Raw genomic sequence first — 72,089 nt, forward strand, 5'->3', positions numbered from 1 at the left:
AATTAAGGGCAGTTAACTTCCAATCAAGAAATTGCGTATTTGGCCGTATCACAGTTTCAATCGGTATATGGTTCCAGCAAAATATGCCAATAAATTCAGTACAGGTTCATGGCAAGATCAAATTCATATTATATCAAACCAACACAATTTAAATAACATGAATGGAAAGAGTTACTTTCTTGAATTTTACAAGCTTTACAATCATTCACTTGATTGAAGTGTACTTTTGCGCGCGCGCGACACACACACACACACACACACACACACACATCAAATCCTATTCATTTAAAAATATTATCTAATCATGAACAAAAGCAAACCAAGTCCATAATTCAACTAAAAGCCTTTTCGTAACACCCTCTCCATTTCTTTTTTATTTCTTTAACTCTAACTTTAGAGTTTTAGTTCCATAACTTCTAAAATTATTTTCTTACAATTTTCCCATCTAAAATGTCGTTCTAAATTCTTTGGAGACATTTCAAATAACCAATTTCCAGCTCTCTTCATCTACATTTTCCTTGGCAGAAATTCACTTAAATAAATTAAAAGCATCATGCTTTGCTTTCTCATGATGCTAATACATTATTTCAAGCCATAAACGCTATCCAATCACCATTTCATCCTCTAAACATCAAACCCTCATATGTCTATAATTATGGCGCCACTTAATTATTAGGTTTTAAGATTCCTTAACTCATCTTATGATGATAAAATCATCAATACAAACTAGCTTCCATATATATGCACCTATAATTTCCCTCTTTCTAGATTAGTTTTCTTGGTTTCCCAACTCTTGCTTCACGTGAAACTCCTCTTCTCCCCAACTAGTCCTTTACTCTTTCATACTCTATTTCGATCATTACACAAATATGATGAATGATTTTCTTGGAATGGCAAATTTTTTAAATCAATTTTAGTTTGTCGTTATTGCTAAACTGATGACACCAAAATTTTGATGCAAATGTTTTGGTTGTTGCTGATCTAGTGACAATTGCATATTCAAAACTCTTTTCAGTTTTATATTCAAAATCTAGAGGTACAATTACTTCGCCAAAAGTATTTAAGCATATCACTTTAAAAACACAATAATTACTAATAAGTGGAAATGATTAAAAGCATAATTTATTGAAAGAAGCAAGATATTCGAATTACTTCATTTTTTAACCTTGGAAAAAAATTCCGCTTAAAAGTTTAGAAAAGTTATATTAAAATTCAATAATATTAGGTCCGATCCCTTCAATAATATTGCGAAGTTCCAAAATTCTTGAACAATGCTTTGACTCAAGATCAGGATTAGAACAACAAGCATTGGAAATATATATATATATTTCCCCGACTTTCCAGATTTCTAACAACTTGGAAAATTAAATTATAAGAAAGTATTTTGTTTTCTATGCAACATGCATGAGAAGAACAACACCCCCTTTTTTGTCGTTGAATAAATGTACACCTTTACATCTTTGGAAAAAAAGACATTGTTCTTCTTCCTTTCATTCCCTGAATCAATTACTCTGATCAGATCATAAACAATATTTTCCTCTGATCCATACTTCATAAGTACCTGCATTAAATTCACGGTTGAAATAATAATATGATAAATGGGAACTGGAATATATATATATATATATATATATATATATGGCTTGCAAAATAATTAAAGTATATAATAATACTCGTGATTTTTAAATAAGACTACATCAGATTCAGAGAGGTAATTTATATTGTAGTAACTGTTATATTACATTATCAAATTTACACTTAACACGTTTTGGTCGAAACTCGCCAACAAGATATTAGTTGTGTATTCACATGAAATTGAGAGAAACAAATGTAACTTTAAGGGAAAAAAATTTTCGAATAAAATTTTTTGAAAGCTTTGAACTTATCATCATTATAAATAGTTTCTCCAGATTGATCATGTATTGCAATGCACAACAATAATCCAGCGAATGAATCTTATTATCATGGTGTAACAATAATATAGTAGTAAAAAAAAAATGTTTACCGAACGGCCATGTTACACTGAGTCTTTGTGAGCATTCTTTCCTCTGTCAAATTTGAAGAGGAGGAACCCTGTGTCCACTCGTTTAGCAGCCATGTCTCTCCAAATTCTTCAACACCATCCTTCCTCTGAATTCAGTATGTCTTCCTGCCATTCCCGAGCCAAGCATCCGCAGCAGTTGGTCTCTCTTCTACTCAAAGACCCATCAAACCACCAAGCTGCCCAGCAGGGCCACTGTCATATCATCACCTCTGGGATGCTTCTATACCCTTTTTATTGCGCCTCTTCCTGTTTGCTTCTCTTCAACACTCTGACTCGCTGTTACTCTCTTGGCCTCTTTCCTGAAGAAGCTGTTAGGTTTGGTATATCTTCCCTAAACTGCCATGCATTTCTGACTTATTGTTCCTTTGACAGCTATACTTATGTCTTCCTCTGGCAAGCCTGTGCCAATTCAAACTTCGTTCACCTTGGAATGCAGATTTGTTCTGTCATATTCAAAGTGGGTTTTCACTTTCACTTATATGTACAAACTGCTTTACTCATGTGCTCAACCTGCGGTCTCTTAATCGAAGCGGCGCAAGTGTTTGACAGCATGCCTGAAAAAAATACTGTTACCTGGAATATTTACATTACTGGTTTGATTAAATACGGCGAGTTTGACCTTGCCTTGTCATTATTTTATAAAAAGCCAGTTCGGAGTGTTGTCTCCTGGACAATTATTATGGATGGATTCACATGCATGAACAGGCCCACTAAAGTATTGACTACGTTTAGGGAAATGGTTGTTTGTGATGACATAAAACCAACTGAAGTGACTCTTCTAACCATTTTCCCAGTCATTTCAAATGGGTTCATTGTGATTTGTCAGTCAGTAGATGGCCATGTGGAAAAGAGAGGCTTCAATGCCTCTGATATACGCATTATGAATTCACTGATAGACTCTTATGCAAAATGTGGATGCATAGCAAGTGCAAGCAGATTCTTTCAGGAGATATCTGCTTATAAGTTGGTATCATGGACATCAGTGATCTCAGGTTTTCAATGCGTGGTCTGGGAAGAGAGGCTGTGGAGTATTTTGAAACCATGGAAAAGGCTGGGATCAATCCAAATCATGTGACGTTTTTGGGTGTTTTAAACGCGTGTAGTCATGGAGGATTGGTGAAGGAGGGGCTCAAGCTTTTCCATAAAATGGCGCTAATGATTGTTAACTTGTGCCAGATGTCAAGCACTATGGCTCTCTAATAGATATGCTTGGAAGGGCAGGTAGGTTGGAGGAAGCCGAAAATATTGCCTTGCAGGTACCTCCTGGGGTTGCCAATGTCGTGATTTGGCGGACACTTCTAGGTGCTTGCAATTTTCATGGAAATCATGAAATTAGTCAAAGGGCGATGAGGAGAATACTGGAGATGGAGAGAGAATATTCCGGTGATTATGTTCTTATGTCCAATATCCTTGCTGGTGTTGGAAGGTTTGGAGATGCTGAGAGGTTAAGAAAAGCAATGGATATGAGAACTGCTTCTAAACTTCCTGGCTACAGTTTATTCTAAATGCTATAACATTTCTATTTCAAACAGACAGGTAATTTCGCTATAAAAGATATTCAGAATATGCTTAAGGCATCATATTATGGTAATGCACATTACTATATTTGCTTTGTTTCCTTCGGGTTTTTAACTGTCGAGTTGCATATAAAAAGGTTGTTTAGAATTTTCATTTACGAATTTTCAAATGTGTTTGTGCTCCACCTTCCAAACCTCGGTGGCTTTTGCGTGAAAGACTTTTGTCTGATTTTAGGAATACAAAAATAGAAACTATTTACGAAGTTCCCACATCTGAATCTAAGCTTGATAGCCTATCCAAAGCAGCTCGGTGTCTAAAGCTATGTCCGACAGTGATACCTGGGGCTTTGGCATATGAGTCGTTCCTGGACTCCCAAGCATTACAATATTTATTTTAACTCTAGGTCTTCCATTCCTTCCTGGGATCTTGACAAGGTTTTGCTGAAAGCTAAATTCTGAGCCTGTCATGAACCGATATTGGAGAACTCAGTCATGGTCTTCAAGTTCAACAACAGCATTGGTGTGTACAACACTGCACTATTGTAGCACGCTAATGTTCTTGTCAAAGGCACTGACCAAATAAAAGAAAGAACTTCGACTGTGTTTTTGGAATGTGTAGTTCATAGTTATCAGTATGCTTTCCCTAATATGTGGGATGATTGCAAAAATTTTGTAATTCATTTGGTTCTATTTGGCCACTTCATTGGTTCTGTCTTGCTTGCGTGGAATAGGGATAGGGAAAATTTGCCCCCCATTATGGGGAAGCCATGGAAATGGTTGGGACAGAGTGTTCGGAGTGCCTTCTCACCCAAGCTTAACCCTATTGCCGCTCCCTGTGTGGGTAAAAATTTTGTCATTCATGTAGAAGTAGGTTTAAGTTGTTTCTCACTTAAAATCTCCGTTTCTTGTGCTTTTTCTTTAATTAATTAATATCTTCCACATTTATGAAACATATCTCAGTTTGGATAAAGCATATACGTCAATATACATGATTTTAATGTACATGATAGAGTTGTGTTCTGTTTTGACATTTTGAGCTTTTGAATTTTGCCATTTGAATTTCTGATTTCTACCATCTGGTTTTACCTTTCTTTGAAAGCCAGTCACAAATTTAATTCATGAGTTGCAATTCCCTTTACTTTAAAGTTTAATATCTAATCTCTTTCATTCCTATTTTCTGTGATGTCATCCTCAGTTGAAGAGCTATATATGGTTCAATTGCAAGGGAGAACTGCGGATCTTCTCTGTGCTTTTCTTCATTGTGACCTAAAATGATCTGAAGTAGCTGAGATCTTGTAAAAGCCAGATGCATCAACGACTAGCCATCTTTAGTCACCAATTTATCTCAAATTCCAATATTTTACGGACACTTAGCAACTCCACTTGGATATTTTCTCAACCTACTTGCAGAACTATCGGTCGCCCTCCTTTACTCCAGTGCGCCCACATGCACCAGATCCTAATGATCCCTCCACTTTGATGAAGGAGGCTGGGGTTTCAGTTTGTTGTCAAACGTGGATTGAGAATTACCGAGAACCTAATAGGGTTGTGACAAACTTGACCTCATATTTTTGTCGGTTTGAATTGTGGGTATTGGCTTACCAGAAGTTTTGTGCTGATGAGACAGGTGCTTCTCTCCCTCGTAGTGCTGTGCAAAGGTCAGTTCTGGAAGACTAGTTGGCTCTTAGAAATGCTGTTCTTGATGATAGGTTCAAATGGGGAGCTCGGCTGGGCTTCTTTATAAAATCTCCCGAGGATAAGACTGATTATCCGTCCTTGTCAAAGATAAAGATTAAAGCAATTTTGACTACTACACAGCCAGCGCCATTTCAAAATAAAATTGTTCAGGAAGTTCTGCTTATGATTTTGGAGCCAATTTATGAAGCTTGATTTTCACAGAAGTCATTTGCATACAGACCAGGAAGGAATGCCCACACAGTCTTGAGGAGGGTAATTAGAAGGAATTTCGCAGGCTATTTGTGGTATATAAAGGGTGATTTGAGTACAATTTTGGATGAAATGAAGGTAGGGTTAGTGATAAATGCTTTAATGAGAGATGTGAGGGATAAAAAAATTATCAATCCAGTGGAAACAGCATTGACAACGCCAGTCATCACCTGTACAGTTGATGATGGGGAGAAAAAGAAGAAGAAGAGGAAGTTCCAGAAGAAAAGGGTGCTAGCAGAGGATGAGCCCAAGCCTGATCCCTATTGGTTGGAAACGTTTTTTGGATTTGCCCCTGAGGAGGCAGAGAAAATTCCAAATTGGGGGCATTGTGGAATTCTTAGTCCTCTGTTGGCCAATATTTGCTTCGATGGGTTGGACCGCTGGATGGAAGGGAAGATCAAGGAGTTTTATCGTCCATCAAAGAGTAATGTCATATGGAACAGTCTTGAAAGTGAAGCAGAGCAAGGGAACACATCCTGGCCAGAATTTGTGCCCACAAGCACTGTTAAACACATCCATCAAAGAGTTTCATTTCTATGCTTGTTTGGAATTACAAAAGAAGTTCTTTCTTGTAAGATCAGGTTTCCTTAATACAGAGTGACGAAAGCATTACAAAAAGCAATCAGCAATTGCTGGAAGGCTCCGGCCAGGGCAAACATATTGACGTAAGCAAAGAAGAGGAAGATACTGATGAAAGGATTGAAGAACGGATGTCACAAATGGTTTTGTAATTCTGTAATTAATAGACTTGAATATGATATTGAGAGCTATGAGCGTAGAAGATTAAACCATTGGTCAAATTATTTGCCTAACCTTTTTGTTGGTATATATTGTCGCGACTTGAGATACAAGTTGTAATGATAATTGATAGTGTAAGCTCCCTAGAGAAGCCACGAGTTAAATGTAGCAACTGGTGATCAATGCGTCAGTATGCATCAGCTTTTAGAAATTGCTGAGCATCTTGAGGTAGCCTCTCGCCACATATGGGATTACTATTAGTAGGTGCCTCTTAAAAGTGGCCAACATGCTGCATTCCAAGTCCATGATGTTGATGCTTTCTGTCTTAAATATAAGATTTAGTTTATAATTACAGATTAGATGTTATATTTAAAACCAGAAGTAGTATTTATCATATTGAAGCTAGATTCAAATATTCAATTATACATGCAAATATAAGAATTACTATGTGATTATTCTGTGGAAAACATTGGAATGCCGGATAACGTGTAGAATATGCATTTTTCTTTCATCTGATAGCCCAAGAACTTTTGGTGACCTTTCAGTCTCCATTCGCACCATGTGCATCCAACATATCTTTTTTAAATATTATCTTCGGTACTTAATATAAGAGTCAGGTAATGATTTGATTTTCAGGCCAAAAAAAAGTAATGATTTGATTTGGTTTTAAATATAAGATTTTATTTCATTGTCTTTTAAATTTATAATTTATTCTCTAAAGTATTCCTATTTATTACACATACTAATAGTAGTTATGATTAAAAGGACTCTTTAGGAAAATTAGCCCATACTTCTTAAATATAACTAATTTAACTAAACTTTTAATTTATCTAAATTAGTTAAGTAATTTTTATATTTATGATCAAAAGCAGTAAGTTTTATGAGCATGACATAGAGGAAACAACAAATGACGACTTGTTTTGGTAATAATTTTTGTGGAAACGAAGAGGAACTAAATATGTAAATGACAAATGGGCTATTTACTACCTCCAGTTCTTATTATAAAAGTTAGTTTGATATTTAATTTGATCCAAAATATAAGACTAATTCACTTTGTCTCTCATATTTATTTATTTTTTTCAAAGTAGTCCTTATAATAATTGCAAATGTTAAAGGTTTCATTAAATGGTAGTTCTGACTAACATATAAGATTAGATAGCACATATTTATTACAAATAATTAGCTTAATAAACTTTCTTAATCTACTCAAATTAGTCAACTAGCTTTTATATTAAAAATTGGAGATAGTATTTTATTATTTGATGGTAAGTGTATCTATGTAGTATTTTTTTTTTCCCCCCCAGCCTGTTTTGATGGTTCTCATGCACACGTTTATTAGTAGTCCGCTGAAGATCAAGTTGCTGATTGAAGTTGGTGAGAATGACAACTTGTCTTCATTTTTTTGTGAACAATGAGTCTGGTGGGTCTAACAAATAAATAAACTTAATTAATTACATTGTTATTATTTATAATTAATACTATTTTTAATTCTTAATATAAAAGTTACTTGTGGTTGGATTTAGTCCTAAATATAAAATCATAATTTACTTTATTTCTCATATTTATCACTTTTTCTAAATTAATTTTCCTAATTTATAAATTAATATATATGTATTGTTTTGTTGGAGTATTTTAGCAAGATTGTGTTATTTTTTTTATAACCAACAAATTTATTTGATTTTCTTAATTTATCTAAGGTTGGTATATTTTATCATAAACTATATATATATATATGTGAAAAATATGTAGGTTGAGTTTTTTATGCCTATTATGTCAACCAAGTGATATATATTTTTTATTTAAGTTTATAACTAAATGATAATATTTCAAAAATAGGACACATGTCTATATATAATTAGAGAATTTGACATAATAAAATAAAAGAAAGGACAAATGAGTGTTTTTGCAAGGTGCGTGGTTATCCGAAGTTGATGATCAAGTTGGGGAGACGGAAAATTTTTCTTCATTTTTTTTTTAAAGTGAGGAACGAAATATGCCTTTGCCGTGTTTGATACAAAATCTCCAAAAGTAAAATAAATAAAATAAATTATCTTACTATGACCTGTGATTAATAATTTTTTTCAAGAATTTTAATTATATTCCATATTAATATAATGATAGTTGTAGAAACAAACAGGTACAAAATATCTATCTTTAAGTACAATTGCTATGAAGTTCTAAGTAATGAATATAATTACTAAAAAGTTTTAATTACAACATAGCAGCCTATGATAATAAATTTCACGATAATTAATGACAATTACTCACTTGTTATTGAGATTTACTAGTAATTATTTTCTTTTATTAGGATTTCATTGTAATTCTCTGTTCTTATAAAATTAGTGTTGTTAAAGAAATTAATTTGGGAGAAAATGATAGTTTTTTTTAAAAAAATATCCAGCTATTCATATTTGTCACTTATTTGGGAGAAAATGATAGGTTTTTTTTTTTTAAAATATCCGGCTATTCATATTTGTAACTTGTAAGTGACATCAACTCCAACTTAAATAGCACAACGCCCTCCTACTTACGCCTAGGATAACTCTGCATATCTTTTTAACATCAAAATGTGTTTCACGTATTTTTATATAAAATCTAAAAGATAAACTATGCTATCATAACTTATAAATAACGTAATTTATTTTATTATAAGTTAACACACACATGCATACACATATTTACATATAATATTTGAAAAGTCTTTGGCGATCGGAAAAAAAAAAAACAGAAAAAGTCATGCTATCCAAAAATTATGCTAGTTTTTCACAATTCTGTTTTTTTCCCCAAAAGTTTTCCACAATTCTTATAGTTAACTCAGCTTGAACTAGTTTTATACTCTCTCCATTCTGAACAGAGGAGCGATTTGATAGACTTTGTTTTATTTTGATCTTAAGCGTAAAATTTAATCCCTTATGTCTCCCATATTTGTTAATTTTCTTTCACAGACTACCTCTACTAATAGTTTTGAAGGATATGTTTTTTCCCCCCAAAATGAAGGAGATGTATTTTACAAAAACTAATATCCCTTTTTTACATATAAATAACTTAACTATATTTCTTAATTGATGTAAATCAATTATCTATCCCCTACTTTTAAAATCAGGGATACATATAAATATATATATATTAATAGAATGATATTTTATGTCAATTCCTTTATTTTATTTACCTTTTGAAATGCCTAATTTACAAGTGAGACTTTCAATGGTTTGACTCTCCAATCTCCATTATTGAAGTTAGAAAAGCCATCTCCCCCTCCCTCCTTCTCCCCTTCTCTCTACTTGTAATGTTCCTCGCAGCCAAGTTGGTTTTTTCTTTATAGAAGACAAAATCATATTATAATAAAAATATCATAACACAATACAGATATAGAAAGTGAACAAGAACGAGAATTAAAAAGCCTATAAAAAAAATGTTGGTTGTGTTGTTCAAATTGTGACATCCGAAAAAGAAGCCGTAATTGAGAGGATATCCTATTATATAACATATGCTCCAAATCAGAATTAGAACGATTCAATTGAATGAATTATACCATATAAACTGCTGCAAAGGTAATCCATTAAAAAGATAGAATTAATATCATTGTTGATCCTTATAGCTTTATTTAATTTTGGTTTTGGTTTTTATAGTTTCAAATCATTGGTTTTGATCTTTATAATTTCACGAGCATTTGACTTGATTTTATGTACAAGGGACAGAAACCATAACTCATTAAAGATCTAGAGAACATTTGTTAAACCAGGTCAAAAAGTTATGAAACTATTAAATAACTTTCTACAGTTTGAACCGTTAATGCCTGCCGTTAAATAAGTATTAACACCATCAAATACTTCCCTTAAGAAGCACTGAACGTCTTAAACATCTTCTCTGCTGACCAGCTCAACTTTGTTTGGAACCTCTATTGCTTGACCCGCTTCTTGCCAAAGGGATAACTCTCGTTATATGCATATATATGATTCGATGATGACACCGTTATATATGCATATATGGTGAAGATTCTGAGAAATCTACAATCGATTCCTGAAGGCATGGGGGGTTGCAATAGTACTCTGTTTTTGTATTACCAAAACAGGGGAAGCTTGAAGAGAATGGTTGGTACAATAGCATGCAAATGGCATAATATTCTGTTTTACTCTCAGATTCCCACCGTTCAGATTCTCACTGCTTCCTTAAATAAATAAATAACGAATGGAGGAATTAAAATAAATAGGAGCAAATGTTGCTCTCAAGTGTTGCACATAGAAGCCGAAGAAATAGGAGAGACAATGTCAAGATAAGCATTGGTGGCTTTTGAAGGAAAGGGATTGGATAGGACGAGACTGAGTCCAAATTGCATCTAGCTTTCACTTCCCTTTGCTCTCCCCCGCCCCCCTAAATTCGTGTTGTTTGGCATGCAAAATACCAAATAATCTTATAAATGGATGAAGTTTTCGGTGGCTACATTGCAGAGTGTGACAGCAACAGAGGTTCAAACAAGGTCAAGCTCATCATTGGAGAAGATATTTCAGACGCTTAGTGCTACTTAACGGAAGTATTTAACAGTGTTAATGCTTATTTAACAGCAGGGACCAACGGAAAGTTAAAGGACCGGTAAAAAGAAAAAAATGCTCAGGGACCTAATTTAAAATTGAAGAAAACTATAAAGATTTTCAAATTAATTATCCCCATGATTTATTGAGAACTTGGGCTTTATTAGTTGATCTTAAAGCATGATATATCTTTCACATGACACAAAGCTTTTTCTCCATCCAGTTTCTTTTGCTCAGCTAGATTTTTATGTTATGTAATCTATGTCTATTTTCTTTTACTTCTGTATTTCAATCTAACCTTCTTCAATATAAATCTTTTGGTTTTCTTTCAAAAAAAGATTGTTGATCTTTCTTGACTTGCAATTCTTAGTTAGAATATCCAAAGTGTAAGACAGAGGGCAAAAGCCAAGTTGCTTATTTTGCACACCACGTGTTGCTTCTGTTTCTTTTTGTTTTTAACAAAAACAACTGCTTAACCAGCCACCCAGTATAAGTATATCTGTTTTGAATATGCATCGCAATTGGTGTAATTAATTAATTTTTTTTAATTTTTTTTGGGTCAAGGGGTAATTTGGCTATAACTTATAACCAGTCTTGTCATGGATGCTCCTATATCCAGGAACAAGGAATCACTCAATTTCCAGATTCGCATGGATCAAGTAAATTTGTCGTTTCATATCATAAGTCCTCATGGCTTCTTTCCTTTTTCGTATTTTTTTTCTTTTTATCCTTTCGCTTTTTTTAATTATATGCCCAAGCTTTATGGGGACATGGAGCAGTCCCAATTGACAAGTTTAATTTGGTGAAAGCAAAATGAAAATTGGATTTGTTTGGTTTAAAGAGTTGGTTGTTTAACCATAGTTAAATCTGGGTCAATCTAATTATAATTAAGATAAGTTATTTAAAATGTACAAATATATATAATATAGAAAAGAACAATATTTAAATAAACAGACATTAATAATCCACAAACAAATGGAGCATCCATGCATAGATCTTATACATTCAACAAAATAGAGTTAATAGCGCACAAATGTGACATGTTTTTTCAAACTCAAAATGATGTCATTTTAACGTTAACAAAGAGAGGAAAAAAAAAAAAGAAATTTAATCCTTCCAACTAAGAAACTGGTTTATTAGCTTGACTGCCTAATCTGGATTGAGTATCATATAATTTTTTTTTTTGAAAAAAAACAATTGACATAGACCTTCTTACAAAATGCTTTTTCCTTTAACAGGACACGTAAAACCAGCAAGTGTATAAATCCGTAAACACCCTCCAAATGAAGTATCAATCTCCTAATACTAAACACACTTATTGTCTATACCTCGATCTTCTCTCAAATTCCCCACTTTGATTTTGAGAACTTATTAATGGCGGCGTTACAAGCTCCTTCTAATCTTGTCTTCACCGTGAGGAGGTGCCAACCGGAGTTTATAGCTCCGGTGAAGCCTACTCCTCAGGAAGTGAAGCTTCGTTCAGACATGGATGACCAAGCTGGTTTACGAGCCCAAACTCCATTCATACACTTTTATCGTTCTGAACCTTCCATGGCAGGGAAGGATCCAGTAAAAGTCATCAGAGAAGCATTGGCTCAGACACTTGTGTTTTACTATCCATTTGCAGGAAGACTCAGAGAAGGTAAGGTGGCAAACTTATGGTGGATTGTAATGGGGAAGGCGTTATGTTCATTGAGGCTGATGCTGATGTCATCTTTCAACAGTTTGGTGATGATCTTCATCCTCCATTCCCATGCTCGCAAGATCTTCTTTACTCACCCTCAGGTTCAGATGGAAGCCTTCACTGTCCCATCTTGCTCATTCAGGTCTCACATTCACTTCTCTCTCTCTCTCTCTCTCTCTCTCTCTCTTTCCTTGCTAAAGTATGTGCTCTCTCATCTCCTTAGAGAATTAATTAATTTGCATAAATTAAGAAAATGTGCGTTGGTTTTTCATAAAATATTCCCTTTTATCTATTTTATCATTTGGATCAAAAAACACTTTCTTAATATGAAAAGCTCTTTAATATGTACAATCAATAAGGAGCGTTTAGGCAAAAATTATAAATTTGAAAAACGAAATAGATTGAAATATTATATTTAGAATTAAAGCAAATCCCCAAACTAGAGATTTGGATCCTCTCTTCTTATCTTTTTTCTCTTCTTTTTCTCCTCATCCCATCCTTACCATTCTAAATATAAGATCAACTTAAGTCTTAACTAATTAGAAAAACGAGAAAAAATGCCCGTTGAATTTCAAAATTATAATTGGTGATCTTAACAGATTTTGACATATAAAATTATTACAAGAATATACTCTGCACCAACTATTTGTCATTTTGAAATCTAACAGGTTTTTTTAATTCGTTTTCGCTTAATTAGTTATTTTTAATTTATGATCTAGAGAATCTGTGACATTTCTTCAAATATGACTACTATTTAATTACTAAAATTTAATACGCAGAGATAAAATAATATAGTTCAATAAATAGGATATATTATAGAAAAGAAAATTTGAATATATGGTTGACAAGAACAAATGTGACCTTATATTTAATTAGAATCAGGCTAAAATCTTCAAGTAGAGGTTATATTTATGATAAGAAGCAGTGTGTGAGAGAGAGAGAATTTTGCAATACTAATATGATCCATCTTCATGAATTATAGGTAACACGTCTCAAGTGTGGTGGCTTCATCTTTGGCCTTCGCATGAATCATAGTATGAGCGATGGACCTGGTATTGCACAATTCATGAAAGCCCTGGCCGAAATAGCCAAAGGTACAACCCAACCTTCGATTCTACCAGTCTGGAACAGAGATCTTCTAAACGCAAAAGACCCACCTAACATTACACTAACCCATCATGCGTACGATGAAGTGGTCGGCGACCATATTCCCTCCACCAACATTGTTCATCGGTCTTTCTTCTTCGGACCTTCCGAAGTCTCATCCCTCCGTAGATTACTTCCCAACCACCTAACCCAATCAACCTCATCCGACCTCGTCACGGCTTGTCTCTGGTATTGTCGTACAAAAGCTTTAGAACTACACCCACAAGACGATGTTCGTCTCATGTTCCTGGCTAATGCACGTATGGGACGTGATAGATTTAACCCTCCATTACCAAAAGGGTATTATGGGAATGCCGTGGTGTTTCCAACGGCGTTTTCAACTGCCGGAAAACTGTGTGAGAGTCCGTTAGAGTATGGTTTGGAGTTGGTTAGAAAAGCAAAGGATGTAGTGAATGGCGAGTATTTTCACTCTGTGGTTGATCTGTTGGTGAGCAGAGGACGACCCAGTTTCACCACAGTGAGGTCGTTTATTGTTGCAGATTTTTCTCGTCTTGGATTTAAAGATGTTGATTTTGGGTGGGGCTAGGCTGTGTATGCTGGTCCTGCTTTGAGTGGACTTGGCACATTTCAAGGATTCACTTTCTACGTTGGATATACAAATAGTAAAGGTGAGGAAGGAAGAATCATACCTATTTGCTTGCCACCAGAAACCATGGAGAAATTTGCCAAAGAGTTGGATCTCTTGCTTGACAATGCTGACCAATCCGCCATTGATGGTTAATGCGTAGATGCATGCAAAAATGCCGTCAAGTATTTGCATTGTTATTGTGTGTGTGTGTGTGTGTCTGTGTGTGTATGTATGTGTATGCACGCCGTATGTTTGTTTATGATGATGTCCGTTGTAATGCATTGAGGCTGTTCTGCAGTAGTATACCATGGGGTACGGTAGTGGAGGTGCCTTTATTAATATGAGAGTTTTGTTTAGCAAACCATAATTTTCCAGTGAAATTGTTGCTAAGTTAGATTGAAGTTTACCAGAAAGCCTAATCTGATTCTGGGACTGGTGGTTGATATGGAATGATGATTGAGCCAGACACATACTTTTGATCAGCTTGAACCACTTTGGTTGCTGGTAATAGGATACATTATTGCTTCTGTGTATGGTCAGTTTGGTTATCTAATATATGCTTGGGGATGAAGCCCTCTGGTGCCACCAACTATGGAAAAGAAGAAAATATGTGACCAATTAAGGCTTTAATAAAATTTTGTCCCATAATGGCTGCTACCTTTATGGTTTGATCCATTATCTCTGAAAGTAGTGGATGTTAGTGGATAATTGTATTATGTAATGAACATAATGGTTAAAAGGAGCCATACTTTTTCTTTGCCCAAAAACAGAACTACAGATGATGAAATTTCTAATTTAACACTAACACTGCATTGATTACATAATACTCTCAACACGGATTAGGGAACTTTGCAGCGGCCGACAAGTGACCTGGCTTTCATCTTACATAAAGAGAAAGAAATACAGACAAAACAAGAAAGTAAAATAGTAGAGCAGATCCAGTCGTGCTCGCCTGTAATACACCATCCCATTCCCAAATGTAGTCGAAACCTCGCCAGCAGGATGACTATTTCTGCAACATTCTCCAACCATCTACGTAATCAAGCAAAGTTGTCACATATTCTTAAATTACAACAAGTATATATAGGCTTAGATACAATTCACATGTGTCACATGCTAACAACAATTCACTAATTTATTGCAATGTGCATGCTCTTCAACCAGCCTCAGGGCCTACATTATATTTATATTCACATGAGATTGAGAGTAACAAACGTAACATTAAGAAATTTTTTTGAATAAAAATACGTAAAAATTTTGAACTTATCATCATAGTAAATAGTTTGTCTAGATTGATGATATGTTGCAATTCACAACAACAATCTAGCAAATGAATAATCTGATTATCAGGGTATCACAATTGTATTGTAAAAAAAAATGTTTACCTGTTAGTGTTGGAATCTTCTCTTTATCTTCGCCTTCAAAATAGCAACTTGAACATAAATCCAGTCGTACGTGTTTTCAAAGAAGTGGAAAAAGGAATGCCGCCAAGACTTTTTGAGAATTAAAGTCCCACAAACTCCCCAAAACCCAGTAATGAAGCCAAGAGCCATGCTAGCATAAAACCCAAAGGTTATGAGATTATCATCTCCATCTGCATCAATGTCACGTGCATGGGGATTCAGATTTGAATTCCCATCATCTGGACATCTCTCTGTAAGTGGCATGCCACAAAGCCCCTGGTTTCCTATATAACCGGAGGCATTGAAGGTTTGAAGTTGGGTGCCCGTTGGAATTTTTCCTGATAAATTGTTGAAGGCCAAGTTCAACATACTGAGAAAACTCAAATTTGAGAAGCTGATTGGAATTTCACCAGAAAGAGAGTTGTATGACAAATCAAGTGATTCCAGCCTTTCCATTTGACCCATGTTGATAGGAATGCATCCTTTCAAATGATTTCTAGACAAGTTCAGGGAAGCCAATGCCACAAGTGCAGCTATGCTACTTGGGATTTCTCCTGTTAAGTCATTGCATGAGAGATCAATGGTTTTCATGAATCGAAGATTCTTACTGTACTCAACATATGCTCCTTTCCATGACAACATTGCTGTGTCCATGAATGATGATTCAATATGCTTTTCAAGAACTTCATAAGAAATTTCTGGGCTTATAGATGTCATATTTGACATAGCATTCAAATTACCAAGGCAATGAGGTATATTTCCTGTTAAATTATTTTTTGAGAGATCTAAGATTTGAAGATGTGGCAAATTACATAAATTTGTAGGAATGCTTCCGTGAAGCCTATTTGCTTGCAAACGTAAGCCGATCAAATTGTGGCAGTACTGCCCTATCCATGATGGCATTTTTCCAATCAAATTATTCTGTCCAAAATCAATGAACAGCAAGTACGAAGAATTCATCAAAGCTGGCAAATTCCCAGAGAGGTTATTGCTATTCAGATGGATACTTTCAAGATTGTTCAAAGTACCAACTGAGTTTGGTATTGGTCCAGAGAAATGATTGTTTTCCAATCTTAGAACCTCCAAGAAAGGAAGTTGGCCCCAACAATCAGGAAGTTTTCCCGACAAAAAATTGCTTGAAATGTCAAGATGAGATAAACCTGCTTGAAGAGTTGCACAGATGAAAGATAAGGTTCCTGCAAACATATTGTTTGAGAGAAGCAACGCTCTTATTGCATTTGGTGGGAAATATGGCAGGGGACCGGACAGATTGTTGAAACTCAAATCCAAAACAATATTGTCAATTTTCAAGAGTGATTTTGGCAACTCCCCATAAAGTTTGTTATGGGAAAGATTCAAGTACAGGAAAGAAGATTGCCAAAGCCATTGAGGAATTGAATCTGAAATTGACGCATGCGAAATGTCCAACCTGTTAAGCTCCCTTTGATACTTTAACCAGCAGGGAAAGTGGGGACCAAAATTACATGATGCTGCACGAAATTCTCGCAATTGAAAAGGTGGCACCCAATGCGAACTGAAGTTGAAAAAAATCATATTTTGTGACGCATCTAAAACTGTCAAGTTTGAGAGAGTTGAAAGATGTGTTTCATTAATGACAGAATTCAACCTATTGTTGGACAGATCTAAGCACGTCAACGATACAAATCCAGCAAACACCGGAAATGGCCCTGTTAAATTGTTATAATTCAAATACAATATGGAAAGGTAAGATAAGTGCCCAAATGATTGTGGAATTGACCCATGAAGACTAGTGTTCCGAACGTCTAACCTCACCAGATTTGAAAATCTTGAAAAATCAGCAAAAGGTCCGCTACTAAAAGGATTGTCACTTAAATCCAACTCCTCTATACTATTTTGAGCGCACCTTAACTGTGGTATCCAATCACTTAATTGACCTGAAAAACTGTTACGGGACAACCATAACAATGTCAATCGGCACAAATTTGAAAAAGTATTTGGAAAAATATGTTCCAAAGCGTTATCACCGAGATCAAGACCTGTTAAGACGTTGCTAACGTTAGACAACCAGGGTAGGATTGAAGAGTCTAAATTATTTCCTACAAGAGAAAGGACTTTGAGGGACTTGGAAGAGTTTGTGTGGACAAAAGATGCAGGATTGAAATGATGAGATATAAGAGCACAACAGTCCAAGTAAATCTCAGACAGATGAGGAGCTTTGGATAATGATGACTGCCAATCAACAGCTTGACTTAGATTAACGCCTGAGAGGTAAAGAGATCTCAAAGAAGAAAGGTGAGGAATCCACTCAAGATCTTTCACAATCAAATCATTAGAGCGAAGGTCGAGATATTCCAAACTGGATAGATTCTGCAGTCCACGAGGAATAGTGCCACCAATTGAAGCATAGAAAATACTCAACTCTCTCAGTTGACCAAGTGAGCCAATGCATTCTGGAATTTTGCTACCTTCGAAATTGTTTCCATCCAGATTCAAGTGACTTAGATGCCGCAAATCACATAATGAGGAATCAATATTACCTCCCAGGGAACTAAGACCGAGGCCGATTACATGACCGGTCAAATTACTGCATGATACTCCACTCCACTCACAGCAATCAGCTTCACTTTTCCAGGTGGACAACATGCCGGACGCATCAACGAAACCATGTTTTAATTTGAGAAGAGCTTCCTTATCTGTCTCTGCGCAACTGATGTTTATATTGGAACATCCTGCACACCAAAAGAGACATAAAACTCCAACAAGCCAAAAGAAATTGAACTTAGAGCTGAACATGCCTAGGATTCTTTTCATTTGGATATGGTAAGAACAGGGGAGGCGTCTTATGGATATGAAGTGAGTGATCCATGGGTCATTTATACACAAGCGGTTCACGAAAGTTTTCAAATAATTTTATTTTAGAATGTAGAAATATTGGCGTCAACTAACGTGATAAATATTAATAACTCAGTAGAGGAAGATTTTTGGTTCATGAAAAAGGACTATAATTTTTATTTAAAGTAAAAACAATTGATGTTTAAAACATTCTTATCATTTAATTAATTTGATTCTAAATTTTCTATTCAGAAAGCAAATTATCTGAATCAGCTGATGAAATTTTATTTGAAATGATTGTTTAATTTATAACCTCAAATTAATTCATCAATAGTTAACATTAATAACTCTCATATGAGGCATTCTGGTCATGAAAGGTCTCTAAAAATAATACGTAGAAAAGGTTGTCGTTGCATGAACGATTGATTTGTGTCATTAATCTTTAACAACGTCAGTGACACACTCATCAACGTCACTATCATTTGATGAAATTACCATTGACGATTATGTTGTGTTAGGAATGGAAATTTTTGTTCATGCTGTGAGAAGGTTCGTCTCCTTTTTTGTTCTTCAATAGATGAACATATGGATCAGACTTGAACCAAGATCTACGTATAAAGCACAAATCACGCCAAATTTCTTTTAATTTTATTGAAGTTAATATTAATTATCTGAGTCTAATGCCTTCAGTAGAATTTTAAATTATTCATCCACATATATCATTATTTATTTATTTATTTATTCTGGTGAAATACGAGGAGCATATTTTACCAGCAGTAAAAGCTAATCTCTTTTGGGTAATATAATAAACAAATCTCTTCAGCTAAATTTTCTCCATTCACAATTATTAAGAACCAATCATCTAATTGACACGCATATTGTCTCATTTTGATTGGTTGAAGAATATATGTGTGTGAATATATGTATTACCTATAAAAATATTGTTATAATTCATCAAGTAGATGTCCGAAAAATATCACAGAACATCAATATTCTCTCAAAACCTTCCCTAATTTTCTAAAACAATTTCCTATTTTTATTTTTTTAGATATATGTATTAATTATAAAAATATTGTTAATAATACTTGTAATGAATCAGCAATTGCTTCTATTATTTTTTTTTCAGAATTCAAATTGCTTAAATTTCATTTGAGGTTAAGTTAAAAAAATTCTTATCATTTAATTAATTTGATCAGTTAAGTTCTCTCTTAAAATGGAAAATCGTTTGATAAAAGTTCATTTGAAATAATTATTTAATTTCTAACTTAAAATTAATCAATAGTTAATATCAATCACTCTCATTTGAGGTATTAGGGTAATAAAGGGCGTCCAGAAAAACAGAAATAAGAAGTTGCTGTAACATTCATGACTAACTTGTATCATTAATTTTTAATAATATATCTGACCGTTTTCTACGAAATTTTTGTGATCGCAAATTTTCATTCATGTCATATGAAAAGGTTCATGTCTTTAACCGTTTCAAGCTTGAATATGCCAATCAAGCTTGAATCAAAATATAAATGACGCCGAATTTAATATTCTGAACTTAGTATTAATTATATTTATATGAGACTATAAATGACGCCGAATTCCTTTTAATATTATTGAAATTAATATTAATTTCATTTATATATATGAGACTATAAATGACACCGAATTTTTTTTAATATTATCGAAATTAGTATTAATTTTATTTATATCAGTCTCATGCCGTCAAAATATAAAACTTAAATTGATCATCCGCATATATCGTTATTTGTTTATTCTCGTGAAATACGAGGACCATACTCCACTGACCGTAACCATTAAGGCTATTCTCTTGTAATTGAACAGTTAGATATCAAAATATATATAAAAAAAGAGAGTATGTTGCGTTAATTTATTAGTGCTTCCTCCCAATAATATAAATAATATAAAAATTAGATAACTAATTTAAAAATATTGGTTAAATTAATTATTTGAAATAAATATATATTGATTTTTTTAAAATTTCATTACCAAGCGCATGCATTATAATTATATTTTAATAAAATCTTGATATGTGTAATTAATAAATTTTTTTAAAATAAATTATAAATTATGACACAAAGGGAATTAACTATATCGATGGACAAACACGGCTTGGACTTATCAGAGTCAGAGTAAATTCCTACCTTATCTTTTTATAGCTAACGTGCGTCAGTTTGATTGGTAGAGGAAGATGTGATATGAACGAGGTAAGGGCAGGGCGGTGCCTTAAATAATGACTCTTTTGTCTGTACCAAAATCACTACTCCCTCCGTTCCTTATTATAAGAGACAAATAACCGAAGTACGTTGATCAAAAAAATAGTTAAAATTAGTTAAGAACAATTAATGTGTAAAAAGTATAATTTTTTTTCCAAAAATGCCCTTATTAACAAAAAGAGAGAGCATGAGAGAGAACAATTAATTATTAAAAAAAGAGAAGTGGGAAGGAGAGAGAGTGTGAGTTGGAGATAATAAATATGGGTAAAATAGGAAATCAACACAAAAAAATAGAGACAACTTTTAAGTGTCTCTTATATATAGAAACATGCCATAAGCATCAAATGTCTCTTATAATAAGGAACGGAGGGAGTATTAAATTTTAAAATAATAAATATGTGATTTTAACATATTTTGACTCAAAATCATTAGAAAAGTAGTCAAATACTCAAATTTTTTATAAGAGTAGTTAGCATGACATATTTATCATTTTAAAATTTAACAGGTATTTTTCCTTTATTTTTCCTAATTAAGTTACATAAATTAAAAAAATTAGTTATTTATAAAAAATGTATTATTTTTTTAAAATATCATCTTTAACTATTTGCATTAAAATTACCCATAAATGAAAATCCTTTTAATATGTACAATCTCTCTCGAGCATTAGAGATTTTTTTAAAAAAAAACCACTTTAATCCTTTTTGTATTTCCAGGATACTTAAAAATCTCACTCCCTACTATAATTACTGGATTACTCTTCATTTGATAACCCCTTTATTTCTTGGTGAGCATTGAAAATCTATAAGTAATTTTAGAAAATTCGAAATAGCGTGGCTTAAGTCTCTATTTTAAGATCTCAACTTGCTTTCAATTCCTGAAAAGCATGCAACCGAGCATCGTTCATTAACGGCTTTTTATTCTTTTTAATTTGATCAGTCTTAATTCATTAAGAAGGCAAATTGTTTGAACTAACTGATTAAAGTTTATTTGAAATAATACATTAATTTATAACTTAAAATTAATTAATGGTTAACATCAATCATTCTCATTTCTGGTATTTTGGTCATGAAAAATGTTTAGAAAAAGTATAAATAAGAAGTTGTCGGGGCATGCATAACTGACTTGTGCCATTTATTTCTAGTAATGCAAGTGGCAATGGAATTTATTATTACCATCACTATCATTGACAATGATGTGTTTGGAAATTTTTGTTCATACCGTGTGAGAAGGTTTTTCTCCTTTGTTCTGCTTCCTCAATAGATGAATATACCGATCAAACGTGAATCAAAATCTATGTATAAAATATAAATAACGATTAATTTCTTTTAACTTTGTGTAGTTAATATTAATACAAGGCAACAGCGGAGGGACTGTGGCTTTTCCAACTTTTCATACGTGCAAGTCATAATTGAATTAAAACTTAAAAGGTTAATTTTTCTCTTAAACTAAAAACAAAATAGATTAATATGTATTAACATAATTCCCACCTTATCTTTTCTTAGAGACCACGTATAAATTGGTTGAAGAAGATACATATCAGGAGCTCCATTGACTTGAAGGTCAAAATAAATAAAAATTAAAAAGAATAAAGACTCGTTTGGCTCTTCTATAGAATATTCTGCACGTAAAGACATAGATATTGCAGTAGTGGTAATAGAATTAATCAATGGTTAACATCAATCAATTTCATGTGAGGCATCATGGTCATGAAAGGCGTCTTAAAAAGTAGAAATAAAATATTGTCGTGGCATGTATGACTGAGTTATGCGATAAATTTCTAATTACGTAAGTAATACTTCTCGAATTTAGCAACACTGACAATCAACATCATTGGTGGAAATTATCATTAACAAATACGTGGATGGAAATTTTTTATTTATGCCGTATGAGAATTAATTAGTAGCTTGCTAATAACATGAACTAGCTTTGATTGATCAGACTCAGAATAGTACGTATATATTATATAATTTCTGCAGGGAGTTTTAAAACATAATATTTGACGGTTTTTCTTTATAACCATCAAGTGTTTTAAAATAATATTTGACGGTTATAATAAAAAACTGTCAAGTATTATAAAAATTAACGGTTTAAAGAAAAACCGTCAAGTTTACCTTAACAATACTTGACGGTTATAGTAAGTATTATTATAGAAAACTTGATTGTTTTTAAAAAACCGTCAAGTATTATCGAATGAAACTTGACAGTTCCTATTAAAACCGTCAAGTTTTCTCCCAACATACTATATTTGAAGGTTTTTTGTTATAATCGTCAAGTATTTAGCGTCAAGTATTTCTTATTCTGTAGTAGTGTTGGCTTTTCTTTTTAGAGATACCGTGGATTTGTTTGATTGGTTGCCACACACACACACATATCCCCGGAGCTCCATTGACTTCAAGTTCAAAAAAAAAAAAGAAGAAGAAAAAAGGAAAAAAAAAAGTTTCTACACGCAAGGACATAGATATATTTTGAAGTATGATTAGAGTAGGTGTCCCAAAAATATAACACAACTATATTAATAAATTTTATTTGTTTTCGAATATGTTTTCCTCTGATCCATACTTCAAGTCTCTACATTAAACTGTTTTTGGTTGAAACTCGGTTGAAACAATAATATGATGAAGGGGAACTAGGATGTGAGTGTGTGTGTGGGGCTTGCAACATAATTGAAATGCTGGGGAATGAGACTAACTTCAAAATAAACTCCAACAAGTGATGATGGGATAATCTTAATATCAATTAATTTATTAATTAACTAGAGTTTGGGTGATAACACCATATGGGTCATACTGATATGTGATTGGCCCGACCAGAATATCAATATATTAAAATATAAGTCGCTTCTGAATTTCTTTCAATTTCATTGAAATTAATATACCATGCATCTTTTTGATTGTTTGAGGAATATGTGTGTACCGACCTCGTTTGAATTGAAGGTCAAAAAAAAAAAAAAAAAAAAAAAAAAAAAAGCTCGTTTAACTCTTCTACATTTTATTCTACACGTCAAGATATAGATACTATAATTACTCTCAATTGAAGCATTCTGATCATGAAAGGTGACTAGAAAAGAAGAAATAAGAGGCTGTCGTGGCATGCATGACTGACTTGTGTCGTTAATTTCCCACGACGTAATTGGCACTCCATGAGTTTATCCTGACCGTCACCGTCATTTGTGAAAGAGATCATTGATGATTATGTAGTTGGAAATTTTAATTCATAGCGTATAAGAAGGTTGATTTCCCTTTTTCTTTTCCTTCTTCCTCATTAGATGAATACACCCATCAATCTTCTTCATTGTAAAATATAAAGGACGCTGAATTTCTTTTAATGTTATTGAAATTAGTATTAGTTTTATCTAGCAAAGGCTCGTGCCTTCAATAAAAGTTAAATTAATCATTCACATATATCATTATTTTTGAAGATATTGGGAAAATCCTTCCATGAATTTCGAGATTTCTAACAATATGGAAATTTGAAAACGTAAATGACACTCCTTGAATTGATCATCATATCACCATTATTTATGGACATTATTATTGATGATTATATGGTTGAAAATTTTTGTTCATGCCGTATAAGAAGGATATAGAGCCGGGAAAACGGGCCGAGCCCGTCGGGCCGGCCCTTTTAGGCCCTGAAATTATGAGGGCCGGGCTTGATATTTTTCTCTTAAAATGAAACATAAGCCCTGGAGGGCTGGCCCTGGAGGGCCGAGGGCTTAAAAGGGCCGGCCCTGGAGGGCCACGGGCCGGCCCTTTTAAGCCCTTTTATATTTTTTTATTTTTTAAATTTTTTTATATAATATTAATGTTATTAATTTTTTACATTGTTAATAATATTTCAAATATTTAGTTATTATTATTATTTTAAAAGTAAATTTAGTTTTAGATAATAATTTATCCAATTAAATTTTTAAAAAATGGGTTAATTTGGACTTTAATAATGATTTGATTTATATTATATGCGTTGATATTTTTAAACTATATATATTTGATAATAGAATATTTTTATACTTATATAACTTGTGATTCTATAATTTGAATTAGAAATTCATGAGTTTCAACAGCAATGTTTCTCACATTAAAGTAAAATAATAGTTAAATTGCAAAATTTAAAAATAAAATTCTCATAAAGAAGAAAAACTTGATATTTTTGTTACAAAAGAAAAGTATACTTATGAAAAAAAGTAATTAATTATAGTGATGATGAAGTTTCAAAAGATTAATAATAGTGTTTATTTATTGCACAATTGCATTATAGATAAAACTTTTAGATGTTGTTATCTTGTTAATGAATGTTTTAGATGTTCTTAGATGTTGATGAATATTTATATATGTGACTTAATTTTATTAATATTTATGTCTTTTATTAATAATTTCATTGATTTATTTTTATAAAAAATATGATAAATATAAAAAATAGTATTTTTTCTTAAACGGGCCAAAAACCCGCGGGCCGGCCCTGGCCCTGTAGCTTAAGGGCCGGGCCTAGCAAATTGGGATATTTTTAAAATTCCAGCCCTGGAGGGCCGGCCCTTTTAAACCCGCCAGCCCTGAAGGGCCGGCCCTGGAGGGCCGGGCCGGCCCTGATTCCCGGCTCTAGAAGGATATGAACTCCTAGTTTTATGGACCCCAATAAACACGGCTTTGACTGATCAGAATTAGAATAAGGGGCATTAATGTCAGCTTGATTGGTTGAGGAAGATATATATTCCGAGCTCGTTTGACTTAAAGGTCAAAAAACCAAAAAGACTCAGAAAAATAATACTAAATCCTTAATATAAAACCTAATTGAGTAATTTTAAGAGATTAATAAATTATATTTATTAATTTTTTCAAATTAATTTTTCTGACTTATAAACTTATATTTAATATAATAATACATATAAATATTTCAGAAAGATTACGTAGTATATAAAATTAGTCAAAGCCGTGTTCAGAAAGATTAAGAGTTTGGATTTTGTTATCTAGGCCACACAAGAAGAGGAACGTCCCTTTTTCTCCTTCAATGTAGTATATATTTATATCTTAAAAAAAAAAAAAATTTATCGTCAGTCTATGTACCATGTGAGAAGGTTCATCGTTTATCCCCTGAATTAATTGTCCAGCTCAGATCATAAAACAATATTTCCCTCTCAACCATAACTCATATAGTTTTGCGATATGTTGGCCATTAAATTGTTTGTTGTTGAAATTCAGGGTTGAGACAATAAGAGAAAATCACAAAAAAAAAAGACCTTGAAAATTGAAAACTTGCATATAGAACCTGTTCACAAAAATTATTGTCATGTACTTATCAATTTTTGTCAAAACCAATATTAATGTTGTAACAGGGTCCTTTTTTACAATTTTTCTATTTTCAATGGCTTTTTTTGCTATTTTTCCACACAATAATACGATAAATGGGAACTGGGCTATGGCTTGCAAAGTAATTGAAATGCTGGGGAATGAAATTCACTTCAAAATAAACTTAAGGAGGTGATGATGGTGAGATAACCATGATAATATTGACGAATGGGGTTATAAATATGGAAAATTTGCCGCGAAGTATCTATTGGAAGTATTTTATTACCTAGAAGTACGTGAATTTTAAGGGACCGAGGACAACTCATTCTAGCAAATACCCTTTCCATCCCTTTTTATAAGCAACAACCACCATTTCCCTCTTATCCATAAATATAAGCAATATTTTTAAATTGTCATCAATTTTTGTAGCAAATTTTCTATTTTACCCCATTAATGATTTATTTTAATACTCAATATATTTATTATCTTATTTTCTAAACCACTATCTCTCTCCATCACACATTCTCTCTTTTTTATAACTCTCTTTATTATAATAATTTTTTTATTCTCTTTTTACTCTCTCTCTCTCTCTCCACCTATAGATAAGGGTATTTTGGAGGAAGAAAAACTTTCAATTTCTATTCATTTATTTTCTTTAACTAACTTTTTGATATACATAAAGGAGTCCAAGGTTGCTTATAAAAAGAGACAGAGGGAGTACAACATAATTATTCTTCAATTATGTACAACCTATCTGCAACTCAAACCACCTCAAAATGATTTTTTTTATACTTAGTTATGAATTTTTAAAGTTAGATCAAAAATCTAGAATTATTAAATAAATAGTAACCTGAGAATTAAAATATAAATTTTTAATCTATGGGCTTAATTTATGATCTGTTTGAATCTTAACGCTTCTGAATACATACTAAATGGGGTAAAAGGACGGATGTTTCAGTACTCCTTGAATTTAACACATCATTGTCACCATCATTTGTGAAAATTATCATTGAGGATTATCGAAGATAACTGCCCTTAATTTGTCGCTTTAGGGTTACTTTAAAAATTAACCGAATTAGTGCAGTATAGTGCAAAATCCGAGTCGTATTCACTTTGAAGAGCCGAAAATGAAATTAAATCCTAATAAATAAATGCAAGTAACTTAAACTATAAAAAATGATTTTAAATTTGATAATTGCTAAGTAAACACCTTGAATTAAATTGAAATTAAAATTTTTTTTGTTTTTATATAAAAATGATTAAAATGAATGAAGACTGAAGAAATAAAAATAAAACACACAAATAATAATGATAATAATCAATCCTCCAATTCAACAACGCAAGCAATTCTCACTCCAAAAGATACAGGAGTTAAAATAATGAATTAAGAATTATAATTAAGCTTTTAATCCAACGACCGAGTCACCTCGAATTGCCACAAAATATTTTCCTAAAATCCCAACTTACTAACTGCAACCACAATAATAAAATGGGATTAAGGATGCTAAAAACAAATGCTTAATTAGAATTCTTAAATCCAAAACGACAGAATTATAGTTAGCAAAAGACAATATGATCCAAGATTCCAAGCGCCTTAGAAAATCACAATATATTAACTCCAAAATCAATACAAATGTCATAATCATAACATTATAATTGAAATTAAAGTTATAAACAGCCCAATGTCAAATGCTAAGCAATAATTCAGTCACAATAATCTCCAAATATAATCAGATTAAGCAATACAATTATCCCAACAATCAGAAAAACTATCCTAAGACCTAGGAATTGTTAAACAATTATTGAGTAAGAAATTAAAGCAACTAAAACTCCCCTTTGATGATCCGAGCTCCTGCCATTGTTGTTGAATTAGAGAATTATAGAACCTTAACCACGGATTGCCATGAGAATTGCTGTGATCAATATTCTGCTACAAGGCTCCATGGGGAAGACGGTGATCCTGGTGATTCTGTGGAAAGGAACAATTGGCCGTCGAACCCCCTCGTGCTCCTCTGTTCTGCGCCGTCGGCCACACTCCTCGCTGCCACCAGCAAGGTTCAACGGAGAAGAAGATTAATAGAGAACAGATCGAGCTCCTCTAATCCTTCCTTCCTCTCCCACGCCGTCGCCCTGTTCCTCTCTCTCTCTCTTTTTTTTTTCTCCTGCCGCCGTCCAGCTCTGTTCTGAATGCTCGCAGCCAAGTCGTTCTTTCTTTCCTTTTCCGCCGCCCCACGTTCCGCTTCGTGTGTGCGTCTCTCCCTTTGATGATAATAATATGTTATTAGTGGGTTGCGTTTTGCTCCCTTTTTTTTAAATTATTTTTTATTATATATATATTTTAATTTTTAATTTTATTCTTTTAAATCTTTCAAAAACCTACAAACAAAATTCAAGAATAAGGTAGTATTAATTGTCCTCAAAAATTAATTCGTTACAATTAAACCAAAATATGACAATTTTGCCCCTATAAAATAATAATTCAAAATAAAATATATTAAATCAGTTAACAATCAATTAAGGCTAAAAGGGACCAATTAAGTTGACAAAACCCATATAAAAGATATCAAAATATATAAAAATAATTGAGTTTGTCAATTATGCAGTTGTAAATTTTTAGTCACTCCGTGTGAGAAGGTTCATTTCATTTCTTCTTCTTCCTTCTTTGAACCAATTGATGAAAGATTATTTGAAATAATATCATCTTCTAACTTAAAATCAATCAATCGTTAACATCAATCATTCTCATTTAAAGCATTCTGGTCATGAATGGTGTCTAGAAAAGTAGAAATAAGAGGCTGTTGTGGCATGAATAACAGATTTATGTGATTAATTTCTAACAACGTAAGTGACACTCCATAAATTTATTATCCCCATCACCATCATTTATGGAAATTATTATTATCGAGGATGATGTGGTTGGAAATTCTTGTTCAAGAAGTGTGAGAAGGTTTGTTTCCTTTTTCCTTCGTCAATAGACCTATTGCTTATAAAATTAAATGTAAATCACGCTGAGTTTCTTCTAATTTTATAGTAACTAAAATTAATTTTATTGATCTCAGTCTCATGCCTTTAATAAAACTGAAATTAGTCATCCGCACATATCATTATTTTTTTTTAATTCTAGTGAAATACGAGGATCATACTTCATTAGCAGTAAGCTGATCTCTTTTGGGTAATAGGCAAATCTCTTCTTAGTAAATTTGCTTCATTCACAAGGTTTGTAGGAATCAAACATTTAATAGATATCAAAATAGAAGAAAAATATATATGAGATTGTGTTGCATTAATTTGTATATGAGTTTGATTGGTTGAGGAAGAGAGATCGTTTGAGTAAAGGTCAAAAGAAAAAAACAAAAAGAAAAAAGCTCATTTGACTCTTCTATTTATGTTCTGCCCGTAAAGACATGGACACGGTAATGAGCAGGCATTATTACTGCCATAAAAATACTAGACTATATTAATAAATTTTATTTTTTTCAAATATATGTATTACTTATAAAAATACTGTTAATAATACATGTAATAATTTCTGCTAGTATACTATTTTTTTTTTTCAGAATTCAAATTGCTTAAAAGAGACGGAGGGAGTACAACATAACTATTCTTCAATTATGTACAACCTATCTACAACTTAAACCACCTCAAAATGATTTTTTTATACTTGGTTATGAATTTTTAAAGTTAGATCAAAAATCTAGAATTATTAAATAAATAGTAACCCGAGAATTAAAATATAAATTTTTAATCTATGGGCTTAATTTATTATTTGCTTGAATCTTAATGCTTCTGAATACATACTAAATGGGGTAAAAGGACGGATTTTTCAATACTCCTTGAATTTAACACATCATTGTCACCATCATTTGTGAAAATTATCATTGAGGATTATGCAATTGTAAATTTTTATTCACTCCGTGTGAGAAGGTTCATTTCATTTCTTCTTCTTCCTTCTTTGAACCAATTGATGAAAGATTATTTGAAATAATATCATCTTCTAACTTAAAATCAATCAATCGTTAACATCAATCATTCTCATTTAAAGCATTCTGGTCATGAATGGTGTCTAGAAAAGTAGAAATAAGAGGCTGTTGTGGCATGAATAACAGATTTATGTGATTTATTTCTAACAACGTAAGTGACACTCCTTAAATTTATTATCACCGTCACCATCATTTGTGGAAATTATTATTATCGAGGATGATGTGGTTGGAAATTCTTGTTCATGAAGTGTGAGAAGGTTCGACTCATTTTTCCTTCGTCAATAGACCTATTGCTTATAAAATGTAAATCACGCTGAGTTTCTTTTAATTTTATTGATCTGAGTCTCATGTCTTTAATAAACCTGAAATTAACCATCCGCATATATCATTTTTTTTATTCTAGTGAAATACGAGGATCATACTTCATTATCAGTAAGCTGATCTCTTTTGGGTAATAGGCAAAAATCTCTTCCAAGTAAATTTGATTCATTCACGAGGTTTACTGGAATCAAAATATATATGAGATTGTGTCGCATTAATTTGTGGATCAGATTGGTTGGTTGAGGAAGATAGCTCGTTTGACTTAAAGGTCGAAAAAAACAAAAAGAAAAAAGCTCATTTGACTCTTCTATTTTGTTCTACCCGTAAAGACATGGACACAGTAATGAGTAGGTATTACTACCATAAAAATACTTGCCTATATTAATAATTTTTTTTTTCAAATATACGTATTACTTATAAGAATGCTGTTAATAATACATGTAATAATTTCTGCTAGTATACTAATATTTTTCAGATTTCAAATTGCTTAAAATTTATTTGATATCAAGTTATAAGGTATGTTAAATAGATACAAGCATATAATTTATTGAAAGTAAAATATAAGAATTGCTAACTTCATTGTTAAACTTTGAAAAAAACTTCCAGTTAAAATTTAGAAAAATGATATAAAAATTCAGGTGACGCCTTGCCTCTGGTCCCTCCAATTAATAATATTGCAAAGTTTCAAACTTCCTGAACACAGCTTTGACTAATGAGGATTAGAATAACATGCGTTGGAAAAATCCTTCCATGACTTTCCAAATTTCTAAAAATATGGAAATGACGCTCAATAGTTTTTCTTCTTCATTCTTTTTTCCGTCAGAAAATTAGGAGTAAGGATTTTTTAAAAATCAAAGGGGAACATCCCTTTTTCTCCATGAATAAATGTGTCTGTGTGTATTCGGGGAAAAAAAAAGAAGAAGCATTGTTATGGTCAGTTTATGTAGACGATTGTGAGTAGAGGACGTCTGTTTCACAACAGTTTTAGATGATTTATTGTTGCAGGTCTTTTGAGGGTGATAAGCACCTAGACTCATTGGATCTGGATTGTACAGATATAATGTGGATGATCTAGATTTAGGCATTTTAATTATTTATTTGCAAATAAATAATTATTTTTTTAAAAAATAGTTAAAGAATTATTTTTATTTTAAACTTTATACCCGTTAAAATCATTGTTTTACAAAATAAAAAAATAAATTTGGACATGTAAATCTGATAAAGTTGAAATGTTCATCACCACTTGAAATGTTCATCATCACCCAAACTCATTCCTTTGTTATTGTGTTCACTTATTAGAGACAGTACTGCTTTTTTTGTATGGTCTGGTAGTTTATCTGTCCTGATAGCTTCTGATGTTTGAATGACGCTATTCATTGTTGCTCTTTCTCTCCTTAAAAAAATAATACACGAGTTCTATAAATAAAAAAATGAAAAAATATATATGATATTTTCTCACAGTCCTAAACATAAAAGTTAAAAAAACTAATTTACAAATTCGTTAAGAAATTTTGTTTAGTTATTTGTAAAAAAGCATATTTATTTTCTTAAAATTTCCTTTGCATTGGGGACTACTACCTTAACAGAAAACCTTCTTAATATGTATAATTAATAGAGAGAATTTAAAAAAGTTATGAATTTAGGACACTAAATGAATTGATATTATATTTAGAATCAAAAGAGATTCTACTAACTCTTATTTAAAGATGATATCAACTAGACGCAAAGTTATTAGCCCTGTTTGTTTGAATTTATTATTAATATTTGTGTCATATTTTGAAAGGTAATTTTATACTTAATTTAATGCGAAAAAAATGTGCATAATGCAAAAAATTATTGAAAAAGGAAGAAGCAAAGTCACATATTTATTGTATTAAGTAAAATAAATTTGATTCTGGCACAAAAATGTTTAACTTATTATCTTTGTAAGTTGAACCATCATTATTCGCGTGGGCAACTGTTCCATAGTTAATTATAAGACCCATGGCCATGATGAGTCCATTATCTTGAGTTTATTAAATAGAATAGCTTTTAATGTAATTGATTTTTCAGAGTGGTATCTTCTTTGCCATCCACCTAGGTTGCGCAGAAAATATATGATGTTAAAAGTTGTAAAATAATATACAAGTGTTCCACTCCACCGAGGGTGGATATAATGTCGTGGTTTTCATGATACCAAATGTAAAGTCAAAACTCGCCAGCAAGATGAGAATTTTTGCAACTAGCATGCAGGGTTGCATTATATTAGTTGTGTATTCACGAGATTGAGAGAAACAAATGTAACTTTAAGAAATTTTTTTTGAATAAAAAATTTTGAAACCTTTGAACTTATCAACATTATAAATAGTTTCTCCAGATTGATCATATATTGCAATGCACAACAATAATCCAGCGGATGAATCTTATTATCATGGTGTAACAATTATATAGTAGTAAAAAAAAAAAATTTGTTTACCAAACGGCCATCTTACACTGAGTCTTTTTGACCATTCTTTCCTCTGTCAAATTTGAAGGGGAGGAACCCTGTGTCCGCTTGTTTAGTAGCCACGTCTCTCCAAATTCTTCAACGCCATCCTTCCTCTGAATTTAGTATGTCTTCCTGCCATTCCCGAGCCACGCATCCGCAGCAGTTGGTCTCTCTTCTACTCAAAGACGCATCAAACCACCAAGCTGCCCAGCAGGGCCACTGTCATATCATCACCTCTGGGATGCTTCTGTACCCTTTTTATTGCGCCTCTTCCTGTTTGCTTCTCTTCAACACTCTGATTCGCTGTTACTCTCTTGGCCTCTTTCTTGAAGAAGCTGTTAGGTTTGGTATATCTTCCCTAAACTGCCATGCATTTCTGACTTATTGTTCCTTTGATAGCTATACTAATGCCTTCCTCTGTCATGCCTGTGCCAATTCAAACTGCGCTCACCTTGGAATGCAGATTCATTCTGTCATATTCAAAGTGGGTTTTCACTTTCACTTATATGTACAAACTGCTTTACTTCAGATGTACTCAACCTGGGGTCTCTTAATCGAAGCGGCGCAAGTGCTCGACAGAATGCCTGGAAAAAATAAAAAAATAAAAAAATACTGTGTTTACATTACTGGTTTGATTAAATGCGGTGAGTTTGACCTTGCCTTGTCATTATTTTATAAAATGCCAGTTCGGAGTGTTTTTCTCCTGGACAATTATTATGGATGGATTCACACGCATGAATAAGCCTAGTAAAGCATTGACTACGTTTAGGGAAATGGTTATTTGAGATAACATAAGACCAACTGAAGTGACTCTTCTGACCATTTTCCCAGCCATTTCAAATCTTGGGTTCATTGTGATTTGTCAATCAGTCCATGGCTATGCGGAAAAGAGAGGCTTCAGTGCCTCTGATATACGCATTATGAATTCACTGATATAATCTTATGCAAAATGTGGATGCATAGCAAGTGCAAGCAGATTCTTTGCGGAGATATCTGCTTACAAGAAAAATTCGGTATCATGGACATCAGTGACCTCAGGTTTTGCAATGCATGGTCTGGGAAGAGAGGCTGTAGAGTATTTTGAAACCATGGAAAAGGCTGGGATCAAGCCAAATCATGTGACGCTTTTGAGTGTTTTAAACGCGTGTAGTCATGGAAGATTGGTGGAAGAGGGGCTCAAGTTTTTCCATAAAATGGCTAATGATTGTCAGCTTCTGCCAGATATCAAGCACTATGGCTGTCTAATAGATATGCTTGGAAGGGCAGGCAGGTTGGAGGAAGCTGAAAATATTGCTTTGTAGGTACCTCCTGAGGTTGGCAATGTCGTGATTTGGTGGACACATCTAGGTGCTTGCAATTTTCATGGAAATGTTGAAATTAGTCAGAGGGTGATGAGGAGAATACTGGAGATGGAGAGAGAATATTCTGGGGATTATGTTCTTATGTCCAATATTTTTGCTGGTTTTGGACGGTTTGGAGATGCTGAGAGGTTAAGAAAAGTAATGGATATGAGAACTGCTTTTAAACTTCCTGCCTACAGTTTATTCTAAATGCTATAACATTTCTATTTAAAACAGACAGGCAATTTCGCTATAAAAGATATTCAGAATATGCTTAAGGCATCAAATTGTGGTAATGCACATTACTGTATTTGTTTTGTTTCCTTCGGGTTTTTAACTGTCTAGAGCATATAAAAAGATTGTTTGGAGTTGTCATTTACGAATTTTCAAATGTGTTTGTGCTCCACCTACCAAACCTCAGTGGCTTCTGCGTGAAAGACTTCTGTCTGATTTTAGGAATACAAAAATAGAAACTATTTACGAAGTTCCCACATATGAATCTAACTTGATAGCCTATCCAAAGCAGCTTGGTGTCTAATGTATGTCCGACAGTGATACCTGGGGCTTTGGCATATGAGTGCTTCCTGGACTCACAAGTATTCCAATATTTCTTTTAACTCTAGATCTTCCATTCCTTCCTGGGATCTTGACAAGGTTTTGCTGAAAGCGAAATTCTGCGTTGTTTCTAACTTAAAATATCCGTTTCTTGTGTTTTTTCTTTAATTAACTAATGCCTTCCACATTTATGAAACATATCTCAGTTTGGATAAATCATATACGTCAATATACATTATTTTAATGTATGTGATGGAGTAGTGCTCTGTTTTGACATTTTGAGCTTCTGAATTTTGCCATTCGAATTTCTGATTTCTACCGTCTGGTTTTACCTTTCTTTCAAAGCCAGCCAAAAATTTAATTCATGAGTTCCAATTCCCTTTATTGGAAGTTTAATATCTAATCTCTTTCATTCCTATTTTCTGTGATGTCATCCTCAGTTGAAGGGCTATGGTTCAATTGCAAGTGAGAACTGCGGATCTTCTCTATGCTTTTCTTCATTGTAAACTAAAAATGACCTGAAGTAGCAGAGATCTGGAAGTGAAGCAGAGCAAGGAAACACATCCTGGCCAGAATTTGTGCCCACAAGTGGACCTGATAAAACCGGGAAGATGGATTATATACGTTACGGAGGGCATATCTTAATTGGTGTTCGTGGTCCAAGAGCGGATGCTGCAACACTGAGAAAGCAATTGATTGAGTTTTGCGATCAGAAGCATATGCTTAAGCTTGATAATGAGAGCCTCCCTATAGAACATATCACTAAAGGCATAATGTTCTTGATCATGTATTATGCAGGAGGGTGGTCTATCCAACCCTTCGATACACTGCTACTGGTGGCAAAATCATCAGTGAAAAGGGTGTAGGAACCCTTTTATCAGTCACCGCAAGTTTAAAGCAATGCATTAAGCAATTCAGAAAGTTGAACTTTCTCAAGGGAGATAGAGACCCAGATCCACAGCCTTGTTTTAGAATGTTTCATGCCACCAAGCTCATACCAATGCTCAAATAAACAAGTTTTTGTCAACCGTGGTTGAATGGTACAGGTTTGCAGACAATAGGAAAAAGGTTGTTAACTCTTGCTCTTACATAGTACGAGGTTCTATTGCAAAGTTATATGCTGCCAAATACAAGCTCCGTTCACGAGCAAAAGTATACAAGATGGGTCTTGTTGAATCAATTGATGGCTTCCAATATACTAGGATGTCTCTTGTGCCTGAGACGGACTACACTCAATTTCCAGGTAATTGGATACCTGACCATGAAAAGCCATTGCTAGAATATATATAAAACTTGAGGATCCGAAAACTTTGAAGGAAAAAAGGAGTTCCATAAAGGAACAAGGCGTTGTTTCACCTCAGGACTACATTTCTATGCTTCTTTGGAATTACAAAAGAAGTTCTTTCTTGGTAGATCAGGTTTCCTTAATACAGAGTGACGAAAGCATTACAAAAAGCAATGGGCAATTGCCGGAAGGGTCCGACCAGGGCAGACATATTGACGTAAGCAAAGAAGAGGAAGATACTGATGAAAGGATCGATGAAGCACGGATGTCACAAATGGTTTTGTAACTCTGTAATTTTTATTTAGTAATCTATAACACGTCCTTATTCCCCCCCCCCCCCCCCCAAAAGAATGTTTCAAGAAATTTTGAGTCTCAAATGGCAGAAAACTTGACACTGCTTTTTTTTTTTTTTTAGGGTAAAGTTTTCAAACTATGTTTAGCCTGGTCCATATATGATGATTATCGGTGCATTTGTAGATTATCGGTCCATATATGAAAATTTATATTGTTTTATATAAGTTTATAATTAAATGATAATATTTTAAAAATAGGATATATGTCTATACGTGATTAGTAGAGAACTTGACATAATAAATATAAAAAACTTAACGTAAGTATGATCATATATATACACACATATTGATTGTCGCATAAACAAACAAGCCACATTGCATGTATATCCGAAGATGATGATCAAGTTGGGGAGAATGAAAATTTTTCTTCATTTTTTTTTAAGTGAACAACAAAATATGCCTTTGTCGTGTTTGATACAAAATCTCCAAAAGTAAAATAAATAAAATAAAAATTATCTTGCTATGACTTGTGATTAATATTTTTTTCAAGAATTTTAATTATATTCCATATTAATATAATGGTAGTTGTAGAAACAAACAGGCACAAAATATCTATCTTTATAAAAAGTACAATTGCTACGAAGTACTAAGTAAGGAACATAATTACTCAAAAATTTCAATAACAATAGAGTAGATTATAATGATAAATTTCATGATAGTGAATGACAATTACTCACTTGTCATTAGGCTTTACTAGTAATTATTTTCTTTCATTAGGATTTCATTGTGATTCTCTGTTCTTATAAAATTAGTGTTGTTAAATAAATTAATTTCCGAGAAAATGATAGTTTTTTTGGTTAAATATCCAGATATTCATATTTGTAACTTTAAGTGACATCAACTGTATATAACTTAAAATAGCACAATAGCCTCCTACTTACGCCTGGGATGACTCTGCGTATCTTTTTAACATCTAACTTTGTTTCATGTATTTTTATATAAAATCTAAAAAATAAACTATGCTATCATAACATATAAATAACGTAATTTATTTTATTATAAATTAACACACACATGCATACACACATTTACATATAATATTTGAAAAATCTTTGGCGGCCGACAAAAAAAAAAAACAGAAAAGGTCATGCTCTACAAAAATTATGGTATAGTTTTTCACAATTCTTTTTAACCCCCCAAAGTTTTCCACAATTCTTATAATTAACTCGGCTCGAACTAGTTTTATACTCTCTTCATTCTAAATAAAGGAGCTATTTGATGGACTTTGTTTTATTTTCATCTTAAGCATAAAATTTAATCTCTTATGCCTCCCAAATTGCACACATTTAATTTAATTTGCACTATTAATAACGATAATTGTGAAGGAGATTTTTTTTTTGCCAACTTGAAGGAGATGCATTTTAAAAAAACTAATATGCCTTTTCTACGTACTATTTTTCTCAATCGATGTAAATTTATGTCAGTTCCTTTGTATCTAAACTGGCTTACTTAATTTTTTTAATCCAATCAAATTAGTTAAATAAATTTTAAATTAAGGTACCAATTTACCAACATAAATTTACAGAGGTGATTAATTTATCAATTTTTGTTATGAGGTGATGAGAGGAGCATGCGTTTTCTATTTATCACATTCAACTTTGTCATATACTAGTTAATATGCTTTTTATAAATTTAAAAAAATGGATTAAGTGCATGGCATTATGAGTTAAAAACTCCACATGACTCCTCACCCGCTCCATTAAAAGTTTGGGGTTGGCTGAGGGAACACGAAAATATTGAGACGCGCATTTATCTCTTCCTTTACACTTTTCAGATATCAATATGATTTATAGGGTTGGCTGATTTGTCTCCTAAAAAAAAGGGGGGGGGGGAGTAGAGAGATAGACGAAAGAAAACAAAAGGGCAGGAAAATGATGGGACTGATCTCTAATCCCCTTATCATCATAGGATATTATCTTTAAGGTTGTAATTTTCAAATTGAATGATTGGTAATGAGTCAATGATATGTGATTATCATCATAAAATTATGCATTTTATCTATCCCCTACATTTAAAATCTGCGATCTATAAATATATATTAATAGAATGATATTTTATGTCAGTTCCTTTGTATTAGTTACTTTTTGAAATGCCTAATTTACAAGTGAGATTTTCAATGGTTTGACTCTCCAATTTCCATTATTGAAGTTAGAAGAGCTATCTCTCCCTCCCTCCCTCTCCCTTTCTCTCCACTTGTAATGCTCCTCGCAGCCAAGTTGGTTTTTTCTTTATAGAAGACAAAATCATATTATAATAACAATATCATGACACAATACAGATATAGAAAGTGAACAAGAATGAGAATTAAAAAGCCTATAAAAAAATGTTGGTTGAGTTGTTCAAATTGTGACGTCCGAAAAAGAAGCCGGCCTATCATATAACATATGCCTCAAATTAGAATTAGAATGATTCAATTGAATGAATTAATGCAGATAACCTCGAGATTTAATCTTCGTGAAGAAAAAAAATTCATTTTTTTTTAAAACCCAACATAAATTAGCAGCACAAAAACATTGAATGAGAAAGACATTATAACCTGTATATAGACCACCTGTCCCATATAAACTGCTGCAAAGGTAATCCATTAAAAAAAAATAGAATTAATATCATTGTTGATCCTTATAGCTTTATTCAATTTTGGTTTTGGTTTTTATAGTTTCAAATCGTTGGTTTTAATCTTTATAGTTTCACAAGGATTTGATCTGATTTTAAGTATAGGGCACAGAAATCTTAATTCATTAAAAATATAGAGACCATTTGTTAAACTCAAATAAAAAATTTATGAAACTATAGAAACCAAAACTAACGATTTAAAGCTATAAGGACTAAAATCAAAGTTGGATCAAATTATGAAAACTAATAATGACATTAATTCATAAAAATAATAGCATCAAATGAGAAGATCCGTTTGGAAAATGTGATACTTTAGCCATCAATCGATATATATATATATATATATATATATATATAGTTTTCCTCAATTTTGAATTAGGTCTTTTAAGGTTTTTTTATTTTTATTGGATCCTTTAACTTTCTGCAGTTTGAACCTTTGAACCATTGATCCCTGCCGTTAAATAAGTATTAATACCGTTAAATACTTCCCGTAAGAAGCGCCGAACGTCTTAAACATCTTCTCTACTGACCCGGGCGACTTTGTTTGGAAGTCTATTGCTTGACCCGCCTCTTGCCAAAGGGATAGCTCTCGTTATATGCATATAATGATTAGATGATAATTACAGAGATTCTGCGGTCATATATTATAAAATTATATATATAGTGAAGACTCTGAGAAATCTGTAATCGATTCTTGAAGGCACGGGGGACTGCAATAGTACTCTAGATCATTATTGGTAGCCTTTGTGTTCCTAATGAACACTTTTAGTCTACTTTGTTTTTCTATTACCAAAACAGGGGAAGCTTGAAAAGAATGGTCAGTACAATAATATGCAAATGACATAATATTCTATTTTACTCTCAGATTCCTACCGTTCAGATTCTCACTGCTTCCTTAAATAAATAAATAACGAATGGAGGAATTACAATAAATAGGAGCAAATGTTGCTCTCAAGTGTTGCACATAGAAGCGGAAGAAATAGGAGAGACAATGTCAAGATAAGCATTGGTCGCTTTTGAAGGAAAGGGATTGGATAAGACGAGACTGAGTCTAAATTATCCGTTCGAGACTTTAAATGAAAAGAATCACAGTAGAAATGAGGATCTTGTAATTTTTGTTTTTGAAAAAGAACAAAACATGTGGAAGGGGTGATATATAAAATGTAGAAGTGTTGGTGATTACTCCCCAACTACCTAACCCAATCAACCTCATTCGACCTCGTCACAGCTTGTCTCTGGTATTGTCGTTCGAAAGCTTTAGAACTAGACCCACAAAACGATGTTCGTCTCATGTTCCTGGCTAATGCACGCATGAGACGTGATAGATTCAACCCTCCATTACCAAAAGGGTATTATGGGAACGCCGTGGTGTTTCCGACGGCGGTTTCGACCGCCGGAAAACCCTGTGAGAGGCTGTTGGAGTATGGTTTGGAGGTGGTTAGAAAAGCAAAGGATGCAGTGAATGGCGAGTATTTTCACTCTGTGGCTAATCTATTAGTGAGTAGAGGACGACCTAGTTTCACAACAGTGAGGTCGTTTATTGTTGCAGATTTTTCTCGTCTTGGATTTAAAGATGTTGATTTTGGGTGGGGCAAGGCTGTGTATGCTCTTCCTGCTTTGAGTGGGCTTGGCACTTTTCAAGGGTTCACTTTCTACGTTGGATATACGAATAGTAAAGGTGAGGAAGGAAGGATTATACCTATTTGCCTGCCGCCAGAAGGGATGGAGAAATTTGCCAAAGAGTTGGATCTCATTCTTAACGATGTTGACCAATCTGCCATTGATGGTTAATGCGTAGATGCGTGCAAAAATGCCGTCAAGTATTTGCGTTGTTATTGTGTTTATATATATGTATATGTATATGTATGCACGTCGTATGTATGTTCATGTTTGTTTATGATGATGTCCGTTGTAATGCATTGAAGCTGTTTTGCAGTAGCACACCCATGAAGTACGGTAGTAGAAAGTGCCTTTATTACTATGGGAGTTTTGCTTAGCAAACCATAATTTTCCAGTGAAATTGTTGCTAGTTATGTTAGATTGAAGTTTACCAGCAGAAATCCCAATCTGATTCTGTGACTGGTGGTTGATGGGATGATGATTGAACCAGACGCATACTTTTGATCAGCTTGAAACGGTTTGGTTGCTGGTAATCGGAGTGATGGGATATGGAATCATGACTAATTATAATTTTTGATATTTCATATATTTATCATTATTAGAAACAATGATTAAAGAACCGGACCGGACCGGACGGTCGGACCGGTTGAACCGTCACCCGGACTCGTTAACGGCTCGGTTTGGACCAAAAAACCGTTCACATAGTTGAGCCGGATTGGACCGAAGTTGAGCCGTTATTAAGCCGGAAACCGGAGTTGGACCGGGAACCGGAACGGTTTTCAGAAAACCGGACGGTTTTTTAGCCTGACTGAAAAATACTAAAAAAATTTTAAAAAATAGAAGAAAAATAAAAAAATTGATCCCCTTAAATATCCTAATATATTTTTAGACTAGTTATAACCATATAGTATTATTTCATTGAAAATTTCATATATTGTGGTGTTAAAATCGTGAGTCGCTAGTCTTTTTGTTTCGATATTTGATCTATCTTTTAAAAAAATATTTTGATTTGAATGAATTGATAATTTGTAATATCATTAAATATTTTAAACATACATAAAATTAAATATATAAGGTTTTAGTCCATTTTCAATGATTTTATTATAATTTTAGATTATTTAAATGCATTTCTAAATTATTTAATAATTTGATATTTTTCATATATACTAATTATATGTATATAATATTTTTTAAATTAATTATTGCGTCACCGGTCTGACCGAACGGTCCGACCGATCCGACCGATTGAACCATGACCCGTTGATCTTTCCGGTTCGACTTCCGGTCCGGCTTTTAAAACATTGATTAGAAATATTTGGTTTTAATTTTGATTGATTGCTATCTTGTATTATTAATTATCATTTTCATTTGATTTTAAGATTTCTAGAATATTATGCATTTAATTTCTAGAGTTAGATTGAGGCCTATAAATAGAACCTCAACTTATTTGCGTTGTACACATGTTTATTTTAATAAGCATATTGTTAAGTTTCTCCTCCTCTGAGTTCTCTTCACCTTTTATTCTTTTGATTTCTCCCTCCTTTCTTGCCGTCCTCCTTTCCCTTCTCTTTTCCTCTTTTCTCCGGAGACATTATTGCTTCTGTGTATGGTCAGTTTGGTCATCCATATATGCCTGGGGATGAAGCCCTCCGATGTCAACAACTTGTGAAAAGAAGAAAATATCTGACCAAGTAAGGCTTTAAAAGTTTGTCCCATAATCGCTACTACCTTTGTTGTTTGATCCATTATCTTTGAAAGTAGTTTGATCCATTAGTCAATGTTAGTGGATAATTATATTGTCACACCTCAAAAATTTAAGAGTGACCAGCACAGAATATGAGAAAACTCATATTCCTAAAGCCTTAAAACATATGAATAAACACTTGCCATAATAATTATAATAACATTCATATAGAATGAATCTCCTGTAATCAAGATATAAGGCCATTAGTAGAACTTCGCAAATAATTCGCAGGCACGACACAAAAGAAGGACCTCTCCTCAACAACAATACAAACATATTCATATACTTAAAATAATAAATATAGGCAAGGGCCTGCCTGTCGATTGTGTGGAGGATCTAAAACCCATAAATAAATAATTACATAAATGTAACTTAGTTTTACATCAATTAGCAGTTGTCTTAAGCTTTGATCAGTAATGAGAGTTAGTTAAAGGTGCAAGGTTAGCAGTGCCATCTAAGGACAAAATAAATTTTAGTAGTGAATAGCATCCCGTTAATAAGAAAAAGATAAAACAAATCCTAAAATAATAACTTATATAAATACAACAAGATAACTAACCGATTTACGATTTCTTTTTCTAAAAAAATCATTAAAACATGGAATATATATAATTATAAAACATTTTCAATATACAAAAATTTACAAGGTATTTTAACAACATTTTTCTGAAACCAAATCACGGATAGTGTTGAAAAACATTTTTCAACGGAGGACTTCAATAGAACAAACAAGCATGGACGCACAGTCCACGAGAGTAAGTAACCAACAAGCGCGGCTGGAGCCATGAGCACAAGTATAGCTGAAGCTACGAAACAATCGTGGGAACAATACCCACGAGTATCAAGCGAGCTTGATATTTAACATGGCGCACCAATACAAGCACAGCTGTAGCCATGAATAACAAGTGCAGGAACAATGCCCACGAATGACAAGCATGGCTAAAACCACGAATAACAAGTGAGCTCGATATTACCATGGCACGTCAAGGGCTAACAATACTGCTGTTAATAACCAGCGTTCTGTATTCAGTTCTCACAAAAATCATTTTCAAGCATGCATGGGGCCAATTATCATCAATAAACAAGAATCTTTTCTATCATTGAATATATGTGGAAAGAATATTTTATAACAAAAGACCCCAGCATAAAAGTTCACAAAATCTCAAATATTTTCCTCAAATTCCATCAACGAACAAAAATCATCTTTTCGAGTAATAATAACTCAAGCAAGAGCATTTCAAGATGAAAAAAAAAAAAAAGAAATTTACAATATAGAACAAATAGAAACGATTAGTGGTACAAACCAAATGAGGTTGTTTTGATGAAACAATACTTGAAAAATAGGAGGTAACCAGATAACAATAAAACAAATAAGAAAATATCATTTATAAAAACCTATTTATGGGATGCTATTCACACTTTCATTATACTTCAAGATAATCCTTATTCTTTACTCTTACAATCGTGAATAATAATATGCCGCATAAGCCCTTTAGCACGATGATTTTGGCAGCCAAGATACACCATCTTAATCCTCAATTTGCAACAATTTAATATAGTAAGAGAACTTGAATCTTAACCTTTCTTTTTCTTTTTCTTTTTCTGCAAGTACTAAAGTTACAAATTCGAATAATGATTGAGTTTTATCACCCTTGAATATTAGCTAAGTAACCGAATGACACGAGTTGGAAATATAACATCTTCTACTTTCCCTTTGGGCGAAGCATTTTGTCAGCCATGAGTGTCCCATCATCCCCTTCATGAACTTGAACGTTAATTAAGTTTCTTTCGCCCTTCTATGGCATAAGCCTTAGCTTTCTGGCAAATTTTACTAGCCTCCCAATCCAATTCTTCTCGTGAACATTTAACAAACACTTCAAGTGCATTCCACAATTCAACTCCTAACCCTCGCACAAACCTGAAACTTAAACCAATTCAATTCATACATTCTTTTATCAACCAAAACGCTCTATTATTATATAGAATACTTGCCTCTGGTTCAATTTAGTACACACTCTTCACCGTTATACCTCACAATAAATCATTTCTATCCACCACACAATTCGTCAAACACCTTGGGCGCATGCATTTAGTACAAAATTAAATGAAAACATGGCAGTCCGTAAATAATCAATCACGCAAATCTCAACTAACCCATCAACCTCACAAAATTTTCTGCCTCAATTCATTAACCAGACCCAACTTGCAACGGAGAGAAATCATGATTTGAAAAGAAACCAAGGCATGCAAAGGATATCTACCTACTTCAATCGGACACCCCCACCACCATCTTCCATTAACCGTATTCCCAATTCCTTGCTTAAACCACGCGGATAGCATGTACCACCAATTCCTCTTCACCCTGGTTCCAGAAATTTCTTTGCCCTTTTCCTCCTCCTTCTCCGGTTTCTCATCCCCTGCTAGCTGAAACCAAAGCCCAGTGAAAATAATAGTTATAACATCCTCCCAAGCAGGCTGCAAAAGTGACGCCACTTACCTTCAAATTGGGCCCAAAATGGGCTCTTATCACTCTTTTATCTCAGACTCTATTTTGGTGTTCTCCTTGCTCAACTTGGAAATAAATTCCATAATTAGTTGTTTGGTAAATTCCTAATCAGGAAAATTGTCATATTTCTTTCTTTTAAAAAAAACCCTTTCATATGATAATTCTTCTTACATTTATTGGATTCAATATGGCCGCATATAACTTCAATTTTTTTTGGGAAAAGTAATAATAATAATAATAATCTTTTCTAAGCCCAAAAATTAATTTGAACTTAGAACTTCCATTTATTGGAAGTAACTATTCCCGTTAATTCACTCCAATCCTCAAATAATTATTCCCCACATTTTCTAATTATTTAAGGCCTTTAAATAATTTAAATTATGTAATTTTGGTTGGAAAAAGCCCAAATATAGGCTCCTCCTATTGTTGGGCTACAATAATTAGAAAAAATTACTAACCAACCTTTCATACGTATACATTAGGGCTATGACATATGTAATGAACATAATGGTTAAAAGGAACCGTACTTTTTCTTTGCCAAGAAATAGAACCACATATGACGAAGTTGCTCATTTGACATTAAACTCTGCAGTGATTCACAAAACATCTCACTCAATATGGATTAGGGAACTTCGTAACAACTGACAAGTGACCTAGCTTTCATCTTACATCAAAACATAAAGAGAAAGAAATATAAACAAAACAAGAGAGTAACGTAGAAGATCGAGCAGATCCAGTCTTGCTTGCTCATAATTCACCATCCCAAAATAGTCGAAACCTCGCCACCAATATTATTTTTTCTGCAACTTTCTCCACCCATCTTCGTAATCAAGCAAATTCATCACAAATTCTTAAATTATATGAAGTACATATAGGCTTAGATATAATTCACATGTGTCACATGTTAACAGCAATTCACTAATTTGTTACAATGTGCTTACTCTTCAACTAGCATGAAGGGTTGCATTATATAGCAGTTGTATGTTCACACGAGATTGAGAGAAACAAATGTAACATTAAGAAATTTGTTTGAACAAAAATATAAAAAAAACTTTGAACTTATCATCATAGTAAATAGTTCTCAAGCTTGATCATATATTGCAATGCACAAAAATAATCCAGCGAATGAACAATCTTATTATCTAGGTATCATAATTATATAGTAAAAAAATTGCTTGCCTGTTAGTCTTTGTGGAATCTTCTCTCTATCTTTGCCTTCAAAATAGCAACTTGAACATAAATCCAGTTGTACATGTTTTCAAAGAAGTGAAAAAAGGAATGCCGCCAAGACTTTTTAAGAATTAAAGTCTCACAAACTCCCCAAAACCCAGTAATGAAACCAAAAGCCATGCTCACATAAAACGCAAAGCTTATGAGATTATCATCTCCATCTGTATCAATGTCATGAGCGTTGGGATTCAGATCTGAACTCCCATCTCCTGGACATCTCTCTGTAAGTGGGGGGCCACAAAGCCCCTGGTTTCCTGTATAACTGGAGGCATTGAAGGATTGAAGTTGGGTGCCAGTTGGAATTTTTCCTGATGAATTGTTGAAGGCCAAGTTCAATATACTAAGAAAACTCAAACTTGAGAAGCTTATAGGAATTTCACCAGAAAGAGAGTTGTATGACAAATCAAGTGATTCCAACTTTTCCATTTGACCCATCTCAATGGGAATGGATCCTTTCAAATGATTTCTAGACAAGTTTAGGGAAGCCAATGCCACAAGTGCAGCTATGCTATTTGGGATTTCTCCTGTTAAGTGATTGCAAGAGAGATCAATGGTTTTCATGAATCGAAGATTCTTACTGTACTCAACATATTCTCCTTTCCATGCCAATGTTGCTTTGTCCGTAAAGGATGATGTAGTAAAGCTTCCAAGAATATCATAAGAAATTCCTTGGCTTATGGATGTCATATTTGACATAGCATTCAAATTACCAAAGCAATGAGGTATATTTCCTGTTATGTAATTTTTTGAGAGATCTAAGATTTGAAGATGTGACAAATTACACAAATTTGTAGGAATGCTTCTGTGAAGCCTATTTGCTTGCAAACGTAAGCCAACCAAATTGTGCAAGTACTGCCCTGTCCATGATGGCAATTTTCCAGTCAAATTATTCTGTCCGAAATCAATGAACTGCAAGTACGAAGAATTCATTGAAGATGGCAAATTCCCAGAGAGCTTATTGTTATTCAGATGGATAATTTGAAGATTGTTCAAAGTACCAATTGAATTTGGTATTGCCCCGTAGAAATGATTGTTTTCCAATCTCAGAACGGCCAAGTAAGGAAGTTGTCCCCACAGTCAGGAAGTTTTCCCGACAAAAAGTTGCATGAAATATCAAGCTGATATACACTTCCTTGAGCAGTTGCACAGATGAAAGATAAGGTTCCTAAAAACATACTGTTTGAGAGGACCAACGCCATTGCACTTGTTGGTAAATCTGGTATGGGACTGGACAGATTGTTGAAGCTCAAATCCAAAACATAATGATAAAATTTCAAGATTGATTTTGGTAATTCCCCATAAAGTTTGTTATGGGAAAGATTCAAGTAGTTGAAAGAAGATAGCCAAAGCCATTGAGGAATTGAATCAGAAATTGACGCATCAGAAATCTCCAACGCGTGAAGCTCCCTTTGATACTTCAACCAGCTGGGAAAGTGGCCACCAAAGTTACACGATGCTGCTATAAAGTCCTGCAATTGAAAAGGTGGCACCCAATGCGAACTGAAGTTGAAAAAAATCGTATTTTGCGACACACCTAAAACTGTCAAGTTAGAGAGAGTTGAAAGATGTGTTTCATTAATGACAGAATTCAACCTATTGTTGGACAGATCTAAGTACTCCAACGATGCAAGTCCAGCAAACGTCGGCAATGACCCTGTTAAATTGTTATAACTCAAATACAATTTGGAAAGGTGAGCTAAGTGCCCAAATGATTGTGGAATTGACCCATGAAGACTAGTGTTCTTAAGACTTAAAGTCACCAGATTTGAAAATCTTGAAAAATCGGGAAATGGTCCGCTTTTAAAAGGATTGTCACTAAGGTCGAGAGTTTGCAAATTGGATAGATTTTGCAGTCCACGGGGAATAGTGCCACCAATTGAAGCACCCGAAATAGTTAACTCTCTTAGTTGACCAAGTGAGCCAATGCATTCTGGAATTTTGCTCCCTTCGAAATTGTTTCCATCGAGATACAAGTAAGTTAGATGCTGCAAATCACATAATGAGGAATCGATATTACCTCTCAATTCCTCGGAATCACCATAATGGACAAGATCGAGCTTGATAACATGACCAGTCAAATTACTGCATACTACTCCATTCCACTCACAGCAATCAGCTTCACTTTTCCAGGTGGACAACCTGCCGCCCCCATCAACGAAACCATCTTTTAATTTGAGAAGAGCTTCCTTATCTGTCACTGCGCAACTGATGTTTATATTGGAACATCCTGCACACCAAAAGAGATATAAAACTCGAACAAGCCAAAAGAAATTGAACTTAGAGCTGAACATGATGATGAACTTGCTTGGTATTCTTTTCATTTGGATATAGTAAGAACAGGGAAGTCGCCTTGTGGATTTGGAGTTAATGATCCTTGGGCCATTTACAAGCGAAAAATTGACCATGTTTTTCAAACAATTTTATTACAGACGGTAGAATTATTCTCATCAATGTGATAAAAATTAATAATTCCATATATAGATGAATATTTTTCTTTTGTGAAAAAGCACTATAAAATTCTTATTTAAAGTAAAAACAATTGACGATAAAAACATTCTTATCATTTAATTAATTTGATAAGTCTAAATTTTCTATTAATAAAGCAAATTGTTTGAGTCAGCTGATGAAAATTTATTTGAAATAATTATTTAATTTATAACTTCAAATTAATTAATCAATAGTTAACATTAATTAATAACTCTCATTTGAGGCATTCTGGTCATGAGAGGTGTCTAAAAGTGATAAAAAGAAAAGGTTGTCGTTGCATGCACGATTGATTTGTGCCGTTAATTTTGAACAACGTAAGTGACACACTCATCTAACATCACCATCATTTGTGGAAATTATCGTTGACGATTATGTTGTTGGAAATTTTTGTTCATGCTGTCTCCTTTTTCTTTCTTCAATGGATGAATATATAGATCAAAATTCAACCAAGATCAACGTACAAAATACAAATCATGCCAAATTTCTTTTAATTTTATTGAAATTAATATTAATTTTATCTATCTGAGGCTCATGGCTTCAATAAAATTTTAAATTATTCATCAGCATATATCATTTTTACTTATTCATAATTTTCTCTCAACATATTATTGTTTCAACCGTGACTTATACACACACACACACATATATCCCAGTTCCCGTTCATCATATTATTGTTTCAACCAAAATGTTTCCTCTGATCCATACTTCGAGTCTCTACATTAAATTGTTTTTGGTTGAAACAATAATATGATGAACGGGAACTGGGATATGTGTGTGTGTGTGTGTGTGTATAAATGGCTTGCAAAATAATTAAAATGGTGGGATATGAGAGTAACTTCAAAATCAACTCCAACAAGTGATGATGGGATAATCTTAATATCAATTAATTCATTAATAAACTAGGGTTTGGGTGATAACACCATATGGGTCATACTGATGTGTGATTGGTGCGACCCGAATATCAATATATTAAAATATAAGTCACTGCTGAATTTCTTTCAATTTTATTGAAATTAATATACCTGCATCATTTTGATTGGTTGAGGAATATGCGGATACCGAGCTCGTTTGGGTGATAACACCATATTGGTCAAACAAAAAAATAACAAGAAAAAAAAAAGCTCATTTAACTCTTCTACATTTTATTCTACACGTCAAGATATAGATACTACCATAAGAGGCTGTCGTGGCATGCGTGACTGACTTGTGTCATTAATTTCCCACGACGTAATTGACACTCCATGAATTTATTCATTACCGTCACCATTATTTGTTAAAAAGATCGCTGATGAATATGTAGTTGGAAATTTTATTCATAGCATATAAGAAGGTTGATTTCCTTTTTTCCTTTGCCCCTTCTTCCTCTGTAGATTAATATACCCATCAAGCTTGAACCAAGATTCATGTATAAAATATAAAGCACACTGAATTTCTTTTAATGTAATTGAAATTAGTATTAGTTTTATCTAGCAAAGTCTCGTGCCTTCAGTCATTCACATGTATCATTATTTTTGAAGATGATGAATTCAAGCGTACCTGGAGTATATGATAATCTCAGATAGCCACGCGGAGGTCCAGTTACGGTATTGAACTCGGATTTGGAGACATAACAAACGCACACTGGTAGAGGAGGAAGAGTGAATGGGAGGGAGGAGTTGAAAAAACATGATGCACCCCCAACTGATCCGTGCGGTAGTTTATTAACTTCAATTTTTGAAAACAAAAACTGCCTCCTCACGGTTTAACCGTTCCCTCCCTGTTTTTGTGTAATTTATGTAAAATGGTGAAACTCACAATTAAAGAACCAAATTTCCTGTTATTTGCATCAAAGTCCCAACATAAACGGGTTTGGGTCCAATCCACTAAGGGTGGACTGACCCATTTTCCTACAGAAGATATAGGGAAAATCTTTCCATGATTTTCGAGATGGCTAACAATATGGAAATTTGAAAACCTAAGTGACACTCCTTGAATTGATCATCACTTCACCGTCATTTATGGACATTATTATTGATGATTATATGGTTGAAAATTTTTGTTCATGCCGTATAAGAACAATAAGAACTCCTTTAATTTTATGGACCCCCATAAACACGGCTTTGACTGATCAGAATTAGAATAAGATGTATTAATGTCAGTTTGATTGGTTGAGGAAGATATATATTCCGAGCTCGTTTGACTTAAAGGTCAAAAAACCGAAAAGACTTAGAACTCAGAAAATGATATTAAATCACTAATATAAAGCCTAATTGAGTAATTTGAAGAGATTAAATAACTTAATTTAAAGTATTTATATTTATTATTTTTCTAAACTAATTCGTCTGACTTATAAACTGATATTTAATATAATAACACATAAATATTTTATAAAGATTATGTAATATATAATATAACTAAGTAATTAGTGGATGTAATGTAAAAATTCATGTGATAAATTTCATTAGGTCCCATCAATAATTTTGCAACGTAACGTTTCAAACTCTCTGAGCACGGCTTTGACTAATCTGCAGGATTAGGATAACATGCGTTGGAAGAACTTTCCATGACTTTCCAGATTTCTAAAACCGGAAATGGCAATATCAACTACTTTTATTCTTCTTCTTTTAATTTTTATCTTTTGAAAAATTATGAGCTTGGATTTTGTTGCCTAGGCCGTATGAGAAGAGGACCGTCCCATTTTATTGTCATTTGCTTATCAATTGTTGTCAAAACCAATACTAATATTGTAATAGGATCCCTTTTTACAATTTTTCTATTTTTAATGTCTATTTTTGCGATTTTTCCGAACAATAATATGATAAATGGGAACTGGAGTATGGCTTGCAAAGTAATTGAAATGCTGGGGAATGAAATTAACTTCAAAATAAACTTGAGCTAGTGATGATGATGAGATAACGATAATAATATTGACGAATGGGGTTATAAATGTGGAAAATTTGCTGAGAAGTGTCTATTGGAAGTATTTTGTTACCTAGAAGTACGTGAAATTTGTTGAAGGAACCCAGTACAACTCATTTTAGCAAATACTCCCTCCGTCTCTTTTTACAAGTAACAACTACCATTTTCCTTTTATAAGTCCATAAATATAAGTAATGTGAGTTGTATTAAATTTTTCTGGCAAATTTCCTATTTTACCCTCATTAATTATTTATTTTAATGCTCACTATATTTATTATCTTATTTTTCAAACCATCATCTCTCTCCATCACACATTCTCTTTCTTTCATAACTCTTTTTATTATAATAATTTGGGATAATTAATCTCCGGGTCCTTATAGTTTTATCTGATTTTTAATCATGTTCCTATAAAATTTTTTCTTTTTATCATATCATTTTACTTTCATGTGTTTTTAATTAGGTCTTTTTGTTTTTTTTCCTCTTTTTATTAGGTCCTTATAGTTTTCCTTATTTTTTAATTAGGTCCTTTTTAGTTTAAAAAAAATTATTTATTAACTTTATTCTTTAAAATTAATTTTATTTTTAAATTAATATTGGACAAAATAATTAATATAATCATTAAGTAATTAATAATTAATCAGAATAATCAACTATACTTGACTATAAATTTTTTATAATTATATTCTAATTTTAGAAAATTTTATTATTATAATTTGAATTTTATAATTATAAAAATTAGAATTAAAAAATAATATATACTTTTTACTAAAGATTTAAAACAATATTAACATAAGATTATTATAATAATTTTTTATTTATAGAATAAAAAATAAAAACTACAGGGACCTAATAAAAAATCATGTAAAAAAATAAGGACTTGATAAAAAGAAAAAAATTATAAGGACCTGATTAAAAATATATGAAATTATAAGAACCTGATAAAAAGGAAAAAAATTATAGGGACATAATTAAAAATCAGTTGAAACTATTAACTATCCCTAATAATTTTCTTGTTCTCTTTTTATACTCTCTCTCCACCCATAAATAAGGGTATTTTGGAGACAAAACTTTCAATTTCTACCTATTTATTGTCTTTAACTAACTTTTTGATCTACATAAAGAAATCCAAGGTTGCTTATAAAAGGGGACAGAGGGAGTACAACGTAACTATTCTTCAATTATGTACAACCTATCTACAACTCAAACCAGCTTAATACAATTTTTTTTATAATTAATTATGAATTTTTTAAGTTAGATTAAAAAACTGGAATTACCAGATAAATGGTAACCCGAGACTGGAATTACCAAATAAATACTAACCCAAGAATTAAAATATAAATTTTTAATCTATTGGTTTAATTTACATACGTACTAAATGGGGTAAATTTCAATACTCCTTGATTTCCCACATCATTCTCACCATAATTTGTAAAAATTATCATTGAGGATTATGTAGTTGTAAATTTTTATTCGCGCCGTTCATTTCCTTTCTTCTTCTTCCTTATTTGAACCAACTGATGAAAGATTATTTGAAATAATATTACCTTCTAACTTAAAATCAATCAATCGTTAACTTCAATCATTCTCATTTAAGGCATTCTGGTCATGAATGTGTCTAGAAAAGTAGAAATAAGAGGCTGTTGTGGTTGAATAACAGATTTATGTGACTAATTTCTAACAACGTAAGTGACACTCCTTAAATTTATTATCACCATCACCATCATTTGTGGAAATTACTGCATTATTATCGAGGATGATGTGGTTGGAACATCTTGTTCATGAAGTGTGAGAAGGTTCGTCTCCTTTTTTCTTCGTCAATGGACCTATTGCTTATAAAATGTAAATCACGCCGAGTTTCTTTTAATTTTATTGTAATTAAAATTAATTTTATTGATCTGAGTCTCATGCCTTTAATAAGACTAAAATTAATCATCCGCATATATCATTATTGTTTTATTCTAGTGAAATACGAGGATCATACTTCATTATCAGTGAGCTAATCTCTTTTGGGTAATATCAAAATAGAAGAAAAATATATATGAGATTGTGTTGCATTAATTTGTATATCAGTTTGATTGGTTGAGGAACATATCTCGTTTGACTTAAAGGTAAAAAAAAAAAAAAAAAGGAAAAAGCTCATTTGACTCTTCTATTTATGTTCTACCCTTAGAGACATTTGGCTCTTCTATTTATGTAATAATTTCTGCTAGTATACTTTTTTTTTTCAGAATTCAAATTGCTTAAAATTTATTTGATATCAAGTTATAAGATATGTTAAATAGATACAAGCATATAATTTATTGAAAGTAAAATATTAGAATTGCTAACTTCATTGTTAAACTCTGAAAAAAAACTTCCACTTAAAATTTAGAAAAATGATATAAAAATTCAGGTGACACCTTACATCCGGTCCCTCCAGTTAATAATTTTGCAAAGTTTCAAACTTCCTGAACACGGCTTTTGCTAATCAGGATTACAATAACATGCGTTGGAAAAATCCTTCCATGACTTCCCAAATTTCTAGCTTCTTCATTCTTTTTTTCCGTCGGAAAATTAGGAGTAAGGATTTTTAAAAAATCAAAGTGCATCCCTTTTTCTCCTTGAATAAATGTGTGTGTGTGTGTGTGTGTTGAGGGCAAAAAAAAAAAAAAAGCAGCATTGTTATGGTCAGTTTATGTAGTATATGAGAAGTTTCTTCTTAATTCCTTTTATCCCCTGAATTAATCGTCCGTCTTAGATCATAGACGATTGTGAGTAGAGGACGACTCTCTTTCACAACGGTTTTAGATGATTTATTGTTGCAGGCTTTTCAAGGGTGATAAGCATCTAGACTCATTAGATCAGAATCATACAGATATAATGTGGATGGTCTAGATTTAGGCATTAAAAAATTATTTTTTAAAAAAAATAGTTGAGGGATTATTTTTATTTTAAACTATATGCCTGTTAAAATAATTGTTTTACAAATAAAAAGAAAAAAGAAAAAAGGGCAAAAAAAATCATCAAAATAGAAGAATTACATACAGAGACCGGTTTATAAAAATTGTTGTTAAGACCCATACTATTGTTATCAAAACCCATAATAATATTGTCATGGGTCCTTTTTTTTGCCATTTTTCCAATAAAAAAATAAATTTGGACCTCTAAATCTGACAAGCTTGGAACGTTCATCATCATCCAAACTCATTCCTTTGTTATTGTGTTTGCTTATTAGAGACAGTATTGCTTTTTGGGTATGGTCTGGTAGTTGATCTGTGCTGATGGCTTCTGGTGTTTGAATGACGCTATTCGTTGTTGCTCTTTCTCTCCTAAAAAAATAATACACGAGTTCTATCAAAACAAAAATGACAATATATATATATGATATCTTCTCACGGTCCTAAACATAAAAGTTAAAAAAACTAATTTACAAATTCATTAAAAATTTTCGTTTAGTTATTCGTGAAAACAACATGTTGATTTTCTTAAAATTTCCTTTGTATTGGGGACTACTACCTTGACAGAAAACCTTCTTAATATGCATAATTAATAGGGAGAATTCAAAAAAAAAATTATGAATCTAGTGTTATGAAATGGATCCAAAATGAAACCACAAGTAGAATAGAGAGAGATGAAGACAAGAGAATGAAAGAACTTTTGTATTTCTTCACTTGCACTACAACACAAATGATATGTCCTATTTATAGGCATAGTCTTATACATAGGTTACAATTGTCCTTAAATGACAAATAGTGGATAGTCAATCCCATGAATGTGAATAAAGGTGAGTTACAAGAGTGAATGGATAGTGGACGAGTAATGAATAGTGGAGAAGTAATGGATAGTGGAGGTAGTTGAAGTTATTTGGAGAAGATGAAGAGGAAGGGGTAAATGGATATCCACATAATATTCATAACACTCCCTCTTGGATGTCCATTATACAAATATGTGCCTTGTTAAAAAACTTCAACTAGGAAAAACCTTGTGGGATAAAAACCTAGAGGAAGAAAAAGAGTATACATTTATTGATATACTATCCAGTGCTGTCTCATTAAAAACCTTACTAAGAAAAACTCGGTGGGATAAAAACCATAGTCAAGGAAAAAAGAGTAAAGCATGTGTTAACTTCCCCTCTTGGTATTATCAGTTGATATCTCTGAGTCTATGGCATCTAATATCATGAACAAGTTTTTCAAATATCATACAAGGAAGTGAGTTGGTGAACAAATCTGCCAGATTTTCATTGGAACGGATTTGCTAGATATATATTTCACTATCTTTTGAATATTATGAAATACTTCATCTGGAATTACCAACATGTGGATAAAAAAGAAATTTACAACCTTTATTTTAGTGTCTTCGTGTTGGTGAAGAACTATATCTTACTAGTAAGTTAACAACAAATGATATATCAAGTCATATATGACTACCAAGATATATAAGTGCATCAATTGTACTAACATATGGTACTTCTAGACCAAATAGTTCTTCATCAACTTCTCAAAGTCTAAAAAGATCTTTATTCACCTCCACAAATCTCACAACCATCAAAGTATATAATGGATGTGATTTATCCATATAAAACACTTCAAAGCCTTTCTTGTATCAATTATTTGATATACAAAAATCTTCATTTCTCAAGTATTCAATTTGCAATTCAAAGCAAAACTTTGTTCTTCCCAAGTCCTTCATTCCAAATTCTTTCTTTAAGCAATTTATAGCTTTTGTAAACTCTTCAAGAGTTCCAATAATATGTATGTCATCAACATAAACAACAATTATAGTAAACTCATTTTCAGATCTTTTCATAAAAATGCATGGGCAAATTGGATCATTTTTATATCATTTCTTCAACCGATATTTACTTAGTCGGTTATACCACATATGCCCTGATCGCTTTAATTCTTATAGAACTTATTTAGCTTAAGTAAGTATTGTTCTCAAGAACTTGAATTGTATGCTTTTGGCAAGTGAAATCCTTCAAGGAATTTCATATATTTTGATCCAGAACTATAAAATGATGATAAATACTGAAATTATTTTAATCTTCATAATATTTCATATACTGAAAAATTTTCTTATATATGCTCTTGGCGTATTTTGGATTCTTCAAGGATTATCATGTAAATTTTACTATTAATGATCCTAATCCATGGGTCATAATAATATCTCATAGGTGCATTTCATAACTATCAGACTATTCAAATATGTAAAATTATATTCACCACAAAGTAATATTTCTTATCATAATTATTTGTGAAAATCTTTATTTTCACATAAACGACCATATATTTTATAGAAAATTTATATTTTATGTGTTGGGACTACAGGCCCATTTTTACATATTGAAATAATATTTTCATCACATCTTTGTCCTTTTCCTTTTCTTCTTGGCCAAATTTATATCTACTTTGTATGATAGATCTATGTGTAAGATCCTCTTTTTATCACGTGATATTCTTATGAAAATTATTGTCGACAACTTTACCTTTTTTGTTCCATTTTTTCTTTTGTGACATAACTTGTTGAGATCTCTTTCTTCCTTTTCAGGTACCTAAACCTCTTCTGGGGTTTTATAATTAGTTATGTCTTGACACTCTTCTAGAATACATGCCTCCTCAATACAACTTCTAAGTTATATGCTCCTCTTTATTCAAGATATTTATATTGGAACTGATTAACCTCTCATACTTCTGGCATGTCTTATTTTTATTTATAATAATTGGAGTATTTTCAACTGGAATAAGAGATCTAAAAATTTTCATTTAGGTCAGTAAAATATTTTGTAGCATTTTATGAATGCAATTTTGATGAACTTTTGGTCCATACTGATATATATGAGGATCTGTATTTGATAGTAATAATGCATTCTATGCATTCTCCTTTCCAGCTACTCAATTTCTCCCCCTCATGTTAGAAAAACTTTATCGAATTACTATCAACTAATTATGCAGTGTAAATCTCTTAAATCCATTTGCTCCTTTTAGGATCATTGTTTGGTTCTATTTAGAGAAGCAAACAAGAAGAAGGAAGTTCTTACCCAAAATATGTCTCAATTTTTTTTTAATATCCATCTATGTGTATTGTGGTAGATTGGTAAGAATAAATATTGCACATTTCAATTTTTTTAGATGAAAAATATATGGTTCATGACCAAAAGCCAATTTTATTTGGAGAATTTTATTGCCTTGATGTCTATAAGTGCTGCAATATATTACATCAAATATGCCAACACTAAAATGGAAAAATGTGTTCTCATAAATATTGATCAAGCTATTCACGGAGGCATTAACAAATAATTTTGCTAGATCAATTTGTTAAGCAGGCTTTTCAACATTAAAAGCATGATATATAAATTCACTAGCATCTTTAAAATCAAGTTTTGGAAATCACATAGTCTGAAAAATATTTATCTAAATAATCTTGTAAACTTCAGGTTGCAAATTAATGTCAATCACACATCTTACCATTTTATATAGATGCATCTATCAAATATTAAATACTTGTATGGCTTATGTGCTTCTAAATGGGCTCATATATATTTCCAGAAATGTAGTGATTCATTCGAAAACAAAACATAGCTAGTGATATTTTATAATCAAATTTTTTTAGAACAAGCAGCACATACGAATTCTTAAAAATGTTGGCTATTCAGAAGAATCTTCTGGTTCTTTAATGGATATCAATAGATAATCTTCAATAATTTGTTGCATCATATAGTTTAAGATGATCAAACAAGTCATGCCAACAATAAATTTAATTATATCAGTAAACTTCTGGTTTACTGTACCATGTTTCATTACCAACAATAGACTTTTCAATATAATATATGATTGATGATATCCATTTATGAAATTGATATAAAAAATATATCCAATATCAACTTATACTTGTATTCCAACAATTTTTCCTCTCAAGATTGAGTCATTCAAACATGATTTCCTTATTCATATATTTCATAAACAGTTGCTAGCATATAATAGGTTAAAGCCAATAACCTATCTTTTGCTTGGAAGCCCAAGTACTTCCTAGTTAATATATAGTTGTGGACTTTAATCCAATTGTATTATAACATTTATATTCTTTGAAGAACCCAAGTTGTGATGTAGATCTATGAGTTATATTTTTCACTATTAATACTTTTTCTACTCATAAAGAAAAACAACTCTATTTCAATATATCATTAACATAATAACAAATAATTATGAGTATCACAGATTTAACTTACAATACATATAAAGAACACACAAAAATGATGAAGAACATTTAAAATGAACTTTTAAAAATAAAGTACAAATAAGACTTAACATTTAAAACTTCTCAATATTGATCAAGGTACTGTAGATATTTAAAATATTCAAAACTAATATTGAATCAGATCATATGAATAAGATATAAAAAAAACAAAATATAACTAGTAACTTTTGGGTCTATTTGATCTATTTAGTTTTATATCACACACTTATCAATATCACAACATCAAATTCTTATAACAATTTGTTTCTCACAAATCACAATAAATTTAAAAACCCATAAAAATGAAACATTATACATATAGCCTTCTAGGCATATACTTATATGTTTTCTATTTTTATGTATACTTTGGGCATTTATCTTTCTTCACAACTATTGCCTTTAGGCATTAGAATTATCTTAGATATTTTCATAATATCACATGGTCTTTTTGATTCCACAACCATTTTTTTTTAACATTTGCTTTTCAATAAATTGATACATATTTGTCTATATGACTTCTGATCATATTATAATATTTGTTCATAATTTTATCATATTGATCATAGGGCTATTACTAATTCTTCGTTATGATTCAATAGTCAAGCCCCAGGATTATTGCCTTTTTAGTTATCAGTTTCACTGATACAATGTGATCATACTTTTTATCACTCTTATGGATATATTCTTTGCTTTCAATAGCACACCATTAATTTTCTCAAATATTAGTCTTTCGGACTATAATAAAATTTTTAGTACTACGAAGTTCTTTTGTATCATTTAATTTTTAAACCATCAATCTTCAAGACTTTGATATAGATTATCAAATTGTGACAATCTTGTCATGCCATCTGTTACTACCACAAGATGGTCTTTTATCAAATAATCATCAAAATGTGATGTGGCTTCTGGCCATCTAATCACAAAATCAAGAGTACAATGGCTATTAGTCATTTATTTATATATTTAACATTTTACTTTCTAAGACAATAATTAACTAATATCGAAGATGATAATCATATGGAATAATGTTATAGATGAACATAAACCTCATAGCAAATCAAGAAGTATAAGAATAGTAGGATCATAACAATATAAGAAAAGTAAGAAATAAAAATAAAAATTTTCATATCTCAATACGATAAATAAAATATTCAGCTACCAATTAATCAATAAGATTAATATACAAAACCACCATTTCCTCTAAATAAACTGGAGAAATCTTACCAAACTATTCGGATCAAACTATCTTCATTCAACGAACAAAACCTCAACGTGTATCAACTAGGAGCCATGAACTCTTATGGTAGAGTCTTGTGCTGATAACATGTTATGAAATGGATCCAAAATAAAACCACAAAAGTAGAATAGAGAGAGATGAAAACAAGAGAATGAGAGAACTTTTGTATTTCTTCACTTGCTTCACTTGCACTACAAGACAAATAATATGCCCTATTTATAGGCATAGTCTTATACATAGATTACAATTGTCCTTAAATGACAAATAGTGGATAACCAATCCTATGAATGTGAATGGAGGTGAATTACAAGAGTGAATGGATAGCGGAGGAGTAATAGATGGTGGAGGTAGTGGAAGTTATTTGGAGAAGATGAAGAGGAAGGGGTAAATGGACATCCACATAATATTCATAACATCCAGGACATTAAATGAATTAATATTATATTTAGAATCAAAACAAATTCTACTAACTCTTATTTAAAGATGCTATCAACTAGAAGCAAAGTTATTCGCCCTGTTTGTTTGAAATTATTATTATTAATATTTGTATCGTATTTTGAAGAGTAGTTTTATACTTAATTTAATACAAAAAATTGCGCATAATGACCAAAAAAATTATGCGAGAAGGAAGAGGCAAAGTTATATAGTTATTGTATTAAATAAAAAAAATTATATGCCTGCAGAATCTAGTGAGGCATGTAAATATGTGCTAGAAATAAGAACAACTTGATTCTGGCACAAAAATGTTTAATCTATTATTTTTGTAAGTGAACCATCATTATTTGTGTGGGCAATTGTTCCATGGTTAATTAGAAGACCCATAGCCATGATGAGTCCATTATCTTGAGTTTATTAAATAGAATAGCTGTTAATATACTCCTACGGTCTTATATATAAGACCCTTATATAGTGTATATAAGGGTCTTATATTTAGGACCGGAGTCCAGAGGAGTGATTGATTTTTCAGAGTGGTATCTTACTGATGGTTTGGCCCCCAGAAGGAGGTCTTCTTCACCTTCCACCTAAGTTGTGCAGGAAATATATGATGTTAAATGTTGTAAAATAATATATAAGCGTTCCATTCGCTGAGGGTGGATATAATGTCGTAGTTCTCATTTCTTTTCTTTTTTTTTTTTCTTTTGGTTGTAATTTAATTAAATTTAATTAACCACTAATTAATTAACAAGAAAAATTCATAAGTTTGCGTGTGAACTCTTGAATCATTTAAATATGGTAGTGTTATCATATACAGCCCAAGATATGATCATCCTTGAAAGTTGCTGTTTAGACGCTACAATGCTACCAAGTGCTTATATCTGGACTTTATATCTCATGTTGCCAAGTAGGAGTGGGCATCTGTGTCTGAAGGGTGTGTGGGTCTTTAAATTGTCTGTATTACTTAAAAAAAATGATGTTATAATGCTATTTGGTGACACAAATGGGTTCAAATACCCCCGAAACGTGTCTTGAATGGTATTTGGAATTTGGATGTTGGGCCTAATAACAAATTTATATTATATTAAATTAGTTATTTGTGATAAATATATATTTATTTCCTAAATTATCATATTTAGTGCGTACAGAATGAAACTACCCCTTGGTAGAGACACCTTAAAATCAATAGAGATATTTTGACAAAAATATTATAAATTTGAGAAACAAAGTGGATGATATCTTATATTTATGATCAGATTTAACTCCTCAATTAGCTCTTATATTTAGGACCGAAGGTATATATACACATATATAGATTATTTGTAAAGTGAATAAATTGCTTACCAAATGTTTTGTAGGGTAGGTAACAATGTTACAAAAAACGAGGGCATGTGCACGCACATAATCAATATAGTCATTATTATGGTGAAATCAATTTCTACAGTGGAGAGCTAAAATTTTAATTTATAATTTTTAAAGAAAAATTGTTTTTTAAAGCATTGATAGTTAAGATATTATTTTTATTTTAAATTATATAGACATTGAAATAATTTTTTTTATAAAGCATAAGAGTAAAAAAAAAAAAAGTAAAATTCAATATAAACTATCCAAATTGGATTTAGACCGTGTTCGATGATGATCGGTTCTTGATCCTAATCCACTTCCTCCACAAATAATGCCATGAAAATTCACATTCCTTGAATAAAGTTCCAATAAAAAAAATTGCGTATTTCGCCATATCGCAATTTCAATCGGTATATAGTTCCAGCAAAATATGCCAATAAATTCAGTATAGGTTCATGGCAAGTTCAATTTCATATTATATCAAACCTACACAATTTAAATAACAAGAATGGAAAGAGTTGCTTCCTTGAATTTTCTAAGCTCTACATACTATTATAAAATTACAAATACTTGATGCTAAATACTTGACAGTTATAACAAAAAGTGTCAAATATGATGAGGCGGAATTTGCTAGAAGAAAATTTGATGGTTTTAAAAGGAATTGTCAAAACCGTCAAGTATTCTTGGAAAATATTTGACGATTCCTGTCTAGACCGTCAAGTTTAATAAATAATCACTACTACAAAAAAAAGATTATTTGACAGTTATTTTTTATCATATTTGACTGTTATTTTTTATCATATTTGACTGTTCTGAACCATCAAATAATGAGGCGTCATATAAGGTCTGAATAAATATTTGACGGTTCTGAACTGTCAAATATCTAAAGAATATTTGATAGTTCTTTTCCAATAACTGTCAAATAAGATCGCCTTATTTAACTGTTCTTTGCCAACAACTGTCAAATAAAGTGACTTTATTTGATAGTTTTTCACCGATAACCGTGAAATAAGGCCACCTTTTAGGTGACCTTATTTGACACTTTTTTTATTAAAAAAACTGTCAAATAAAGTAGTTGTATTGTTTTTTATTATATATAATTATTTTCTGCTATTTATTTTAATTTATTTTTTACTGTTAGTGTTTATTATAAAACACAACATCATCATTGAATAATAACAACAGGATAATGTTAAATAAAAATTATATTTATGAAATTCAAAATCCAATACACTACACATATATACCATACAATTTAAAACAAATTAGTTGCTTGAGCACTCCTTATATAATAGAACATTGCCTTATGAATTTTTTGGATTCTAGAAGAAATTCCACTAATAGAAGATTTCACCATCTAGAAGAAATTGTCACAATATTCTTGTATGCCTTTATTGTGGATTGTCAATAAATCATGGATCAATACTTCCACTCACATGTCCTCCAAGTGCAAAATAGCAACAATATATGTTCTAACTCAGTAGCTACTTGAATCCCCATTCTCAGTCATTCTTTTTCAACAACTGTAAGTAGAAACCACATTGACACATGGATAAATTAGGAAACAATAGTATCATTAATTTTAGAACATATTGCAAGCAAGAAAAGAATAAAATCATTATAGTTGTCACTCAATTACAAATGAAAAAAAATCACTTGATAAAAAAAAAGTAAATACAGCACTACTTTTGTTCATCATTCTTGCTAAGTCTTAACAGATACAGTGCTACATAGGTGAAGCAATATATTAACTGAGCGCAAAACCAACAACGCATTAGCTATTCATAATAGGCACTTTCACGTCAAGCTAGTTTTCTCCAACGCATCAATATCTCATTCATGATCATACTTATGGAACTCATCCCTTTCGGATTACATCTAAATGTAATCAATGTATTAGCTACCTAAGAATTTGATATAAAAAAAAAACAGAGGAAAAGAAAGCAAAAGAGCATCCCATCTCTTCACCATAAAATGAAAAACCAAGACCATGATATATCAATTGAAGATTACCTTTCAAAAACCAAAATAGATTTTATTGAAAATATGATTGATAAAGTACAATGAAGGCACATAATACACAACAAACAGAATAGACAATTGAATGTGCAAGCCTGAAGAAAATGAGTCAGAACCAATTTACATATCCCAAGAATGCATAAACCAAAAGTAAAATGAGAATACTCTGAATTAATCCCATCACAAGAATACTATGAATTATATGTTGGCTTGATTGCTAAGGCCTAAATAACTTAAGAGCGAAGTTTCTCTTAATATCAGCATGGTAAAAGGAAAAAAAATAAAACCAGTAGCCTATAAATTAGAGCCAGATGATCAAAACTAGTTCCACCAAGACAATTGCTAGTGACAAATGAAACTAACATAATAACATTGCACATAAAATAAGCATGAAAACATTCTTTGCCACTTAAGTTCAAATAGAACAATATACAATAAACATTGTTTGCCACCATCAGTGATCTGCACTTTTCTTGTCTAGTTTCATTTCATCATCCCCGTAAATTACCTATAAGACATGAAAACAGAACAATATACAATATATATGTAAAGTGTATTAAGAATAATGCAAATTTAATTATCAAGTAAAGAGACAGTATAAACTAAGAAAGAAGGAATGGCTTAAAAAATTTCAATTACAAGAAAGACGAAGAGTAACATATAAAAAAGAAGATTCAGTAAACTTTCTTTCTCATATCATTATTTTGCATCCAACCAAATTTAGAAAGGGAAACAAATTTCCTCATTCCTTAGAAGTCGCAGAAGTATTAAGATTTAAGACTATTATAAAGAAGCACAAACCGACACAAAGAAGAAAATCATCCAAAAGTTTTGTGGCATCAATGCGAAATAGAGGAAACTATTTAATCTTCTCTTAATTGATTTCTATATTTGTCTCCAGAAATCTGAACCTTTCATCATCACAGAACAACAAAGAGAAAGAACATTGAAAAGAAGTCATGCAAAATAAGAAAAGCAAACAAAAAAGTTAACATTGAAGAAAACTCTCATGAAAACCATTTCACTGGAGTAGATTCAAGAAGCACGGTTTTGGTAGATGCCAAGAGAAGCGCAACAAGCACAAACTCCACACAAATCATTCTGGAATTGTTGTTGAATGACAGATCTCTGAAATCTGTGTCTTCGGAGGCCACCGTGAATAGTGCAATTTGTGTGTTGATGACCACCATAATTCCTGTTTGATTTATGCATTTTTTTTTTCAATTTGTGCCTAGGGTTTTCTCTTTTTCTGATTTCCAATTGATCTCTTTTTGATCGGCATGGTGGCCAACATTGTTGCTGATAGAGAGGGAGAAGAAAAGGAAGAGGAACAAGATGAGGATGAATTCACTAGAGGTGGAGGAGATCTGGAATGGCGAGGTGAATAAGAGGTGAGGTCAAGTTTTTTACATAGGGATGCAAGGGCATCGGGGGTTAAAAAGAAAAAGGATGAAATATGTAGAATATTTGACCCTTATCAATATCAACTGTCAACCAAATACTTTTAAATTTGTTATTAAAAATATTTGACCCTTGTTTGATACAACCGTCAAATTTATTTGCCTAATATTTGACGATTCTTTATAAGAACTGTCAAGTAAAGGTTTCCTGCAATCCCGCCTCATTATATTTGACGTTTTTTACAATAACCATCAAATATTAAGCGTCATATATGAATAAATCTATACTAGTGAATACTTGACGGTTTTCATTATAATTGTCAAATATTTTTCATAAATAATTGATCGTTATATTGAAAAACCGTCAAATATTGTGTTTTAAACCCCTTAAATCTGTTTAGTTTACTCGACCTCGTTTTAAAATTTCAGGCCCCTGTCCAGACCTCGCAACCCTCTAATCTGCCATTCTAACCTCATTTTTGGTCTTTCACTTTAGTTTTTATTGTTCGTCATCCATCATTATCCCTCTCTATGTCCTCCTCCGTCATTGTCGTGTCCTCCAGCATCGCTATTGTCGTGGCTTGTTCTCTAGATTTAATAGCTTAGCTTCAGGTTGGTCATCTTCTTCTGTTAAATCCCTAATATAATTTTATGGTTCCTTCTAAATGATTTTAGTTGAAATTGGATGATAGGATGAGTAATTATTTTTACTCCACTATCGTTTCTCTATTCAACTGAGAAGTATTTTCTTCCCGTATTTTGATCAGTTTTAGTTCCATGCTCTTTTCAATTTCTGTTTTTGCCCTAAATTCTTTGCTTTTGTAATTGAAATTGACTTGAGGATTGTATGTTTTATGTTTTTTTTAAATGATTGAATGTTAATTAATTTGTATGTTGTTATATATTGAAATTACCTTACTACTGCTGGTTTACTGCTTAATACTTTATTTGAAGTCAAATGAGGGCATAAAGCCTGGAAAATGCTAAGTTATAAGCTATTATGCCGCCAAATTTTTTCCTAATGGAATAGCACATCAGTAGTAGTAGAATATTTTTCAAACTGAAATCAAAGTAAATTTTTATTGAATTACTAGTTGTTAACAACTAGAATTATTAGTTGTTAAAGTAGAATTAAAGAGGGATAAATGTGATCAATAGTGCCTCATGCATTGACTTCTGATTTTTGTTTAATTCTCACAATATCTTTGAGTTGCTAATCACATTTTTCCTCTAAATGATTCATCTTAGTTGGGGACCATAGACAAGGAATGGATGTTCGCCAATCATTTATCAAAGGAATATTAGGATGGGGTAGAAGATTTTATTAAGTTTGTGGTTGAGCATGCCGATGATTGCAATAGGATTGTTTGCCCCTGTCTTAAGTGTAGCCTTCTAAAGTGGATTTCGCCATTCGTTTGTGAGAGCTACTTAATTATCAATAGAATCGGTCAAAGTTATAAGTGCTGGACAAAGTACGGAGAGACAAGAGATGTGAGTAACAGTAGTCGATAGCATAATGAAAGCTGTGGATCGTCTAATTTTGACACAAGTATATATGAAGCTGACTATCCCGAGGATATGGCCAATGTGATTGGACTGGGACACTAGATGCTGATTGCGGTCGATCCCACAAAGCTAAAGATTTGGTATCTCGATTCTCTTCATGGGGATCCAACCAATCGATCATTTATGGTTTCATTGTTTAATAAGTAACATTGATATCTATTATTCATATTTAATTTAATTTCTTGCTTCAATCTAATTTTTGACAATCATTAATATTCAATTTTATTGTCTTCAGGGTTTCGTAGCTATACCACACAAATCAAGCCTTACCCTGCTCCCCGGTCAAAAATAGCCGGTTTGACGATGCATTCCCATAGAAGAAATTAAAGGTGTTTATTATCATTACACAAATACGACGAATGATTTTCTTGGAAGGGCAAAAATTTTTAAAATCAAGTTTAGTTTGTTTTTATTGCTAAACTGATGACCCCAAAATTTTGATGAAAATTTTTTGGTTGTTGCTGGTAGTGGCAATAGCATAGTCAAAACTCATTTCAATTTTATATTCAAAATCTAGAGAGGTACAATTACTTCACCAAAAGTATTTAAGCATACCACTTTAAAAAAAAAAAAGAAGATACTAATAAGTGGAAGTGATTAAAAACATATATGCAAATAAAGTCGAGGGTATATCTCAATTTACCGAAAAAGAGCAAAACTCTATTACCTTACTGCAGAGAAACTTTCAATAATAATTTTTCCATTTTTTCATAAAATAAAGAGGGTATATTGTTCAATGGTACCATATGACGGCATTACCGACCTAAATGATTAAAAAAAGTTCCTTTCGAATGAAAAACAAAAACCCTAAACTATATATGCAAAAGGATGATTTTGTTATCACTGACTTTTAATTTATTAAAATCTAACCTAAGTTTAAAAAAAAAGTTAATGTTTAGGTCTGGTGAGTTGAAAATTTTGAATTAGATCTATAGTACTTGGAGTTAAATTATTTTTCAGCCCAAATGTTTTTATCTTGTTCGGGGTGTAAAATTATAAAATTTGCATACTCTACTTTTAATTTCCCCGGTAACGTGCCAACGCCCCTAGATAACAAAAGGAATCATACTGAATCCTTTAATAAGTAATTTCTAAATTTTATCTCTACAAAATTAACCAATACCCTGATATAGAATTTATCTCTACTTATATTGGCAGTGCATTTTTTTTTTATATTTACAAGTTAATTAGAATTGACATTTGAATATATAATGCATTGTAAGCAAACTACAAATGCTATTTAACATGTTACATTATGTTTAGAATTTCTGTTATGATCTCTTCCCAATATTGTATATACTAACTACTAGCCAATATGAAAAAAATTCTAGCTCTTCATACTCTTTTTGGGAGCAATCGAGTCATTTTCATCAAATAAATCCCAGCTGGAAAAACACTATCTATATTCATCAACCATACATTTGCACGAAGGGTAAGAAACGTATTTCTTCAGTAAACTACGTTTAATATCTAAATCAATGACCAAGTCTTGCAAATAGCCAAGGATCAAGCTAGGTACGCCAACAAGCCTGAACTTTATTTTTTTTTAATCACGATTTCATTTATTACATGTATTTTTATAATAAAATATAACGAATGCACAAGAAGTCCGCATCAATCGCCCATCCAAATTGTACTATAAATAATATTGCAACCATAGTCAGTGATTTGCATCATCAAAAAACACAAATAAGTTTCATCAGTTTAAACAATGTCCTCTAAACACTTGTTGCTGGTGTTCTTTCTTGGAGTGTTGCTTCTCATCACTTCAAGCTTTGCAAAAACTGATAAGCCTGAAGTTGCAAAACCACAATATGTTGCCGGTGGATCACCGTTGGACCCACCGCCTGACGGACCTCCGATTTGTGATTTAACTGTTGTTGAGAATATTGCGTCACCGGTGCCACCTTTAAATGATGAAGGTCTTCCACCACGCAGCTCTCAGACACGAGGAACCAAATCTGTTCGAGCCACCTCTCAAACACAAGGAACCAAATCTGTTGAGAATAGGGCATCACTATCATCACCTGATGATGATGAAGGTGAAGTGTGGATATAGCAGCACACTTTTAAAACCCACCTAGTTATATGTGGAGACTGCCAAGTTATTAGCCCCTATATACTTTTAAGAATAAGGCAATATCATAAGCTTGATTATGTGTGTGTACATATATATTTTGGTATTATAAAAATAAAGAGTATATATTTCTCTCCATTGTTTGCCTTCATTCTTCGCCAACGCTGTTTTATGTTGATCTTATTGTTTAGTATGCTTTCCATACATAAAAAAAAAAAAAAGTAGAAAGCAGAAGGTGGATATGAGAAGTTTGGAGCATATATACGCGTCGGATTTGTTTGAAAAAAAAAATGTTGATTCTGGATTATGTCTCATGGCCTTTTTTTTTTAGGCGGGGCATTTTTTGAAAGCCATTGTCAATTCTAGGTCTTCTTTTATTGTCAGTGTTTCATTATTAACGTTCACGACGGATTGAAGAGACATTCAAAGAAACAAAGCCATTTGGTAATTAAGGTAAATAAAGAAGAAATTAAAATATATATATTCTTTTTAGCTTTCATAAGGACATCAATGTATCTAAAACAAAACCGAGATTTGTACGCGAAACAAGTGCTAGAGAAATTTTAATTGTTAGGTCACTTTATATTATTCCTTTTTAGTATTACAATGGTAATTGACTACCAAAAAAAAATACTGTCGTTAATTTGTAAAGCAAGCACTATTGTATACATCATATAACAGCAACAACAAAATCTTATGCCACTATATGAGATCAACTACATAAATCGCGCAGCACTATTAAGCTCTATTAATGAAAGATCTGGCTTAGTAATTTCATTGATACATCATGAGAGTGGCCCTAAAAAATGTTTGCAAATAAAAGTGAGTTCCAATTTTTTTTTTATGTGTGAAATTGGATGAAATATCAACGATTTTGGGGTTTGGAACAATTTAGATATGATGAAGTTTGTTCAGCCTTACTAATTGCATGGAAAACTTTATGGCTTTTGAGTAATCATAGACATTTATGATTTAATTTAATTTTTTATATATTCTAATTAATTTTTATTTTAATAGATACATAATTTAAAATAAGGAAAATCTTATAACTAACGCTACTTTAAAAAATAAATTTATCATTAAAAAATTTCATATTAAAACTTTTAAATCTGAACCATTCATGTCAGATTTTAGATGGTCTAGATTGTATTACAATAATGAGGACATGATGCTCATCGTTATGATGAGTACTAAATGAAGACCCTTCTTATGGCCATGGTTACATGTGAGATGTATGATTGAATTAATAGCTTTGTTCAGGGATTTAGGGGCCAGTAATTCCTTGGAGAGGTCCAGGTTGATAGCTTAATCTCAATTGAATAGGTAGGTGGTGATTAAAAGTTAACTAGCGGCTGAAATTATTTTTATGGTATTAAAAGTGATTGCCTACCCTATTCCCGTTGAGTCCGGATGGCATTGAGGTTGGGTCAATAATCTAAATGAGGTTGGTTCAATAATCTAACTTAGTTACAGTAGACTCCAAAATTACAAGTATAACTATGAAAGCTTAGGATATCATCACTATAGGAGCTGTTAATTACATTTATCATCATATCACTCCACTTCACTCACTAAATCAAGAAAATTCATAAACAAGCATAGGTTAGCCTAGCTTAGTTTAGAATAGCAGCTCATTCCATGCACTGTTAATTAATTTGTAATTATCACTTAATTACATTTGGAACTTGGATAGGCTAGGCAGGCCCGCCAATTAGTGAATCCACCTAGGTTAGCACTGCTGTATTGTATTATTAATTTAACATTTATTTGATAGCCCCACCACATAGCTTTTCTGTGAGGAATGGCCCAAAATATTTTCTGGTGATTTTCTTTAATTATTTTGTGTATGAGAAAGTTTATAGATGAAATCTCATACTACCTCCACTCCTCAATATAAGAACTAATTGACTAATTTAAGTAGATTAAGAAAATTTATTAAATTAGTTATTTGTAATAAATATGTATTATCTTTATTAAAATACACTTGCTAATCATGTGTATTAACTAAAACTATCATTTGATAAAATATTTAACAGTGCAACTACTATTGAATTTTTAAATTTATAATCAAACTAATTATTAAACTAGCTCTTATATTTAGTATAAATTACCCATCTCCATTTGGCGGCCACTAAGAATCAGAAAGTAAAAAGGAGAAATTGGCATATCTTTCTCAAGTATATGCATTGGCTCTCTCTCTTTCTCTCTCTCTTGCTTACAACGTCTTTGACTGGGACTCTCATGGATTGGGTCTTGGATATTGGGTTGGAGGTCAATACTATGTGGCTCAAAATCGGAGAAATATTACCTCTAATTCTTAATATAAAATTTATTTAATTAATTTTAATAAATTAAAAAATATTTAAATTAGTTATTTATTAAAAATATATGTTAGTTAATTTTTTTAAAATAGCCTATTAAATCATCTGTATTGAAAATATCCCTTGATGCAAACTTCTTTAACATTATTGGCAATCAATAAGGATAGTTTGAAGGAAAAAAATATGAGGGACAAAATAGATTAAGGTATTATTTTTAGGATTAAACTCAACCCTTCAAATTAGCTCTTATATTAGAGACTAGAGGTAGTAATAAATTATAGCTTTTAAAATTTTTTACAATTATTTATATTTATGGTTGTACAAATTGGTTTGCATAGTCCATTTTAATATTTTCATTAACACTTTTTGTTGAAAAATAATTCTTATAAAATTATAAGACAAATCTGATCAATAATTGAATTATCATGTTGTTATGAACCGATCCCTTCCACTAGACTCAACCCTGTGTTGATATAGTTATGGGAAGTTAGGAGCATACACTTGTCATTTGTTTGAAGAACTAATGTTGATTCTTGATTGTCTCAGATTTCTCTGGTTTTTTTTTATGCGTGGGATTTATTAAAAGCCATTGTTAATTCTAGCCTAGATCTTATTTTATTGTCACTATTTCATTTCCAAATATTAAAAACTACTATATATGAATTGAAAAGACATTCAAAGAAACAAAACATTTAGGTAATTGATATAAATTAAAGAATAAAATTTATATTTTTTACATGGCTATCGGGTCAGATTTAGATAATTTGGCTAATGATGATGATGATGAGAAAGCAGAAGATGGTAATTGACTACCAAAAAAATCCTTCGTCAAGATGGCATGTTGCTTTTTATAAGAAACACATTGGAGATGTTTTGACATTTAATGCATTTTTTTTCATATTTACTTTTAATTAATCATATGTCTCTCTCATCTTTTTTTTTCCCCTTACTGTCTCATTTTTTTCACTCATTTTCTCTCCCGCCCACAATTTTCATGAATAAGGGCTTTCTTAAAAAATAAATTACATTTTTCCATATTTATTACTTCTAACTAATTTTAACCAATTTTTTTTTTATCAATGTGATTTGGTTGATCATCTCTTATATATAAAAAGCAATGGAGGGAGTAGAGTGGCAATTACTTTGTGTTTAACCGTA

The 72,089-nt window shown here is 32.1% G+C and overlaps 2 protein-coding genes and 3 pseudogenes across 2 annotated transcripts; 3 read left to right on the forward strand and 2 right to left on the reverse strand.

The window, feature by feature from the left end:
* The first annotated feature begins 2,096 nt into the window (after positions 1–2,096).
* Positions 2,097–4,946, forward strand: LOC114751210 (pentatricopeptide repeat-containing protein At1g09220, mitochondrial-like; annotated as a pseudogene).
* LOC114751211 (nuclear intron maturase 2, mitochondrial-like) lies at positions 4,054–36,152 on the forward strand (annotated as a pseudogene).
* Positions 12,122–14,423, forward strand: LOC114751215 (benzyl alcohol O-benzoyltransferase-like; annotated as a pseudogene).
* A 9,732-nt stretch (positions 36,153–45,884) lies between the features above and the next one.
* On the reverse strand, positions 45,885–46,862 carry LOC114751212 (receptor-like protein EIX2). The gene has a single exon (XM_028939874.1). The coding sequence runs from the start codon at positions 46,860–46,862 to the stop codon at positions 45,885–45,887; it is 978 nt and encodes a 325-aa protein (XP_028795707.1).
* Positions 46,863–46,975: 113 nt separating this feature from the next.
* Positions 46,976–48,337, reverse strand: LOC114751213 (receptor-like protein EIX2). Its single transcript, XM_028939875.1, has one exon. It carries the CDS (start codon positions 48,335–48,337, stop codon positions 46,976–46,978), a length of 1,362 nt encoding a protein of 453 aa, XP_028795708.1.
* Positions 48,338–72,089: the final 23,752 nt, after the last annotated feature.

This window comes from Neltuma alba, unplaced genomic scaffold (genome assembly GCF_004799145.2).
Source record: "Neltuma alba isolate B1F8T4 unplaced genomic scaffold, ASM479914v2 tig00006815_pilon, whole genome shotgun sequence".
In the NCBI taxonomy this organism is placed as follows: Eukaryota; Viridiplantae; Streptophyta; class Magnoliopsida; order Fabales; family Fabaceae; genus Neltuma; species Neltuma alba.

Bases quoted from the DNA above. Each gene is read 5' to 3' on its own strand.
- LOC114751212 (XM_028939874.1), bottom strand. From the start codon at position 46,862: ATGAATTCTTCGTACTTGCAGTTCATTGATTTCGGACAGAATAATTTG.
- LOC114751213 (XM_028939875.1), bottom strand. From the start codon at position 48,337: ATGGTCAATTTTTCGCTTGTAAATGGCCCAAGGATCATTAACTCCAAA.